This window comes from Sapajus apella, unplaced genomic scaffold (assembly GCF_009761245.1).
Source record: "Sapajus apella isolate SASKATOON/1434 unplaced genomic scaffold, GSC_monkey_1.0 scaffold49, whole genome shotgun sequence".
NCBI lineage: Eukaryota > Metazoa > Chordata > Mammalia > Primates > Cebidae > Sapajus > Sapajus apella.
The window spans coordinates 1164576-1230036 of record NW_022436989.1 but is presented as its reverse complement, the minus strand read 5'-3'; the positions used below and the strand labels follow the sequence as shown (position 1 = coordinate 1230036).

The window sequence follows — 65461 nt, the reverse complement described above, 5'->3', positions numbered from 1 at the left end:
ACTTACACACTCAACCTCCCCTAATATAAACATCCCCCAGCACAGTGGTACATTTATTACAGTCAGTGAGCCCAGCTTGACACAGCATCACCCAAAGCTTACATGAAGGGTCACTCCTGATGTTGTACATTCTAGGGCTTTTGACAAGTGTACGATGGCATGCACCCATCAAGAGCATCAAGCAGAGCACCATACCTGCCCTAAAACTCCTCTGCACTCCGCCTGCTGATCCCTCCCCTCCTGTGCCTGGCAACCACTGATCTTTTCCTGGTCTCCACAGTTGAGCCTGTTCCAGTGTATCCCCCAGCTGGAATCATACAGCATGTAGCCTTCTCACACTGGCTTCTTTCACTTAGCGATATGCGTTCATGTTTCCTCCGTTTCCTTTCATGACCTGATGGCTCGTTTATTTTGAGCCTGAATAATACTCCATTGTCTGGACGGGCCACCTACTGAAGCCCATCTTGGCTGCTTCCACATTTGGACAATTATGAATAAAGCTGCCATCAACATTCATGTTCGGGTTTCTGTGTGAACATGTTTTTGATTTATGTGGTAAATACCAGGGAGCATGACTGCTGGATCATTTGGTAAGAGCATGTTTAATTTTGTAAGAAACCACCAAACTGTCTTCCAAAGTGGCTGTACCATTTTGCATTTCCACCCGCAACAGATGGGAGTTCCTGTGGCTCCACGCCCTCCCCAGCAGCTGGTGGTGTCAGTGTTTGGGATTCTGGCCATGCTAGCAGGTGTGTGGTGGCACCTCCCTGTTTTGATTTGCAGTTCCCTAATGGCATGTGATGCAGAACATCTCTTCAGATGGTTAGCTGCCATCTGTGTACTTTTTGGTGAGGTATTTGTTATCGTCTTTTACTCATTTTCACTTGGGTTTTTTATTTTGATGAGTTTTAAGAGTTCAAAAAAAGTTTTTAGATTATAGTATTGTTATTAGAGATGAGGTCTGGCTTGGTTGCCCAGGCTGGTCTCAAACTTACGGCCTCCAAGGATCCTCCTCCGTCTCAGCCCCCTGAGTTGTTGGGAGCCATGCCTGGCTTCAAGGATTCTTTTTATATTTTGGATAAAGTCCTTTGTCAGATATCTTTTGTCTGTGGCCTGTCATGTCACTCTCCTGACAGTGTCATTCACAGAGCATTAAGTTTTAAATTTGCATAAAGTCTAGCTTGTCAATTCATTCTTTCATAGATCATGGCTTTGGTATTACATCTAAAAAACCATCACCAAGGGAATGTAAATTAGACACAAATTAACCACTAGGGAGAACAGTTTGGAGGTTCCTCAAAAAACTAAAAAAGAGAGCTACCACATTATCCAACAGTCCCACTGCTGGTATACACCCCAAAAAAGGAAGTCAGCATAGCAAAGAGTTACCTGCACCTGTGTTTGCTGCAGCAGTGTTCACAGCAGCACAATCTGGAAGCAACCCCAGGGTCCATCAACAGACCAAAGGACAAAGAAAGCATACAAACATACACACGATGGAGGACCACATGGCCATCTGAGAATGTCATCTGCAACAATACAGACTGACCTGGAGGTCATTAAGTAAAATAAACCAAATGCAGAAAGACAAACTTAACATATTCTCACTTATTTGTGGAGGCTAAAAATTAAAACAGTCGAACTCATGGAGATAGAGAGCAGAAGGATGGTCACCAGAGGCTGGGAAGGGTAAGTGGGATCTTGGGGAGGAGGCAGGAATGGCTAATGGGCACAAAAATAAAATTATAAAGAAGGAATATGCCCTTTGATTTGACAGTACAACAGGGTGACTATAGTCAGTAATTTAATTGTACATTAAAAATAACTAAGAGTATAATTGGATTATTTTTGAGAAAGGATAAATGCTTGAGGGGATGGAGACCCCATTTACCCCATGTGATTATTACGCACTGCATGCCTGTCATCAAAATAGCTCACATGCTCCATAAACACCTATTATGTACCCACAAATATTAATAAATGAGTGGAAAAAAATTATTAGCCATCATCTTACCAAAGTTAACCTGCATTTTCTCCAATGATATATTCCAGTTTGCATTTTATCAAGGGCCACTCCTTTTAGTAAATTTTTCTTTTTTTGAGACAGAGTCTCACCGTTGCCAGGCTGGAGTGCAGTGGCGTGATCTTGGCTCACTGCAACCTCTGCCTCCCAAGTTCAAGTGATTCTCCTGCCTCAGCCTCCTGAGTAGCTGAGATCACAAACACTCACCACTACACCCAGCTAATTTTGTATTTTTAGTAGAGACATGGTTTCACCATGTTGGCCAGACTGGTCTTGAACTCCTGACCTCAGGTGATCCTCCTGCCTTGGCCTCCCAAAGTGGTGGGATTACAGGTGTGAGCCACTGCACCCAGCTCCTTTTAATTTCTGTTTAGGGTGTGGGGCTTGTGTTGGATTTCTTTTGCACATGTGGATGTCTAGCTGTCCCAGCACCATCGTTGAAGTCTTTTCTGCATTGTGCTACCTTTGAATCTTCTTAAAAGATGAGTCGACTATTTATATGGGTCTATTTCTGGGTCCTCTAATCTACTCTATTAATTTGTCTCTCCTTTTACCAATAGCACGCTGGTTTGGTAACTGCAGCTTTCCAGTGAGTCTTCTGGTCAGGTAGTATCAGTCCTGCAGCTCTGCTCCTCTCCTTTCGTATTGAATTGACTATTCTGGGTCTTTTGTCTCTCCATATAAACTTTAGGATCATTTGTTAATATTCACAAAATAACTTGCAGGGATTTTGATTGAAATTGCATTGAATCTATAGATCAAGGTGGAAGAACATGTTGAAAATATTGACTCTTCCTATCCATGAACATGGAATTTTTCTCCATTTATTTGGTTCTTTTGTTCCTTTCATCAGAGTTTTGTAGTTTTTCTCATATATATATATATAGAGAGAGAGAGACAGAGAGAGTACACATTTTTTAGACTTATGTCTAAGTATTATAAAAGTATTTTGTTTTTAATTTCAAATGCACTCATCCCTTGTTGGTATATAGGAAAGTGACTGACTTTTGTATATTTTGAAATCTTGAACAGTTGTTTATTATTCTAGGGGCATTTCTTTGATCCCCTTTTTATACTTTCTACCTGGAAAACGTCATTTGTGAACCAAGACAGTTTGTTTCTTCTTTCAGTATCATTAAACTTTAACTTCCTTTTCTTACCCTGTTCCAACCGCTGGAGCTTCAAGTGCGGAAAGGAGGTGGTGAAGGCGGACGTGCGGGCCTCGGCCGTGATCTTAGCGGGAAAGTTTCTACATTCTCCCTACTGTACAGCATGTTAGCGGTGGTGAGAGCAGACGTGCGGGCCTCGGCCGTAATCTTAGTGGGAAAGTTTCTACATTCTCCCTACTGTACAGCATGTTAGCGGTGGTGAGAGCGGACGTGCGGGCCTCGGCCGTGATCTTAGTGGGAAAGTTTCTACATTCTCCCTACTGTACAGCATGTTAGCTTTGAGGTCCAGTGGACAAGGAGCGGTCAAGTGACACAAAAAGCCTCACCTGATACTGCAAGAACTTGCTGACAGTGAGAGGTTAGAAAACATGGAAGACCATGCTATGGGGTCCTGAGAGAGTAAGGGGTCAGGAACATGGAAGACCCCACCCATACTGTGAGCTCCTGAGGACAGCGAGGGGTCTGGGACACGCGAGACCCCACCCACACTGTGAGGTCCTGAGAACAGGACGCAGCCTCCTCCAGGCTTGATGGGGGTCCATGCAGGGGTTGCAGGCATGGTAAGCCCTTGCTGTTGGCTCCCAGCACTGAGAGGAGGGAGGGGCCCTGGTGTCCACGTGCCTTGTGGCGGGCTTGGGGGCCAACGCTGGCCTCCTTGGGGTGCCCAGACAGGCTGAAAGCACTCACTCACCGTGGTCTTAGTGTAAGGACCCCAGGGGAGAGGGTGCAAGGTCCCTTCTGCAGGCTGCTAAATATAAATCAATAGGAAAAGGAGAGTAGAAAACAATTTCCAAATCAAGCACAAAAGAGCATCAGAGCTCCTGGGACCGTGGCTTTCTAGAGAGGCTGCTTCCCAGTTTTCCTGCCAGGCACCTGCACAGGCTCTGGCGTCCACCGTGGCCCCTAGTCCTGCTGGAGCCCGGGAGCAGGACCTCCTGTGGAACTGGGGTCTGGGCAGACACCCTCAGTGAGTGACATCAAGACCAGGCCATCCTGGACTAGCGTGGGCCCTGGGCCTGTGGCAGGCACCCTCTAAGAGAAAGGGGAGGGGCATCTGAGATGCACAGATGGGGAGCGGCCACGAGAGGATGGAGCAGAGACTGGAGTGTGTGGTCATGTGCCTAAGGCACCTGAGCCACCAGGAGCTGGAGTGTCCGCCCCAGAGCCCTTGGAGGGAGCACACCTCGATGTGGGGCTTCTGGCTACAGAGCTTCGAGGCCCCCACATGCGAGGCTCACTGAGCAGCCCCGGAAAGGCAGCAGCACCACTGGGCACTGGGTACACCAGCGTGGACGCCCTGCTGGCTGGGGCCGTGGTGCGGTCTTGGGCCTCGCCTCCCATGTGCCTGCACCCTTCCTTGGAGCCCTGCATGGGGCATCTGGAAGCAGCATGGCAAAAGGGCACTGCCCGCAATGTGACGTGCAGTCTCGCCAGAGGCCATGCCCACCTCCCCCTGGACCCCCGAGGGAATGGCCGCTGACCAGACACAAGGCACCAGATGGAAACACCAACGCCCACCTTCAAAAACCACTCCAAAGCCAGCATTTCGCTTTATTTCTGGATAGAAATGGGGCCGAAAGGTGCAGTCATGCTATTTTCACTTCTGGCTAAAACCGAGATGATAAAAGAACAGTTGGGTGTTACAGGATGCCCTCAGGTGAGCTGGCTCTAACTTCACTCACAAAGTCATAGTACAGCTAGGAAGGCCAGTCTGTCCACGGAAGGGAGCTAAGGTGAAAAGGGCGGTGCGCTGGCCTCTTCCAGGCCTGTGCCCGGTGTCCCTGGGGCCCTGCCATGTCCACTCTCCTGCACCATCTGCAGAACCGTGCAACCGGGTCCTGCCCGCCAACAGGGAGAAGCGCGTGGGGGACAGGCATGGCGCACACCTGGGGAGGCCCCTGGTGCAGAGGCGGCCCCATGGCAGCAGCCCCATCCAGAGGAAGGCCACAGGCCTCTGCAGCCCTGGCACCACCTCCCAGCCCGTCATCTCAGGGGGACATCTGCCCCTAGGTCAGCCTCTTCATCCGCCTGTTGTGCTTGTCGATGGTTAAGGTTGCCCTGTCCACAGCTGCTGCGACACCATCCAGGGCTTCATCCTGTCTCTCCAGCTCGCTCTCGGCCTCCAGGGCCAGCCCCTTCATCCTCCTCAGGATCTGGGGAGAAGCACAAGGTCACAGCAGAGGCCACTTCTCCTCAAACCCCGGCACAGACATATCCCCGTCTCCTCCCCAAGAAGCTTTGGGTGATCACCTGGGTGAGGTCATCCGTGAGCCAGTGAGAGAGAGCCCACAGCCCAGCACCAGGTCAGGGCACAGCTCTGCTCCTGCCAGCACAGGCCTGGTGAGATGAGGTGCGCGCCCCACCTCCTGCCAGCTGCCTGCCCCCACCTCCCTCCTGGTGCTGCGGCCACACCCTGGCCTGCTGCCCCCAGGCTGCAGACTGCTCTGTTTGGCTGACCATGTGGGAGTGTTGCAGGTGGGTGTGGAATTCCAGCCCATAGCAGGGCAGCCGGGGACCCAGGCAGGCAGCGCAGATCTGAACTCCAGCTCTTGCCTGGCCACTGTGCTCATGACCTATCTGCATGCGGGTCCCTAACTGCAGACTGAAGTGGGAAAGCAGGATTAAAAAGAAACACAAACCCCTTCTCTTGTCTCTAGGTGTGGGATGTTTCGTGCACAATGCACATGACAGAACAAAACTCTCCACACGGTGGAGGGTGGCCAGCACTGTGGGGGTGTGGGAGACGGACCCCGGCCCAGCAGGTGCAGAAGCTGGAGTCACCCAGGGCCAGGCAGGTGTGGATGGGGAAAGCTGGACTGCCCCAGGAATGCCAGCACAGAGCTACGTCCACTGGCTGCAGCGAGGGCGACAGGCTGAGGACTGAGCTGGTGCTGTGCCGTGGCCTGGCCGGCTGTGTTCTGTGAGGAATCTAGGAAGGCGAACCACACTGTGAAGCACTGCTCTACGCACTCAGCCTAGGTCTAGAAACCTCATACGCCCACTTGACCATGGACAAGAATACACTGGAAAGGAAACGTGAGTGACCCACCACTTGCAATAAATGTCCATGTCCTCTTTTAGGGAAAGTTCTGGATCACTGCTTAGGTCAGGAGAAGGAACCCTCAGTGCACTGTGTCCCCATGAGTTGGACGGGAGTGACCACCCAGGGTCTGGGGGGGTGGTGATCTTGAGGGGGCCCCTACGGTTCCTCTGGATGTCTCTAGGAACAGTGCACCTGAGCCCTGGGGGAGCCGCCTCCCCACGCTCCACCCAGTGACATGGCAGGAGGCTCAGTGTCCTGCGGGCTGGGGTGGCCGGCGTTGGGACACATGCAGCTCAGGATTCAGGGTCACAAGCAATGCCCCGCCCACAGTCCGGCCTTTGTCTGACCCATGAGAAACAGTATGGAGGCGGCCAGCACAGAGGCCCAGCCGGTCAGATCCAGCTCCCTCCACAGAACGGTGCGGCTCACATGAGATCACAAATGCAAACAAGCTGTGAAAACCAGAAAGGGCCCAGCCAGGGTAGCTGCTGCGCTACAGAAGGAGCCTTTCCCCGGCCGGGTACCCAGCCCCTCTGCAGACGCCACAGGGAGTGAGGGGCTGAGGTCACTCACGGGCACATGGCAGAGGTGAAATGAGCCACATGTCCCTTTCCCAGTGCAGCCTTCCTGCTGAGATCTTTGTCATGAGACAGATGGAGAAGTGCCTGACTGGAGCCGCAGTCGCAGACAGCAGGCCTTCTGCACCCTCGGGAGCTGGCGGAAACTCATCTGTTGAGTCATGACTGAGATTGCTGGATGGGGCTCTGGAAAGTATACGGTGGGGTCAGTGGCTCCAAGAGGACGGGCAGATGACCTCACACGGGAGGTCTTTTCCACCGCCTGGCCCATGATCTCACATGGCCCACACCCAAGCTGTGCTGTGAGAGGGAAGAAAGCTCAGCCCACCCCTTGCCGGCTCTGCTGACCCGCTCCCGTCCCACCTGCCCCTGCTCTCAGCATGATCCTGAGGCACTGCTGGAAGCGGCAGGCGTGGCCCCTGGAAGGGAGGGCCGGGCTGCGCGCTCACGCTGTCCCAGCGCCCACGTCCCGGGAGGCGGCCTCCCGGAAGCCCGGGATATGGGTCCGCTCAGGCTCTGCTCTCAGTGCCTATGTCCCTCATCAACCATACTAAAATGTGACTTCAGCGTGTTTAGAATTTAAATGTCCTTCAGGGCCAGAGGGCTCCTGTGAGCTGACACTTGGGGAGATGGCCCAAGCCCTTGCCAGGACCCACAGCTCCAATGCCTCCCACCAGACCCCGTGTCAGCCCGGCCCTCTCCACGACCATGGCGTGGACTGCTATCAGGAGACACCACTATTTGTCTTTTCTGTTAACAACTGTGCATGCAGAAAACCAGGAAACAAGAGAGAAGGAAGAAAACAAAATCTGTCCATAATCCGGACCACTATTAATTAGGCTGGTACCATGAGCGACACAAGCACACCCCCCTCTGGCTCTCTCGCCGTTGCTATGGCCATACACTCTTGCAAGTAACTCACATTTGGGATTAAAGTACACACACAAGTTTGTTTTCTGTTTTTACCATCTCGTCGCTTTCCTGAATGAAAGCTGAGTTACTGGCCATGCAATGTCACCTGACACTGTTCTAGGAACGTGGCACATTTTACCTCTAACTCTGTTTCACAGTCAGGGCGGCCTGCCCCAGTCCTGAGAATACACTCACTGCATATAGAGAGATGCTGCGGGGCATGACCCAGGCCACATCCCACATCACTGCCAGAAGTCCCACAGACCTTAAAGGTGGTGGCAGGGCCCTGGGACATCCAAGGGAGGCTGGGCCAGAACCTGCTCTGACTCTCACTCTGGAGTGTCTTCAGCAGGATGACACTAAGGGCAGCTGAATAAGCCGTGTTAATCTGCTAACTCCAACCCAGATGTTCAAAGGCAAAAATGATACGGAAAATAAAATACTGTACTGAAGCCAACAGACACAGAGCACCATTTGGCATGCATCAGTGCCAATAATTATTAAACATACATCATACTCTTCTTTTATACACAGTCCTAGCAAGCCGCCATGAAGGTTATACCCACAGCAAGGCCCAGCAGAGACGAGCAACAACTCAGGGATCAGGAGCCACACGGAGACCAGGACCACAGTGCGACATGAAGCCTGTCCACCTAGGGCCACCTCCGACAGACCGCACCAGCCCCGCACTGCTGTCACTACCTTCCCCACACGGCGCCTGTCCCCCAGGGCCACCTCCACACACACCCCAACAGCCCGGCACTGCTGGCCACCACCTTCCCTGCAAGGCTGAGTGGCACATGCCCAAGATGCTGGCTGTGCTAGTGACCCTGGTGTGATGTGATCACTCACTACGTAACCCGTGAGTACGTACAATTATTCTCAACTTAAAAATATTGTCGGCCGAGCGCGGTGGCTCACGCCTGTAATCCCAGCACTTTGGGAGGCTGAGGCGGGCGGACTGCCTGAGCTCAGGAGTTCGTGACCAGCCTAGGCAACACAGTGAAACCCCATCTCTACTAAAATACAAAAAATTAGCTAGGCATGGTGGCAGGCACCTATAGTCCCAGCTACTTGGGAGGCTGAGGCAGGAGAATCGCTTAAACCTGGGAGGTGGAGGTTGCAGTGCGCCAGATCGCGCCACTGCACACCAGCCTGGGCAATAGCGAGACTCCATCTCAAAAAAAAAAAAAAATTGTCTATGACATCTCCCCAAAATATAAAAAAGAAAATAAAATAACTTTTTTTTTTTTTTAAAGACAACAAATTCATACCTTTTTCTAGTGTATAAAGAAGCACTGGGAATAGCAGAAATTTCTACAGTTTGGGTTTTTGCCTAATAAGCACAGTAATAATATGCACAGGTAATTGATTTGTGACCGAGACCAGCTGATCTGCCTACAGAAGTGGAGTATTTTATTGTATACACAGACAAAATAAAGGCTGGCTCCTGCTGTACTTTTTGATTTGAAAATTTCTCACTACACTGAAGGCCTTAAAAGAGAACTCATTGCAAACAGCCTGTTGAGACACTTGGCTTGCCTGCCAAAATTGCACTTGAAGCTAATTAATAGTGCAAAAACACAGGAGCGATCTGTGCAGCTGCTGGGTCTGCAGACAAAGAACATTCCTGAGCGAACCCTCAAACTGCGAGTGTCCTGGAGTGCGGGTCCAGATTCTTTCTCCTTTAAGAAGGGACTGAAGTAATTACATGGCATCGTGTGCATTCCACATCACGGGGATGGAAAGAATGGAGAACGTGAAGTCTGGCCAAACCTTAGAAACAGTTGTTCCTCTGTGGCCTGGGGTGACAAGCCATCTAGCCATTATGCAGGATGCTGTCAGCTCCGGGGCAGCCAGTGGCCTCGTGCAGGAACCCTCGTGGGCTCTGAGTCAGAGGCCGGGTGCAAATCAGAGTTCCCAAGTCCCTGCTACATGAGTAAAGAAACCCAGGAACTGGCCTTCCTTCCAGCAAGTTCTACCTCCACAGAAACTACCTGATTAAAAGTGCTTTGGGCCAAGCGCGGTGGCTCACGCCTGTAATCCCAACACTTTGGGAGGCCGAGGAGGGTGGATCATGAGGTCAAGAGATCGACACCATCCTGGCCAACATGGTGAAACCCTGTCTCTACTAAAATACAAAAATTAGCTGGGCATGGTGGCACATGCCTGTAGTTCCAGCTACTCGGGAGGCTGAGGTAGGAAAATTGCCTGAACCAGGGAGGCGGAGGTTGCAGTGAGCTGAGATCACACCACTACACTCCAGCCTGGCGCCTGGCAAGAGCAAGACTCTGTCTCAAGGAAAAAAAGTGCTTTTGGTTTTGGGGGAAACAAGCTTTTATAAACTTCAAAGAAATAGAGCAGGGAGTGCTTGAAGGAGAACAATCCAGGCCAGCCCTGGGGCACGCCTGCAAACCAGGCCTGAGAGAAGTGTTTCTGGGAAAAGCTTTGGCTCAGAGCCCCGGTGGATGCCTGGCCAGACCCACCCCTGGACTCCGGGGTCCTGAGCAGGTGTGGGACCCACCAAGGGCATCGGAGCCAGGAAGGGGAGCATCTCTAGGTGACTCAGGCAGGCAGCAGGAGGCACAGCCTGAACAAAGAAACGCAACTGAGCAGGGCCAACACTGCCAGCTTACGGCCGTGGTCCCCAGGATAGCACCAAAGCCACTCTCCTCCCACATGCCCGTGGGGAGGCGGCCCTGGGTGCTGCAGGCCTGGCCGCCTCTCTTGTGCCCTGGGCAAAGGCTGTTTTGGAAGAAAAGCTTCTGTTTGGTGCCCTGTTAAGAAAGTGTCTGTCGCCATGAAGCTCCCGCAGACTCGGGGCAAAGCATCACCAACACTGCTGGGCTGACAGCGACAGAGGCCAGAAGCCCGGCAGAGTGAAGACAAGAGTGTTTAGCCTTCTCACCATCTCCATTTTGTTTCTAGAGACAAAAAAATAAATATGGAAAAATAGCCTAATGAAGTGGGGTGGGCCCACCTACCAGGCAGCTGTGCCCATGCACACACTGTCAGGGCAAGGCTGAGCGCCAGGGCCTCAAGGTGTCCGGGGCTTGTGCTTTTGCTGCCACCAGCAGCCCAGGAAGACGGTGCTCCGGAGGCACACGGGACCTTGAGCCTCCAAACTCCGCGGGGCACCGGCTTTCAGGTCCCACGAGATGTGTCTGCTCTGGCTCACCTCACAGCGCTGGAGTGCGGCCCATCACTGTACCAAGGCAAGCACCAAGAGGGGTCTGCCGTTAGCTGCACTGCCCTGGCGTGTCATTAAGCTGACTCACTGAGGAACTGTGAATTTTCTTGCAGTGAGAAATTAGCAACCATTTAAGAACAGAGCTGGGATAAATCAAGCTGTCTACAACTCAAAATAGTTCTACCAGTTGGGGCCATTAATATGCTGCAGAGAACATAAAGGGGGAAAATTGGCTCTCACCGCAGCCAAGCCCTGGAGGCCATAAAGAACACTCTCCGCTGCGATCTGTCACACTCGGCACTCGAAGACCACCCTGCGGCCCACCGAGTCCCCTCTGCTGCATTCCTGGAAGCCATGGTGGTCTCTGCACTAGCAGGGGGCAGGCACAGGCCCCTCCTCAGGACGCCCCCACGGCGGTGGGTCGAGGCAGTGAGCAGGGCGGCCAGCCTCGCTACTCAGAGGGGACTTTGAGTCGGCTGGGCCAGCTGCGCTCACTCCAGGCGTGCACAGGAAACGCCGCACAGAGCAGGGAGCCGGGCCTGGCCTGTCCTGCCCAAGAGCACTCCCTGCTCCCAGACTACGGACAGAGATTCCCATGAAGAGAGCCGAGTGCTTGACGAGCGATGAGCCCTCACCAAACGAAGCATTCAGTGCTGTGGACTGGGTACCATAAAGGTGCATCTCACACGTGGAAGAACCTGAGTGGTACCCTCAAAACAGTAAACGAACTGAAAATGCATTAAAACGTGGCTCTTCCAAGGGGACAGCCACTGGCCCACAAAACCCACTTCCCAGCCTGAACCAACACAGACAGGGCTGTGGCCAGTAAGTCTGCTCGCAACCTGCCAGGCACCCACACACTGCCCTGTACGTTGCGACCCCAAGCCCCTTGCCTCTCACCTGTACCTCGAGGCGGGACGCCACTGCCCACAGAGGGCACAGGAACTGGGTCCAACACTCAGGGCTGTGACACACAGCTCAGAAGCAGCCACGGTGCTGACCCTGCCATCCAGGGACACTCTGCAGCCACCCTCTCCCAGGGGTGACGCCTGGCCCGGTGAACCTGACCCTGCATGGCTCTTTCATCCTTCAACAGCTGCGCAAACCACTTCCCAGCCTGAACCAAGACTGCGTAATACCTGCTGACCACATTTAAAGGCTAGCAAACATGTCAAAACAAACAGAACAGCTAAGCAGAGGATCCACACAGAAAGAGGCAGCCTGCACAGTGCTATAAACCCATGGCTAGGAGACCTGTGCAGAGTGCTCCCCTCACAACCACAGGAGCCGGTTCTCCTCTGCACCAGCTGCCTCCATGGGACACAGGCCGGGGGCAGCCCTCAACAAGCATAGAGACACGGACCCACAGCAGGTGCCTCCTCCGACCACAGCAGACAGAAGGTGGCAACACGGCAAACTGACGCATTCACAAATCAAACGACCAACAGGTGAAGGAAGGGAAATAAGTAAATTCTCAGAGATGATGAAAACAAAAGCACAATACACTAAAATTGTCATGGCTGCCTAATGGCGTGGATGCATCCCGAGGAACCGTGGCTCGGGGTCTCGTCGTGGGGCAACGCTAGAGCAAGGCACACACACTGAGGGGGCAGGGCCTGCGGTGTCTGGCTGCAGGCCTGCACGGCACGCCGTGGCACCGAGGTGCACAGGCAGCTGGAGCACCACGGCAGGCACCTGCGCATCTCAACGTGGGGAAGGTGCGGTGAACATGCACCATAAGGACAGGAAACGTCACACGGCGTAGGGCACGTCCCATGAGCGGGCTGGCAGGCCTGGACGCTGCCTGGGTGCATAGCAAGTGAGGGTGAAAGCCCAGGCCTGACTGAACATTGTTGTGAACTTCATCAACACCGCGCACTGAGGCTCCACTGCATTTAAGTTACAAAATCTTTCTTTAGTAATAGCTGAGCCTCAGCTTCCTGTAACTTTTGCACATTACAAACTTTACAATTGTTTTTAACATTGTTCTGTAATAAAACTTAGCTTGGCCGTCGCTCTCCAATGCCAGCGCCGCCTCTCGCTCACCGAGCTCCAGCCGAAGGAGAAGGGGGGTAAGTAAGGAGGTCTCTATACCATGGCTCATACAAAGCAGACTGCCCGCAAATCTACGGTGGTAAAGCACCCAGGAAGCAACGGGCTACAAAAGCCGCTCGCAAGAGTGCGCCCTCTACTGGAGGGGTGAAGAAGCCTCACCGTTACAGGCCTGGTACTGTGGCATTCCGTGAGATTAGACGTTATCAGAAGCCCACTGAACTCCTGATTCGCAAACTTCCCTTCCAGCGTCTGGTGCGAGAAATTGCTCAGGGCTTTAAAACAGATCTGCGCTTCCAGAGCGCGGCTATCGGTGCTTTGCAGGAGGCAAGTGAGGCCTATCTGGTTGGCCTTTTTGAAGACACCAACCTTTGTGCTATCCACGCCAAATGTGTAACAATTACGCCAAAAGACATCCAGCTAGCACGCTGCATACGTGGAGAGCGTGCTTAAGAATCCACTATGATGGGAAACACTTCATTCTCAAAAAAAAAAAAAAAAAATCTCTTCTTCCTGTTACTGGTAGTTCTGAATGTTAGATAATTTTTTTTCCATGGGGTCAAAAGGTACCTAAGTATATGATTGCGAGTGGAAAAATAGGGGACAGAAATCAGGTATTGGCAGTTTTTCCATTTACATTTGTGTGTGAATTTTTAATATAAATGCGGAGACACAAAGCATTAATGCAGGTTAAATGTTTCAGTGAACAAGTTTCAGCGGTTCAACTTTATAATAATTATAAATAAACCTGTTAAATTTTTTTGGACAATGCCAGCATTTGGATTTTTTTAAAACAAGTAAATTTCTTATTGACGGCAACTAAATGGTGTTTGTAGCATTTTTATCATACAGTAGATTCCATCCATTCACTATACTTTTCTAACTGAGCTGTCCTACATGCAAGTACATGTTTTAATGTTGCCTGTCTTCTGTGCTGTTCCTGTAAGTTTGCTATTAAAATACATTAAACTATTTAAAAAAAAAATTTAGCTTAAAACACAAATATTATACAGCTGTGCCGGAATAATTTTTCTTCATATCTTCATCCTATATGCTGTTTTCTCTTTTTAACTTATTTTACTTTTTTTTTTTTTTTTTTTTTTTTTTGAGACGGAGTTTCACTCTTGTTACCCAGGCTGGAGTGCAATGGCGCGATCTCGGCTCACCGCAACCTCCGCCTCCTGGGTTCAGGCAATTCTCCTGCCTCAGCCTCCTGAGTAGCTAGGATTACAGGCACGCGCCACCATGCCCAGCTGATTTTTTGTATTTTTAGTAGAGACGGGGTTTCACCATGTTGACCAGGATGGTCTCGATCTCTTGACCTCGTGATCCACCCGCCTCGGCCTCCCAAGTGCTGGGATTACAGGCGTGAGCCACCGCGCCCGGCTTTATTTTACTTTTAAAACCTTTTTTTGGCCAGGGACAGTGGCTCATGCCTGTAATCTCAGCACTCTGGGAAGCTGAGGAGAGAAGGTCACTTGAGCCCAGGAGTTCAAGACCAGACTGAGCAACACAGAGAGACTCCACGTCTTAAAAAAAATTAGCTGGATGTGGTGATGCACACCTATAGTCCTAACTAGTTGGGAGGCTGAGGTGGGAGGATCACTTGAGCCCGGCAGGCAGAGGTTGCAGTGAACCCAACTCATGCCACTGCACTCCAGCCTAGGAGACAAGAGTGATATCCTGTCTCAAAATAAAAAATACAAAAAAACCTTACTACAAAGCTACAGTAATCAAAACAGTGACGTTAGACCACAGAATGGAATTAAGTGAGAAATCAGAAATAAAATCTATCTATGGCTGATGGGATTTTCAACAAGGGTGTCAAGACCATTCAGTGGGGAAAGAATGGCTGGTTTACCAAATGGTATTGGGAAAACCGGATCTGCACACACAGAATAAAGCTGGGTCCTCACCTCACTCCACACAGGCACTAACTCGGAATGGGCTCACACCTAAAAGGAAACCAAAACCACAGAACGCAGGGGTAAAGCTTTATGACCTGCGGGTCTTGCAGCATTTCCCTTGATAATATGGGGGAACCACTGTGTACCCCAAAGACTTGAGAGCAGGGCCTCAAACAGATGCTCACATGTGAACGCTTAAGCAGCATTCTCCACACGGCTCAAAGGAGGAAACAGCCGCGCGTCCGCCCGCAGTGGAGATGGTCAGCCAGCGCACTGAAAACCACATGCCGACGAAATGAGCAGGCACAAAAGGACAAGTGCTGTGTGGCTCCCCTGCCGTAAGGAACCCAGTGTGGCAGGCTGGCAGAGACAGACGCAGAGTGGTGGCAGGGTCTGGGGCAGAAACATGGTTCGAGTCTCACAGAAACGGTTTCTGTGTGGGATGGGGGGGGTGAATTTCATTAACCACTGAATCATATATTAAAAATGGTTAAAATGGCCGGGCGCGGTGGCTCAAGCCTGTAATCCCAGCACTTTGGGAGGCCGAGGCGGGTGGATCACGAGGTCAAGAGATCGAGACCATCCTGGTCAGCACGGTGAAACCCCGTCTCTACTAAAAAAAATACAAAAAATTAGCTGGGCATGGTGGTGCGTGCCTGTAATCCCAGCTACTCAGGAGGCTGAGGCAGGAGAATTGCCTGAACCCAGGAGGTGGAGGTTGTGGTGAGCCGAGATCGGGCCATTGCACTCCAGCCTGGGTAACATGAGTGAAACTCCGTCTCAAAAAAAAAAAAAAAAAAAAAAAAGGTTAAAATGGCAAAATTTGTGTTTTATATATTTCACCATAATTTTTAAAAATGGAACGAAGAGAAACTCCCCACTGCCTTCCACAGCCAAGGCCTCTGTGACACCCAGCACTTGCCCGGCACACAGCCTTCATTACCGCAACAACTAGGAGGACAGCAAAGGCTTGGGGTGGGGCAAGTCCTCCAAGCTTCAAGACCCACTCAGCACTCCATCTCTGCTCAACCACTCAGCCGGCGCAGCCTGGGAGTGGCCTTGGGAGGGTTCAGCAGGCACTGGCCTTCACCCCTCAGCACAGGTCCCGCACTCTCTCCCGCCAGGCGCCTTGCAATGGCAGTTTCCCAGGTACCCCCTGGGTAACTGAGAGCAGCTGGTGTGAGCACTGAGCATCAGGACCCCTAGGGCAGTGCCTGGCACGGCCTCCTGTCCCCATCACTCTGAAGCCACGGGCCCTGCTCAGCCCAGCATCCTGAGTCCTCCACAGTCATGCCCAGTGCAATGAGGGCTTGGAGGTGTGGGTACAGGAGAGGCTCACCAGCAACAGCAGAGGGTGCGGGGCGTAGGGGTGGGCAAAGCGCACAGAGGCGGGCGAGCAGGTGCTCACCAGCATGAGCCCATTACCAAAGAGCACGCAGGCTAGAAGGGAAGGTGTGGTGTTTCCCTGTGATGCTGCCTCCACACAGCCGCCGCAGGTCTGAGTTATGGGGCGCCCTCGAGCCTTGTGCATGCAGGGCTCCCATGCCTGGTCCAGGGGCCCCTGGGATGTGGCCTCCTGCTGTGTGGATGTCGGGGGCTATAGGGAACCCTGTCCCCACTCCTAGGCTCTTCTGGATCAGCATTTAGAAAGTGCATGTGACGTGGTGTCAGGAGCATGAGTGACAGGAACTCGCAGTGAAGGCACAGATCCCCAAACATTCAGCTTAGTTCAGTGCCCATCTGACTGATGTCAAGGCCATAGATAAAAACAGCATCACAAAACCTCGTAGCTCCCCAGAATTGACCTCCTGTCTGCGTTGTGATGAATACGTGACATGAATAGCCTGGAAAAGCAGGAAGGCATAAGATGCTGAGTGGAGGAGCAGTCTGGCCTCCCCGTCCCTCCTCACTGACAGGCAAGGCCCACTCCTGCCTGGCTGGTCTCAGAGGGTGGGTGCCTCATCCAGTGTCCTCCCAGAGCCCAGGCCCACCATCCCCTCTGCCTATAACTCGCTCTCCGACTCCCAGGGCTGGGGTGGCTCCTTCTCCACACTCCCACGGGGGCCAGGCAGGAGAGCAATGCTTGTGTCAGGTATGCTCAGGACAGATCACGGTGTCCACACAGTGTCCCCCCTGGGGACTGTGGGGGCCAACGTCACATGGGGCTGTCGGCCCCTGACATGGTCAGTGAGCTCAAAGAAGGCAGGGTGGTCACACACTGATCAAGACCCTTAGTCCAGGCAGGGAGACACTCCTGTGAATATGATTCTCTTATGTTCATTAGGTCTGCAGGAAACCACTGACATCCTCCCGCCCCAAGACTAGGAGAGGACACAGGTGACTTGAGGGAAGTTTACATTAGAGACATCAGGGACAGAGAAGTGAGGGAAGGCAGACCAGAAAGTGGGTCCCTGAGGATGATACAATGTGTTCTCCACTTCCTAAAAAAGAAAAACACAAAAGGAAAGAAAGGGACGTTACCTTCTGAAGATGGTTTCATAGAAAGCAGGGAGCCCCAGAATGACTGTGGAATGTTTCAGCAAATCACCAGAGCAGGTCCACGTGGGACTGATGCCAGAGGCGGGCAGAGGGTTTCTGCCAAAGACGCGAGGACAGAAACACCTGGGTCCCCCCATGCCCAGAAGCCGCCAGCCCACATCCCCATGTGAGCCCCACGAGAGGCAGCCCGGCCGCACTCTCAGACTCGCCCGTCGCGGCCCCAGGCTCTGCTTCCTGGGAACCCTCTGACTTGCACAGGACGAGTCTTGTGGCTTTCCTGTTACCATGTGTGTTTGCATTTGCTGTTTATGGAAATGTCAGAGGCAGTGGCAGACCGGCCGCCCCATGCCACGAGGCAGGAGGCTGAGGCATCACCCAAGCACCCACTGGGACCCGCACCCACAGGGACCAGCCATGGCATGTCCGTTCCTGGCAGGAGCCACGGCAGGAGTACAGCAGACTTCTTTCCCATCGGCCACCAGTGAGGCTCCCACCCACTCTTCCACCAGACCCAGTGTCTGTCTACACTGAGTGTCCACCTGGTTCCTCCCAGGAGACAGAGGGACATGGACACAGCAGCCCCAAAGCAGAACAAGATAGATGACGCCACATGAGCTGGAGTGTCCCAGGGAACTGCCAGATACCACCTCCACTTGTACCATGTCCAGGCCCCACATCCATGGCGTGGCCCCCAGCGGATTCCACAGCCGCAAAGAGGAGCAGACAACAGAAGCAAGCCGAGGGCTCTGCAAACTCACCTCCCTCCGCCCTCCGCAGCCACGTGAGCAGCAGCCAGGACCCCACAGAGCAGAAAGCGGGGCTCGCCGCACCATCCCCACCTGGGCCCTGCCTGGCCTTTGTGGTCACAGCCACGCTCTCCTGAGCACCCCCTGTTGCAACCCACACCACCACTGGGACACATTTCAGCGTGATGGCTTTAATAGCATCTGCAACAAAAACCACAGCTGAATGCAGGGATGAAGGGGGTTTCGAGCATTTTTGTTTTCCCCAGAAATGTAACTCACTCTGGCTTCTGCTTGAGCTTCAACTGTGCACTAGAAATTCTCTAAATAGGAAACACATGTATTGCCTCAAAAAGACGGTCCCCTGTTGTAACCAGGCCCCTTTTGCAAAGAAGGGGGCCCGCATCTGCCCAACATGCTGCCCTTACCCCTCAGGCCTGCCAGGCCTTCCTGGGCCCTCCCCAGCCATCCCTCAGGTCACTGCTTCCTCCCGCTCCGCCACTGGCCTTGATGCCAGAGTCCTGAGTGTGGAGGCTGCTCCTTCTGGCGCTGAGTCACTGGGCTTGCTGGGTCTCTAATGATGACTCCCACGCAGTCCTGGGGAGCCCCGCTCACCCGCAGCTCACACAGTCACCTGAGCACCTCCCCATCGCTCCCGGGTTTGAGGTGAAGAACATGCCACACATGGCAGGAGAGCCTGACGTGTGGACACTGGAGGGCCTCTCCAACTACATGGCCACCATCACAGTCAACAGATAAGCTTCCGACTTTTCATCCTAAAACTTTGTTCCTACTTCAGTCTAAACACAACGGTGGAACACAGCAAGCATCTCGGCCATGGACACCTTTGTGGGGTGTGGGAGTGGGGTGTGCTCACATTCTGCCAGTCCCAGCTATGCACCCTGAGGTGCTCTCAGGAGGATGGCTGCGGAAGAACCAGGTAAGCCTGTCTTTATAGTATTGGGATTTCTCAAAAACCCTGAGCAAACGAGACCCGGGATAAGAACGTTCTGGAGGCAATGAGTGTACCTGAAGGTGACTAGGAACCTGCACAGTGAGCTGGCTACACCTACCAGGCAGCACTGTGTGTGCCATTACCAGACATGACTAAGTGAGGCTGGGAGGAAAAAGTGACAAGCTGTGTCCACTTGAATTACCCCAGAGCAAAAATGAACACCTTTTTCCCCAAACAAGCTGGCCTCAGGAGTTTATGCGTACACAGACACATAAAGTAAGAACTGGTTTTCAAAAACAGGCGTAAGAGACAGAGCGTCTTTATCCACCTCCTGGTGGCCACGGGCAGAGCCACCCACAGAACACTCCCTCCAAAAACAGGGCCAGGCCTGACAGAGCCCCAGACCCACCTGCCGACTCAGAGGCTCAGGGACGGGGAGCCCACACCCTGCATGGACACAGAACTGCAAGATCCAAAGTGCACAGTCTCAGCCCAACAGACAGCTTCGCTTTTTCAAGGAATCAACTGCAAGGGAAGACAAGACGGAAGCTGCACCTGGAGACGAGCTGCGTGACACCACACACCCTGAGGGACACACCCTTCAGCAAGGGCTCGGCAGGGTGGAGCACTGCCTGGGGACTGGATGATGCTGAGGGACAACTTCCTGTTTCCTAAGGTGACAGTGGCAGTATGGCTCTCTCTGAATGGCCCTCATCCTTTAATAATACATATAGAGATATTTACAAATAGAGTGATATGATGACTGGGTACAGCTTCAAAAATTACTTGAGAAGGCAGAAGGAAAGCCAGTATAATGGCCAGCAATTCCTGGACAACACAGGGGTGTTTACACTGAACATTAAAATTCCAGCCTCCTAGGCACAAAGTGCTCAGCTTCCTTAAGAACTAGTACTCAGCACATGAGAGCTGAGTGAGCCCTCACCCTACCGTGCATGTATGCATGCAGTGCACACACAGAGTACGCAACACACAGCAGGCATGTGCCAGCATGCACACACAGTATACAGAGCACACGTGCATACACATGCGCAGCACACACAGACATAGAGAACACATGCACGTACAGGCACAGTACACGCATGCTCCACATACAACAGACACACATGCCCATGCACTGCATACAAGGTACACAGCACATCTACACGCACAGCACACACGTGCACACACACGCGCACACGTGTACTAATACAAGTACGTGCATAGCATGTGTACACATAGAATACACAGTATACATAAATGCACATGTGTACAGTACATGCACATGATGCACACCAAGCACATGTACATGCGCAGTAAACATAAACACCTGTGTGCACACACATGTGCACACGTACAATGGGTGCAGGTGGTAGCCAGGGCAGCTATATGTACTCCTTCCAGGAGGCATGTGGATCTGGGATGGACACTGCCTTTCCTCCCTCTCTGCAGCTGCTGAGTGGAGGCCAGCACCTCCTCCTGGGTGTGAGGCCAACACGGATGACCCACAGCTTGTTTGTGGTCAGGAGGGCGAGGCGAGCAGCCTGTGGGAGGACCGGGACACAGCGCTGGCTGGTGTGGCACTGGGGACACCTTACCTGGGTTAGTTCCTGGGTATCTGCCTCGGACAGGGCTGGTGGGCTCATCTGCAGCAGGGCCGTGCCCTCCCGGTCTCCTGCGGGTGGCTCACGGTGCAGGGCGCGGCCCATCAGCCCAGATGCTGCAAGGAGAGCAGATGGTCAGCACTGACATCTCTCAGAGGTGCGACAGCCCTCATGCGCTCTGGATGGCAGATCATGGTCTTAGAGGCGGTGTTCCTCCCGCCACCACACGCAGGACTGCTCCCTCTCCCGGCCTCTGCAAGCCTTGCCTTGCCACCCGGCCCTGAAGGATCAGGGTCTGCAACACTGCAAACATGCGGGGGCTGCTCTCTACCTCTCAGAGTAAAAGGCCTACACCCCACGTGGTTTTTTTTTTTTTTTTTTTTTTTTTTTTTTTTTGAGAAAGACTGAAGATCTGGAGTATAAAACACAAGAATCATTGAGCCCTGGTGAAACGCACGTCAGATGCATGACTGGGGAACTGCAGTGACATCTGAGCTGCTCTCCAGAAGGCTGCGGTTCCTGAGAGCACAGGAAGTGGCCCGCGGCCCGGGGCCAAGCACAGCCACCGTCTGCGCCACCGAGGTGGGAGGTGAGTCAGAGCTGCCCGTGGTCAGGCTCAGAGAGGACCTGGGTGTTTCCGCCCTGCGGTAAGCCTCGGGGCGCTCCAGGCCACCTGCCAGGGGCAGTCTCACCCCACGGAAGGTGGCCCAGTGTGCCTCCCGCAGAGGCCACCTGCCCTTTATTTACCGAGCAACCTCAACGGCAGCCTTGACACCCCAGGGCCCAGATAAGAGCGCAATTAAAGTCTCTTGTTTGCCCTTCTGCAGGACACACAGCTCCCCCACATCTGGTGCAGCCATCACTTAAGAGGATGCCAGGAAGCAGGCAGGGAGTGCAGCTGCAGTGCCAGCTCCCAATGGGGCAGGCGGGCAGCCTCAGCATCCTCCCCAGGGTCCTACCTCGGCCAGCAGAGCCCATGCTCCCCACTCCTGATGAATGCAGCAGCCCGGGGCAGTGTCTGAGCACACCCTCAGAAAAGGAAAGGGGGGACATCTGGAGGCGCACTCCCGCTGGGACAGAGGGCACACCCCCTCTAGCCTATCACCTCCTAAATGATCCTTACAAGCTCACCTTCCAATCCCACCCTCCACAGGGGAGATGCCACCTCCAACATGCCACCCCTGCCAGCCTATCACCCCCCAAACAATCCTTACAAGCTCATCTCCCCTGATAATGCTCAGCTGGGCAGAGAAGGACCAGCCTTGCCCAGGGCCACAGGGGACTCAGCACAGGGATGGCCCTGAAGAGGGAACAGCTCCAGGCCCAAAGGATGGGTGCAGGTGCAGTGGGGGAGTCGGTGAGACTCAGTGGGAAGTGAGGGGCTCTCTTCACAGATGGCACCTGTGGGACAGATGGCCCAGAAGGCTGTTTTCATAACCCACTCTTCAGAAACAGAATCTGGTTGCAACCAAGCACAATGATTTCACAACCTGGGTTTGCAACACCCATATTGTACGTGGGTGCTCTCTGAGGAGCTGCGGCCCACTGCTGCACATCTGTGAATTTGTGCATTCCCCAACGGAGCCCGCGGGCCCTCACGTGAAGCTGCTCTGAGGAGCCCCTCTCTGAAATGCTGAGCCATAGTGCACAGGCCAAAGGATGCGTGCCCCTGGTGACCTGAGATCACGAGGTGGCCCCCGTCCACCTCGAAGCACCAGCACAGCCTTGGCCATGGGAATGGAGGAGCACCAGCTGCCCAGCCTGCACTCTGCCAGCGCCCCTTTCTCCGAGAGCCCCCACGCTCCGCCCCGCCCCGCCCCAGGCTCTCCTGGTCTGGTCTATAGTTGGCTGCATGATGGACTACACACCTGCTCCGTGCTGTGCCCTCTGACCTGCTGGATGTCGGGCCAAGCTGTGTGCTTTCCTCAGCATCTTCTCGAGCTGCAATTCCCTGGCTACAACATGGGCTTTAAAATATATATTTATTTATCTTGTAGAGACAGCATGTCACCCAGGCTGATCATAAACTTCTGGCTCAAGTGATCCTCTGGCCTCAGCCTCCCGAGTAGCTGAGAGCACAGGCATGCCACACAAGACCCGCTCTATATTTTATAGAGACAGGGGTCTTGCTATGTTACCCTGGCTGGTCTTGACCTCCTGCACCCAAGTGATCCTCTCACACTGGCCTCCCAAAGTGCTGGGCTGCAGGCATGAGCCACTATGCCCAGCCCACACAGGCTCTTAAGGGCAGAGACCCTGGGCCTCCCCACCTAGGAAATGGCCTTCACTTCAGCACCTGAAGCAACATGACAGGGAGAGACACTCAGGCCGTTCTGGAATTTGAACAAATAGAATTTTGCTTGAACATTCAGAAAGCTGGACAGAGTGCTTAAGCCTCAAGCCATGGATGTTTCTGCTGGGTGCGGTGGCTGGGGTCCTGGTGAGGCTGCATCCCACCGTCTCCAGAGCCACAGCCTTCGTGGAGCTGCTGAGTCATACTTTTTGACATTTCTTCCAGGAAAGCTTAATTTGGTTCTGTAAGGATGGTTTCTGTCTCGGGGTCATGAGTGACTGCAATTAAACAAAAGCCTTGCAGGTGGTTCACAGCAAGTGGGGTAGGGTGACTCGACTGTCATGAGTTGGAGGCGTCTGTGGTACCCAGGCAAGGCCTTGTTGGTCCGGGGGTGCAGGCCGACAGCCAGGAAGAGCCCAGCCAGTGGGCCCTGTGTAGGACACACCTATCTATCTTCACTGCAGTGCCGAGGAGAGGCTGCCTGCACCCGCCGGGATCGGGTACCTGGGCCAGCCTGCCTGTCTCCAGCACACCCCTTCCCTCAGCTCTGGCTTCCCAACACTCACCCATCACCCAGGAAAGGCCTCCACTGGGCCTCACAGGCCCGTGAAACTGGGGCATAGGTAAGGACGGCACAGGAGCTGAACGGAGGAGACAGCAGCTTGCGTGCTCCATCTCCCACCCAACCAACCCGTGTGCACAGGTGGGGGCGTCCTGACAGGCTCCAGGCCAGCTGGTGCAGTGCCCCTCGGCTCCCCAGTCAGCCCACCCTGGGCCTGCGGTGCCACAGCAGGCTCCTGCGTGCTTCAGCTCCAGTGGGAACTCCTCTACCTCAAAAGATGCCTGGCACTAACGACCTGCAGAGACAACCTCAGCCACCCGGCGCTCGCGTCCTGGACTAAATACCCGCTCCACGCGCCTGCCTCCTGCCCTGCCCTGCAGCTGGTGCTGCCATGTGGACAGACACACAGCCAAGGGAAGCAAGGGGACAGGCACGGCTGTCAGGGAGCTGGAAGCCCAGGCAGTCCTTAGCCCCAAGACAGGCAGTGAGCGACAAAGAAAAACTCAGTGAACAGACAGCCTTCAAATACACTGTGCACAGCAGAGTGGAGGCTCACGCCTGAAATGCCAGCACTCTGGGAGGCTGAGGCTAGAGGATCACTTGAGCCCAGGAGTTCCAGACCAGCCTAGGCAACACAGCAAGACCCCATATCTGGGGAAAAAAAAATTAGCCAGGCATGGTGGTACATGCCTATAGTCTCAGCTACTCGAGAGGCCGAGGCAGGAGGATGTCTTGGGCCCAAGAGGTTGAAGTTATAGTGAGCTATGATCACGCCACTGCACTCCAGCCTGAGTGACAGAGCAAGGCTCCGTCTCTGAAAGAAAAAAATAAATAAAAAGAAAAAGAAAATGCTGTGCATGTCCCTTGGTAGGATGTGTGGGAAGGAAACCTCACCCTGTGGCCCTCCTCCCAAACCACAGCCCAGGCTGACTGCAAGAAAATCTGAGGCGGAGGCCGCCGTGCAAGCCCTGGCCCAGCCTCTTGACGGCTGTCAGAGCCCGCAGGGCCCAGGGACATATGAGGATGGTGATCGTGAAATACTGGGTGCTCCTCCAGCACGAGGCGGGATCGGGCAAGGACGAGCGTCTGGAATAAAATAAAACGTATGCTGGTCACACAGCCCTGCAGAGGTCTCTGGAAAGGCTCCCGGCACCGGTGTCCCTCCCTGACAGGCGACCGTCCAGCGTCGCGAGGCTGCCACCCTGTGGCCACACGCACACCAGCGCTTGCCCCAGAGGCAGGGATTTCTGAGACATCCGTCATGGTTTCCACCTCCAGGCAGCCTGCAGTTTCCAGCAGAGAGCAGTAAACATAGGGAAGCTGGCGGAGTCCCCGTGCCTACACATGGACAACAGCAGCAAGCAGCAAGCAGAGGCAAGGCTTGACAGCTGTGGGTGCCCCACACACTACTGAGCTCCCAGCAAACGGGGTGCTGCCTTCTTGTTAACACAGCACCAGGCAGGGCACCGCAGGCTCAGAGCCCTGCACGGAGCCTCTCCACAAACACCCTCGGAGGCGCAGCTGCCCAGTACCTACCTGGACAGGCCAGGCTGCCCATGGGGGCGAAAGTGAGCAAGAGTCCCTCACAGGAGGCACAGTCCATCCCACACACGCAGCAGTCCCCTGGGGCTCCCTGTGTGCTGCGTGTGCCACGTGGCAAGATGGCTGCCTAGGTACTCAAAATAGCAGGGGCTGGGTGCAGCGCTACAAGTGAACACATGGTGCTCACCGTGGCTACAGCCCACACTTGGGTGACCTAAATTAAGGGGGCCCTCCTAGGCAAGCAGGGAGGATGATGCTATCAGTCCTGAATCCTGAATGCACACTGAGGCCCCCAGAAAAGGCCATGATTCCCCTCTGACCTCAAACAGCACAGGTTGCAGGAGCCCACTTACAAACACCAGGCTGTGGAACACAGGAGTGCTGGTGACCACGGTGCAGCCGGCATGGTGACGTGGCACGGCCACTGAACACACCCAGCGCTTCTCTACTGGGACCCTGGAGAGCAGTCCTGAACACAACAGAATGTTACAGACTTCCTGCCTGAAGCCACAGATACCTGGGCCCCCACTTCAGTCCCTGGCAGGACAGTCCCCACCTCCACAGCATGTCACACACCTCCTCCCTGAGCCATGTGCAGTAGGGCAGCTGTGCCGTTCACCCTGCATGTGGGTGGAGACCCTCTTCCTATGCTTCCGTAGCCTGCCTCCCACTGGGACACTCGGGTCTGGGCCTGCACTTTAGTGACAGCGGCTCACAGTGACCTTTGATCCTCTCATCTTGATCAATGGATTTCGTTATGTTTCACACCGTGTACTGTTCTCCATAGGAGTCAATGCCTCTCTTTGTAACCCCTGACTTTCAGGCATATACAGGAAGGTGGTAGGTTCTCTGTGATTCAACCACGTGTTGCGTAACTAAGGTGTGCACCTTTTGTTTTTAAGGTGTGTATTCAGCCCTGGAGCTCATGGGACTCAATCTATTATTATGTGTATTTCTTTCTGACACTGGAAGCCATCTAGAATAGCAAGCAAAATATTTTCATGTTAGGGAAACAGTTTGCAGGAACTAAAATCTTTGTCTTAAGAGAAAAATTAGAGAAACCAAAAGAGCAGCAAATCCCTCTTACAACAGACATCTGGCAATCAAAATCCATAAGAGCACAGCTTTACATGCTGTACATACAGACATGCATTACAGTGTGGATGTGCACATCACATACATGACAATACACATGCACTGGTACACGTGTGCATCACATGTATACATGCATGCGTATTAGCTATAATGCTAATATTAGAAAATGGAGTCTTTTATGACCTTGGGATTTCTTAATCAGGGCTCCAAGACAAACTGCAGGGGAAAATCAGTGGATTTTGCCATGGCAAGATAAAAGATTTCGGTAAGGGAGGAAGAGAATCCAGAGGAAGTGGCTGCAGCCTCTAAAGCCTGACCACCTAGGATAGCAGGAAAGTCTTGCACATCCATGAGGGAAGAAGGCACACAAGAAAAGAAGAAAACAGAACAGGCTATCCATAGAGCAAAACCTGCAGGGCCAAAACAAATACAAGGCATCAGGGGCCCCACCTCCCAACCAGGGAAAGGGTGAAGGTGAGGATTAACACCAAGGTGCCACCAGCCTCCCATCAGACGGGCAGAACAACGGCGGCTGAGCCTCAGTCCTGTGCTAGGGAGGAGGTGGGCCGAACGTGGCGGACATGCCAAGACCCAGGGTGTCTGCCCCTCAGCCCTGCCTCAGGGACAGGCCAGCTGAGCACTCACAATCCACAGTGGAGTCTGTGGGAAGGCACCGTGGCCATGCCACACACACCTGAGAACACCACAAACACATGGAAGCACGCTGCACTGTTCTCACACACAGATCCCTAATAGCATGTCTGGGCGCCAGGCTGGGAAAACCTAGATTAAATGCCCAGGGAAACAGGAGTGGGCAAAGTAGGGGTGACGGGAACAGCCCCACCAGGGGAGGTGGAGATGGTGCCAGTCACAATCCTGAGGTGCTGGTTCCCACATCGGAATGAGGGGAGGTGAGAGAGACAACAGCAGGAGCTTCCTTTTGCTCCGACGCACCCATTCTGAAAGCCCTTTCTGTGTTGTAGCAGGTTCTGCATCGCCGTAACTGAGCACCTGAGACTCGGTAATTTACAAAGAACAGCGCTTTAGTCAGCTGACAGTTCTGTGGGCTGGGAAGTCCAAGAGCGTGCCCTGGCTTCTGGTGAGGGCTCTCTTGCTGTGGCAGACACACTCAAGTGGGAAGCGTACACAGGCAAAGAGAACCAGAAGGACATTCTGCCTCCCAACAATCCACTCTTGGGAACTAATGCATTTCCAGAACTCATCCAGGCTTTCCAGAGGGAGCACTCACTCACTGCCACGAGAATAGCACCAAGCCACGTAGAGGGCAGAGCCCTCGTGACCCATCACCTAGCAGCCCTGCCACACTGGGGACCAAAGTTCCACAGGAGCTTTGGTGAGGACAAACTGTATCCACAGCATGGCACCGGCCTGCTTTGGAATCCACATACCTACCAAGTGTATAGGTTAACGCTCAGTGATTTCAGATTCACAGATGTCAAGCACAAGGAAAATGGTCTGGAATTGTTTTTAAGTATAAGCAAACGAGCTGTCTCTAGCGAGCTGGAGGCCAGCAGCTGCTCTAGGTGACGCATCTGTCAGGCATTTCCCACAGGCGTGCTGAGTCTGGCTGTAATTTTAGAAGTCTGTGCACGCGCTCACTGCCTTGTCAGTCACTAACCTGCATGCCAGACAGAGCGGCTCTTCTCTGCAGGGGAAGAGGTTCTCGTGCTTCTGAGCACCAAGGCGTCTTCTAACAGCTCCATCTTCTTGCTGAACTGCACTTCTAAAATGGGGATAGCCTCTGGCATCTTGGCGGATATCAAACGATAGGCCACGTCTGGCTTTCCAATAAACCGCTGGCGGATGCTGATTTCGTAAGGTGAGTGGACCTTGATGTCATCCACATCTTCTCTTTCAAATCTGTGCATGAGCAAAGAACTGGAATCATGGATTTCCAACCCAGACACGAGGACAGTGAGCCTCCCTGGCTTCAAGTGAGACTCTGTTCTGTGGGAAATAATGGCAGGAATTTGGATCAGCACCCCTTCTTTCCCAAAGGGTTCACAACTTGGTTTCACGGAGACGCCTTCCCTGGGCTTTGTTTCTGATGGTGTCTTCCAAAGCTTGGAGCTAAAGGGCCACCAAGCAGGAGATTCCAGTTCTGTCAACAATCTGAAAAAGCAAACAAAACATGGAAAACCAGGTCAGTTCATTTTTAAGGAGTAATACTTTTTTTTTTTGAAAACTGTTTTAACCTTCGTAAAGCAGGTTACCATTTTATACTACTTTTTCACAAGCACTCCATGAAGCAGGAGGCACAGGGACTGCTGTCTCCAGTGTGAGAAGAGAATGCTGGGGACCAGGGCAGTGAGAACATTCATCCACAGATGCCAAGCCAACCAGCAGAAAGACAGCAAAAATGCACACCTTCTGCCTAGAATATCACTCTGCCCACACCATGCTACCTTGATCAGGTCTTGATTCAAAATAAAACCTATACTTACTATCTAGGGGACTATCTAACAGACCTTTCTGCAGTGATGGAATGTTCTATGTCTGCGCCATCCATATTGTAGGAGGCATACGTGACAACTGCAGCCCGGCCTAGCAGACCCCTTCCCTGCCTCGGCCAGACCCAGAGTTAGAGTGCTTCCCACCGCCCACACTCTCAACACCCGCTCTCGTCCACGTGCTCCAGATTCCTGCCGGTGCTGACTGGAAGGCCTCGTACCTCCTCCCCAGGGGTACTCTCTGCACCCTGTCTTCCAGGCTCTGCTGGGACTGGAGTCTAGTTGAGCATCTACAGGTGAGAACAGGAGCTGAGGAGAACCCAGCTCGTCTTGCAGGATGAATCTCCCTAGACTGGGAGGAAAGGCTGCCTCTACTGGCCAGGGAGGTTCTGCCGCCTTCAGGGACTCAATGTCCCCAGCTTCTGCAGGCTGCAGCCACGCATCTGTATTGGGTTCTCGGGGTCCTGTTCCTTCTCGGTCACGCCCTCAGTGTCACAGCAGATGTCACGCACAGTTAGAATTCAGCCACCTGCAGCAGGAGACTCCAGATTCTGTTTTCAGAAAGCTCTGTCCTGCAGCTACCAGAGCTATGGGGTTCCTTTGGAGCAGATCTGGAAACATCCAGGCTGTTCCTGCAGCACCCTGAGCTCATTCGTTTCTTTCCCCATGCTGTCCGGTGGGGCAACTGTGTTAGTCATGGTTCTCCAGAGAACAGAACTGGGGGGCACGTCGGGGAGAGGAAGGGAAGGGCTTATTGAAGGAATGGCTCCTGTGGTTGTGACGCTGTGCCTAACCTAACTGCCGTGGGCCAGCCTATTAGAATTATTAGCAAGATTACATGGGGAAAATCACATCTACTTTCACCAACTTCCAGCTGAAATTGGCATTTCCCTCCATCGTGAATGTAGACAGCTTCAGCATTCGTCAAACCTCGACTCTCACCAACAGAAATCTCATCACGTTAGTTACTGCACATCTCAACATTATCACATCAAGCCCTGCTTTAACACAACTGCAGTTCCTGGACCTGCCATCGGCTTCATTATGCCATACATCAGTAGGAAGACCTCACATGACCTCAGCAAGGGTTTATAGTACATATTCCACATATATTACAGGCCATTCTTAGCCAAGATAATGCATAATTATCCAAGTTAAAACAAAAGGTACACAGTCAGTTTGCTGACGGGCGTTTGGGACTTCGATAAAGGCAGACACGTGAGCACTCTCTGGCTTCCCTGCCCTGACTTCTAAGTGACTGTAAGACTTTTAGTGCTGTAGACAGATGTGGTGCCCTGTGTGGCTGCACCCTAGATGGATTGTTTCTAATAGCAACACGTGTGCGTTTTCTTTTACAGTGATGACTTTATGTGTTCTATCACAGTGATGACTCCTGGCCCTATAGTGAAGGTCTGGGGGTGAACGCGTACACTTCTGGTTCCAAAAGCATGGTGTAGACACAGGCTGGCTACACTCCTCCCACCAAAAACCAGAAACAAAGGCACAGCACCAGCAATACCCCAGAACTAAAATGTGAGAATGTGCTGGCCCCTGGGGCCACAGAGAAAGGAACAATTCCGAGCAGAGACGATGGGAATTGAACTTCCACATCCGAGACACCCCTCACCCAGAGAAAGCTCCCCACCTCACTGTCTTGAACCTGGAAAAAGTGAGAATAGGTGAACAACTGTTTCCCTGCCTTCTTGGGCTCCCTGGCAGGTCTGCTCCTGCCTCAATCCATGGGAAGCACTGCCAAGGGAGAAACATCCTGAACACGGCCAAAAACAGCAGGGCACAGCAGGAATGGCATGCTCAGCCCAGGGTGCTGTGCACGGTAACTCGGCCTAAGGAGACACCTAGAGCAGCTGTTGGGCAGCACCACGCCATGGGAGGGGCAATCCCCAGGACCCCGGGCATGAGTCCCTCACCAGCCTCTCCACATGGTTGGGACATCCCCTCCAGGACCTGCCCCATTTCAGACGGGCGGCACCCTGACTGTTTGCTGGAAATACACGTGGGAAAGAAACCCAGGCAGAGCCACCACCATCAGAGCCCTGCTGAGGATGGTCAGAGGCTTATGAGCAGGCCGGACAGGCAGGAGCCGGGGCCAGGGGCAGAAATATTCTGTGTATCAAAGTGACATCTGGTCATACACGGGATTTTTCTTAAAGGTGACTAGTTTGCAAATTAGATCTTAGAGGAAACTGATATTGAAAAAAAAAGAAGAAAAATCATACTCATACCTAGCAATCTCAAAACTGAAAGGGAACTGAAGGTCCTCTAGGCCGGTGTCCGTTTAGTACCAACGTTGAGTCACGTGACACATTCCAGAAGCGATCAGAGTACACTGCTCATGTGATAAATTCCTAGGCTTTCCACAACTGTATGTAGTCAGAAATGTTGCTTTTATTAAGCCAAATTTTCTTTCCTATCACTTTACAACTGCTGATAATAAAGCAAAACTCTGAAATATTTTAAGAGATTTATTCTGAGCCAAATGTGAGGACCACAACCAGTGACAGCCTCAGGAGGTCCTGAGAACGTGTGCCCAAGGTAGTTGGCTTACAGCTTGGGTCTCTACGTTTTAATGGGATGGAAGACATCACTCAATACATTGGTTCAGTCTGGAACCACGGGACAACTCGAAACGGGAGCTTACAGGTCACAGGCAGATTCAAAGATTTTCTGATTGGCAATTAGTTACAAGATGGTTTTCTCCTGGAGTTGGGCCACTCAGTGGCCCAGGTTCTCCTCCAATCGCCCCAGCCAAACTCCATGTTGCTCTGCCCGGCTGTTGGCCTGCAGGCGTGCCAGTGCCTGTCGGTGCGTTCCTGTCACCCTTGATTAAGAGTTATTATCTAAAAACCTGGAATCCCAGGTCTCAAAAAAAGAAAGCAAGCTAGCCAGGCATGGTAGTACATGTCTGTGGTCTAGCTACATGGAAGGCTGAGGTGAGAAATCACTTGAGCCAGGAGTTGGAGGCCGGAGAGAGCTGTGGCCGTGCCACTGCACTCCAGCCCAAGTGACAGGGTGAGACCCTGTCTCAAAAAGTAAAGTAAAAACCTGGAATCAACAGAAAGGAGTGTCTGAGCTAGAGACAAAGGGAGGCCAAGGCCGTTACAGAGATTAGGTCTCATAGGAGGCACTTAGAGATGACAGATGGCAAGTGTTTCCTATTTGGACCTTCAGGAGGAGGGTATAATGAGGCATGTCTGACCCCTTCCTTCTCTCCATGGTCTGAACTAGTTTTTCAGGATTACTTTGGAATCCCCTTGGTCAAGAGGGGATCCATTTGGTCAGCTGGGGTGCTTAGGATTTTTACTTCTGGTTTACACAACTAAAGCATCTAGTTTAGCTTTGCAGAGAAAATGGTCTCATGTGACCGCTGTCAGTTACTTTAGGCAGTCTTGATCAGCTTTCCTCTCGAGGCAAAACACTTTTGATTCCCTCTGCAGGTCCTGGTTTTAGACCTCTCACTTTCCTGTCACCCCCTCATTTCCTCAATCTTCTGCTCGAAGGCCTACAGTGCTCCTGTGCCTCCTGAAGGAGGGCAGGCCACCAGCTCTCATCACAGTGCTGTTCTGTGAGGTGACCTGCCAAGCACACAATGGCATGGGTGCACACACTTTAAACATCTCCATCTCCAGCCACTGTGGAAAACAGCATGGAGGCTCCTCAAAAATTAACCAGGAACCATTTCCGAAGTGCTGGGAAGGGAAGGGTGTGGTCCCTTTAAGTGATAGGGAAGGGGCGGGGGCAGGGGGAGAAATGCTGGGGAGAGGAGGGCATGGTCCCTGGCTAGGGCTCCACCTCCGTGGAAGGAGGAAGGTGAGGACAGGTATTTTTGTTTTCCTGCCCAAATGCATTTCCCAAGACCACCGTGGCCTGCCACACCCCATCCTGTGCTTGTAAACACCCTGAGACCCTAGCAGGCATACACAGGTGGGCTAGACGTTGAGAAGAGCCCACCAGCAAGGGGACACACAGGCAGCTGCATGCCGAGAGGAATGCACAGACAGGCACCAGCATGCCTGGAGGCCACCAACCGGCAGAATGGCGTGGAGTTTGGCTGGGGCAGTTGGAGGAGAGCCCAGGCCACTGAGTGGCCCGACTCCAGGGGGAAACCCTTCGCACTCCCCCATCTGCTGAGAGCTATTTCCACTCAATAAAACCTTGCACTCATTCTCCAAGCCCACGTGCGATCTGATTCTTCCGGTACACAAGGCAAGAATCCCAGGATACAGCCCTCTGTCCTTGCAACAGGGTAGAGATCTAATTGAGCTGGTTAACACAAGCCACCTACAGATGGCTACGCTAAAAGAGCACATGGTAGCACATGGCCACTGGGGCTTCAGGAGCTGTAAACATCCAGCCCTAGACGCTGTGGTGGAACTGGAGCCCCAAAGCCTGCCCGTCTGCATGCTCCCCTAAAGGTCTGAGCAGCAGGTCACTGAAGAAGCCAGCCACTCCCCTGTTGAATGCCCCGTGATGGGGACAAGGCAACCTTTCCTGTCTCAGAACCACCATGACTCCACAATCCTGTTTGTGGGTTACACCTGTTCCATGGTGGGCAGGCCTACATAAACCTGCCCCTGACATGAGGAAGCTGAGAGGCTACAGAAACAGGCTGACAGACCCCACTTCTCAGAAGGAAGCATCTAAGAGTGACTTATGGATAGAAGGCAGGTCTGTGTCTCAGACAGCGATGAGATGAGGCAGTGGATCCCATGCCACGGTCCTGCACCACCGGGGACATATGTGTAGGACAGACCCTGCAGGAAAAGAATGCCCCATGAACCTAAGAACAGGGTGTGTGGTAAGTGCTCGATCTTATACAAGGAATGACAAGTGAGGTGGACATCTGAGAGCACTCCCAGAACTAGAGTTCATCAGATGTTAACAAGGCCGGTTAGCATCCACAATGGAGTTGCTTCAGCCTCCACAATCCCAAAGGAAATAAATCAGTGTCTCAAAGCGACTCCTGCACTCCCACGTTCACTGCAGTGTGCTTCACTATGGCCAAGGCATGGAAACCACGTAAGTGTCCATCCACAGGCCAAAGGATAGAGAAAGTGGAACAGTACTGACTCCAAGTAAGAGAAAAGCTTGTTTACTTGAATATAACTATTGCTTCACTTGAAGATTAGATTATCGTTCATTTTTAATGAATAATCTGTACATCATTAACCTGTAGATTATTCATTAAAAATGCCTTGGGAAAACAGGACCTTCAACAGAAATATAAGGAAATACACCAACCAACAACTCTGGGAACCAACAACTCACTCTGGGACTCCACAGCTCTGGGAACGGGCTGACCAGCCTGGTAAGAATAGACTGATGGTGCCTGCAGAAGGCCACAAAGCACTGACCAAGAAAGCAGGATTAACTGCCACCTGAGACTCTGCAAGTTTCACAAGGATGCTTTGATCATTTCCCCTCATTTCTGTTAAAAAGCCCTGATCTGGGGTCACAACTCGGGGAGGTGGTCTTTGGAAGTGAGTCCACCACCCCGAGGTCACTGCCTTCCTTAACAAAGCTAAGTTTCCTTTCACAAAGCTCATCTCCTGAGTTTTGGCTTTCAAGCAATGAGTGGCCGAGACCTGGGTTCAAGTACAAAAATACAGTGTCTATACGCCATGGAATTTTATTCAGCCATAAAAAAAAAGGAAATCCTGCCATTTCACCAAGATGGACAGACCTGGAGCACATTATGCTGAGTGGAAGGCGTCAGACACAGAGAGACAAACCGTGCATGACACATGTGGGACCTAAAGGTGCCAAACTCGCAAAAGCAGAGAGAAGGCCAGGTGTGGGGCGGGTGGGGAAGCGGGGAGAGGGTGGCCAAGGCCACCAGCCTCGGTTACAGGATGAACGAGCTCTGGGCAGTAATGACATGGTGGGTGCAGCTCTCCATACTAATAGTACACTTGAAATCTGCCAAGAACACACATCTTAGGTGTTCTCAAGGAGAAAAAGAAAAACAAACAAAATGACATGTATGTGAGGTGAGAGACATGCTCACGGACATGACTGCTGGGTACAAACACTGCATCACCAAGCCGCATGCCTCAAACACACACAGTTTTTGTCAGCAGTACCTCAGTAAAGCTGGAAAAAATAATTATACCTAAAAACAAAGTCTTTATGGAATTGGCCCCATTCCTTTAGATTGTTTTTCTGACCTGCTTTTCAAAATCCTGAGTCAGATTTGTCTTTTTCTTGTGTCTGTTCTGTTTCTTGCAGGTCCTGGAGGCTGGGAGCCCTGCCTGTGGGCCTGGGGAAGGCACCAAAGCTGCCCACACTTGGAGGGAACGGTGTGGGCAAAGGCCAGGTGGTCTTGGACACTGAGACCTGCAGTCCCGCCCGGCTGACAACTTCAGTCCTCCTGCCTGACGGGAAAGGGCTCTGAGCACCATCACTAGGAAGGAACCGGCACAAATGCAGGCAGGCACAGGGCATCACTTTGCTCTTTGCATGCAAGGATAGGGGCGCAGAGGACCGGCGGTGGGGCCTGCGGTGGCCAGGACAGGTGGTGGAATGAGCAGTGGGCCAGCGTGGTGGTAGGCTGCTCCTAGGAGGCAGTTGCTGAGCAGGAGAAAGATGTGGCAGCACGGGACCAGGCAGGTGAACACAGGAGGGCCTGTCCCACGAGAGTGGGCAACACAGCGTGGGCTCTTCCTCACCGTACCATCAGGGCCACAGTGGTCAGGGAGCACTGAAGGGGCCCAGGTGCTGGGTCAGATGCTGGCACCCTGGGTAGAACTCTGTTTCTCTGGCTCACCCTGTCTTTGGGTCACCTACTCCATTTCTAGAAGAAGGGACAGGCCCATCACTGGGTGCCCGGCTCATTTCCCAGCAAGAGTCGACAGCAAACGCAGGGGCTCTGGGTCCATGCGATGGCTAATCATGTGCCTTGGTAGCCTCCTCCCATCTCTCTACGCCATCTCCGCACACACAATACCAGTGCCAATGCCAGGCGGCAAGGCAGAAGCTCAGCTGGGCACAGACGAAGATGCTCCTTCTCCACAGTGTTTGTTTTGTCTGTGAGTGGGAGCAGGATGATACTGCTGGAAGCAGGGAAAGCCACAATGTAACCCTCCCCTCCAGGACCATATCGCCCTCACCCAGGGCTGGGGCCCAGTGCTCTGTGCTGTCCCCACACCTCCCCCTGCATACGCCCTCAGGGTCCAGCCCAGGGACACCTCTCGGCAGGAAGCCAGGGCAGGGGAAGCCAGGGCAGAGGCATCACGGGGAGGGCTCCAGAACCCCACAGGCTGGAGGGCAGAGGGCTAGTCCCAGCTCACCAGGGCATGTGCCTCCCGGAGGCCAGGATGGTCACATTAGTATCCATGCAGCGGGGCCATGAGGCCCAGTCATCAAGCACTACTCTGCACGTGTCTATGATGCTGTGTGCCCACGAGATTAAATCGAAATCGGCAGACTCCCAAAAAAGTAGTTGTGCCCATAATGCGGGCAGGCCCCATGCAACCTACTGAAGGCCTTAACAGAACACGGACTGACCCGAGCAACAGAGCCACGGCCTTGGGGCTGTGGCTGCCCCTGGGGCTCCAGCTGCCCCCTGCAGACTCTGGGCAGGGCAGAACACACGCCTGTCAGCTATGCAGAGGAGCTGGGGTTGTCAGGGGCTCTGTCATCTCCCAGCTCCATCCTTGTGCCAGCCAATCTCTTTGACTGAAAGGATCTCCTCTCAGTCAAGGAGAAAATGCGACCTCAGTCCAATGAACCCGCATGCAACACCAATGCACCAATACGACTCCAGCTTAGGGCTGAGGGACAGTGGCCAGTACCCAGGGAGGTTCCAGGGACACAGAGGTTCTGCCTGCCCGCTGCAGCTGTAGGTGCTGAGAGGAAGTTCTCACTGTCCTCTGAATAATCACAAAATGTGAAACAACACACTTCAAAATGATTTTTCAAGAAATCACTGAAAGCATGTAAAAACCTGAGCTATGTGTACTGAAATACACACACAGACAACACATACAAACACACATGGACACATATACACACAAACAGAATCACACAGACAACACACAGACACACACAGACGCAGATTCTCTCTCTCTCTCTCCCTCTCTCTCTCTCTCTCTATCTCAAGGACGTGCCCTTAAAAAGGGGGCAGAGAGCAACAGATATGGACTCAACACACACTTCCCCAAAGACAAACACAGTGGCAGCCTGACACTGAAAAGCAGGCAGACTTGGCAAACCCAGGAAGGTGAATGGTGTGCCAGCAGCGGGCGCTGAGAGACCATGCGATTAGGACACCAGAGCCCTAGAGGGTGATGAGGAGGTGGTACCAGCACCCTCCCAGCAGGAGCAGGAAGAACCAGGAACACGCAGGTACTAGTCCACGTGGCACTGCACTGGAGACCCTCGGCTCCCAGATGGACCCACCCAAGTGGGCAACCCGCGCCCCGGTCCTGGAAGAGGGACTGGAGGGAACCTGAGGGCAGAGTCAGTGAACCTTCTACCTGAGCTAGAACGCAGCCCCTCAAGACTCACACTCCAGACAGGGGACCCCAGGATGAGGAACCGAGGGTCCCAGTAAAGAGCCCAGGGCTGATACCTCAGCCCCACACACACCATCTCAGGAAAAATGACTACAACAGCAACAAAAAAAAAAAACAGGCAATAAACAAACCCCTTGAAAAATCAGAAACCATAAGCAAAACAAGGCTATTAATAATATCCAAACAGAAGATGCTCAGGCCATGACGCAAGACCCAAAGGTTTTTCCAAGAAACCAGAGGAACCCATGAGTTCTAAGAAATTGCAAGTACAAATGATAAATGATAGGAAGACAAAGACCAGAAACATACACTAGAATAGCAACACAAGAAGAAAGCCAAACAAGAAACGAATACCCAGACAGAAGACAGCAGGGCTCAGAAAGCAGAAAAGGGGACTTGGAATAAGAAAATAACTTTTAAACAAACTGAAGAAATTGTCTGGAAATATACTAGGATTTTCATACCAAGAAATGGAAGAACACAGCTCATGAACAAATGGCAGGCACTGACAGAAGGCACCTCACTCAGAGGCCATCACCAAAGCAGCCCTCAGTCCCCTCTCTGTCTCCTCAGAGGCCAGGGCCTGTCCGCATCACCACAGAGGAGCCAGCAGCAGAACAGTGCACAAGAAGATCCCAGCACGGTCTCTGCTTGCTGGGTGTGGACTCCACGGTGCAGTGGACAGCAGGGGCGCCCGGCACGAAGCGAGCCAGCACTCACTTGGACCTCACTGCGTGTTTCCAGCAGAGGACACAGTGCATTCACAGCCTCGCTCTCCGAGTGCCGGATCTTACTGTGTGTACCCACTGAGTGTGTGCAGCAGTGCAGAGCCATGCTCTCAGGATGCTGGGTGTGCACAGATAATGTGCCGTGGCCCGGCGGTGCCTGGCACGGTGAGCCTCTGCACAAGTGCGCCTTACTCTGTGTGTGCCCTGCAATGTGTGCACAGCAAGCCCACCTGTCTGCCACCTCCAGGTCTGATTCCATCTTGTCCAGGCCTCTCATGACACCATCCAGCTGCTGGCCCTGGTGGTGCAGGACCCTTGCTGTGTCCTCCAGGCGTTTCTGGGATCCGGCCATGAGTCCTGTCAGCTCCTTGCCCTGGGTCCTGGGGGCAGATGCGTCTGCCGCAGGCTGAGATAGCAGCAGCTCCCTCCAGAAATGCTCAATGATGCTGAAGACCACATTTCGACTTGGCCGCAGGGAGCTGAACCAGTGCTTGGCGTGGCCCTTCTCCAGGACAGTGATGGAGCTGAAGATAAAATGTGAAGCCTCCTTCTTGATCTCGACTATGCTGGAGAGGGGGAAGCTGACCAGAGTCTCGCCAGTGCTGTCAGTCACGAACCTGAGTGACAGCGACGTTAAGGACAGCTGGCCAGTCACCCATCGCCTCTCTGACTCCAGGTAGTAGGTACACGGCCAGGTGTGGATACAGACATCCCTGCTCATCTGTTCCTGGGTCTGCCGGAGCCGAGGTCCAGGCCTCTTCTGCCTCTGAAGGAGAAGAGACAGTGACGCTGTGCCGTCATCCATAGACTGGAGACACAGGCAACCCCACAAGGATGCCGCCTCCCCTGTGGCTCTGGGCTCACACAGGTTGCAGCAGACGGCTGACTCTACCCACCTGTGGCTGCAGGATGAAGCTCATGTGCCCTCTTAGCTGGTGAAGGAGGAGCAGCTGGAGCAAGAGGGCTGGTTTGCAACCAGGACCCTGAGCCCCAGACTCATGCCCACCTCCCCAAGCAGAGGGTTCACACCGTCATCCCCCTCACCACTCTGTGCCCCTGCACCCAGCAAAGCCACCCTGCTTGGATCAGTGTCCACTGCCAGATGAGACCCGAGGAGGGCATCGCTGGAGACGTTGGCGGGGCCCTGGGCCTCGGACCTCTGTCCCAGGCCTTATTCTCAGACCGTTCCAAGGAGTGCTGTCTTTTGGCCATGATGTTCCATCTAGATGCACACTCCCCTTTGGAAACTGCCATTCATCAACTTCACTGCACAGAGAAACATTCCTGCAGACAAGCGTTTCCCCTTCTCATCACCCCAGCTAATCTCACAGCACTCGACAGAACTGACTGGTAACACGTATGGGTATTAGCTGACAGTGTGTACACGGTTTTACACAGATGCAGGTCCTACCGTGTTTTCACAACTACATTTATCAGTGCAGTCTGGAAAGTCATGGATGACAGATTTGAGTGAACCCTCATGAAACACGCTGCCCAACCCTCTCGCCATACAGATAAGGTAAGGTTAAGAAAACACGAGGGCCGTGTGCGAGATCCAGGCACAAGCGCAGGACTCTGCTGGGCCAGAGCCAGGCCGGAGACACCTCACCAAGGTTCTGACAGCAGAGAGGGGACCATGGGGAGGGCGGCACTTGTCCCACTTCTCTCTCACAGAATTTCACTGCAACATGGCTTCACTTACACAACCAGGACAGCCAGCCAGTGTAAGCCCTTCAGATACTGAAAAGTGTGGGCTTTCCACAGCATGGAGAGAGGCTGTGGGGGCCTCCACATTCTGGCAACATGTTCATGAGTCCCACCATGTGCCAAATGCCCTGCTGGGCACCAGCCACCCTGATCTAGCCCCTGGCTCCTGCAGCTCACCACGATTGCACTCACAGGAGCCAGGTCTTCCCTCTAATTGCCACACAAAACACCATGTCCCGCAACACAGGGCTGGACGAGACACATGGAAACGCCGCACCTGCACTTGAAATGGGACCCTCGTTCTATGAGGACACAGCCATCGGAGAATACACCATGTGTTGTCACACGCAGACCACAGGGAAGGAGGCATGGCTGGACCATGGGGGCTGCCTGGCTAGTCTCCCCAGTCCATAGCCTGCCCGTGTGGCCAAGGGAAGAGCCCCCACCCAGCTTCTCCCACACCAGCCCACATCCACCCTCCCTCTGGGGCACGGCATGCAGCACATGGAGGGTACCACGGCCAACCTAGCTACACCCCCAGCACCACAGCCAGGGCCCAGTGGGCCACACACTGGACCCGCCCTGTCCAGGGCCACCCACTCCCCACCAAGGCCATGGCAAAGGCCCAGCATGCCGCACACAGGACCCATGATGGATCCTCTTCTGCCACAACGACTTCAATGCCACCCAGCAGGCCTCGGACTACAGAGACACAAAGGCGTCTGCTTCTCAGAATGAGGAGGAGGATAAACTACACCAACTCAGCCCTAGTTCTCAAAGTCAGGCAAGCCCGTAGCTACAGGAGGGGCAGCAGCCCTCCTTGCTCAGCCCTGAGTTGCTGTGCTGTGCTCCCAGCTGAAGATGCTGCGCAGACCTCAGCCACACCTGGCCTTCAAGGGGAGGGACCACACCTCACCACCACTACCTCCACAGAGCGCAGACACGGCGAGGACAGTGAAGGTGTGCTAACAATTGTTAAGCAGGCATGGCTGGCAGGTATTCCAGGAGCGCGGAGTGAAATTATGCACAACCTCCCTGGAGAAGTCCTGTGACTGGTGTTGCAGCACAGTTTACAGCTCTGGAAAGATCACCTCACCTTCTGGACCTGTTTACCCACCACTAAAATAACTAAAAGGCCTAAGGTCACCAGCTCTAAAATGTTTCGAATTCAAAAAGAAAGCTGGGCATGCTGTGGTCCCAGCTACTCAGGAGTCTGAGGCGGGAGAATCACTGAGCCTGGGAGGTTGAGGCTGCAGTGAGTTGTGATTGAACCACTGCACTCCAGCCTGGGCAACAGAGTGAAATTCTGTCTCTTTAAAAAAAAGAAAGAAGGGGAGGCCGGGCGCGGTGGCTCACGCCTGTAATCCCAGCACTTTGGGAGGCCGAGGCGGGCGGATCACAAGGTCAAGAGATATAGACCATCCTGACCAACATGGTGAAACCCTGTCTCTACTAAAAATACAAAAATTAGCTGGGCGTGGTGGCATGCACCTGTAGTCCCAGCTACTCAGGAGGCTGAGGCAGGAGAATTGCTTGAACCTGGGAGGCAGAGGTTGCAGTGAGCCGAGACAGCGCCACTGCATTCCAGCCTGTCGCCTGGTGACAGAACGAGACTCTGTCTCAAAAAAAAAAAAAAAAAAGAAAGAAAGAAAGAAAGAAGGGGGAAAGGACTGAGAAATTAGGACATGAAGAACCAAGGCTCTTCTCGTTATCACATTTTAAACAATAAATATAAAAAAAGTATTCAAGTTGCCAACAACCCAGGAAGAAGCCAGAGGAGAAACTTGTGACCACACTTTTCCAGCTGCAGGTTTCCAGGACTTCTTTCCCAGAAAACCTAAGTAAACAGAAATGAAGTGCAAGGACGGACGCAAGGACACCCCACAGAACGTCAGAAGCAGCCCAGTCTCGGACATGGCCTCACGAGGGACAGCCATTCCCCCACCCAGAGGCCACGGGGGCACACAATCCCTCCTCACCTCCAAGGCCAGACCCTCCTCCAGGGGCACCGATCCCACCCTCTCTCTCTCAGCCCTAAGATCTCCCTGGCCTTCCCACGCCAGGCACTGTACATTCTCCATGAAGGACCACACACGGTCTCCACAACTACACAGCTCTGCCAGGGTGGAGTGAAAGTGGCCACAAGACACCGACAAGGGGGCCACTGCCCCACAGGACCTCACTTACAAAAACGTTAGTTAGACCTGGCCATGGGCCGAGGCGCCCTGCTGAGAGTCACTGCACCCTGGCTCCCTGGCCACGGCCCTCTCCAGGTCTCCAGCCCCACTTTTTTTTTTTTTTTTTGAGACGGAGTTTCGCTCTTGTTGCCCAGGCTGGAGTGCAATGGCGCGCTATCGGCTCACCGCAACCTCCACCTCCTGGGTTCAGGCAATTCTCCTGCCTCAGCCTCCCGAGTAGCCGGGACTACAGGCACGCACCACCATGCCCAGCTAATTTTTTGTATTTTTAGTAGAGACGGGGTTTCACCATGTTGACCAGGATGGTCTCGATCTCTTGACCTCGTGATCCACCCGCCTCGGCCTCCCAAAGTGCTGGGATTACAGGCGTGAGCCACCGCGCCTGGCCTTCCAGCCCCACTTCTATGAGCGCCTACAACCACTCTCCTTGGCAGAGCCTCCTTGTGCACCTGACTGCAGAGGGCACAACCTGTCCTCCTTGTACCCTCTTTTCCCAGGTGAGACAACACAGGCCAGAAACTCAACATCACCCCCAAGCCACTGCCTCCCAAACACCTGCTCCAGCTAGACCCCCTCACACTTCAAACTCGAGCATCTGATCACCTGCTGATCTGCCCCCATCCCTAATGGGTACCCCAACTTCACAGCCCCTCTGCCAGCTCCTTTCCTGCCACCTGCTGGACATCTGCCCCTGCCCCTAATGGGCACCCCAGTTTCGTACCCCCAGCATCAGTTCCTCTCTCAGTAAAGGTGCCACAGGCCCAGGAGTTCTGACTCCTCTCTTCCTTCCCCCACAAACATACCATCATGACAGCTGTGTCCCCACCCTCCACCCCAAGGCCACACCACTGTCCTGGCACAGGCATTGTCTGGCCCAACCAGCACAAACAACACCCTTGGGGAAGGAGTCGCAGTCACAGGGACTCACTCATCACACACTGCGATCTGTACAATGGGTCTCTTTCAGTCTTTCCAGCATACATGTGCCCCTGAGACTCAATCTCCGGGAAACAGTTTTATTTACTCTCCGCAGTTCCACTATCCAAGGCAGTCCTTCCTCCCTCCATACCTGGACAACCTCTCAGGCAACCTCCTGACCTCATCCTGTCCCCACCACCCATTCTCCTCCAGCAGCCAATGAGACAGTCACTGAACAGAATTAGAAAATGTCACTCCTCTGCCCAGAGGCTTTCCCTGCACACTGGGAATGAGATTCAAGTTCCCCACCTCAGCCTAATGGGCTCTGCAGGACTTGCAACCTCCCTGCCCTGGTCGCCCTCTGCCCTCTGCTCCCAGCAGCCTTTCCATGCCAAGGAGTCACACTGGCAGCTCTACTCCTCAGGTCTCTGTTCAGAGGGCTTCCTTGCCATCCTAATGCACTGTCACCAACCATGGCCCAAGCAAAACTCGAGAGAGCTGGTACTTTCACAACTGTCCCACTACAGAAGGCACCTTCTGTCATGGGAGGGCCACAAGGCCTACACACCATGGGCACCCGATGAATTTGTGCTGAGTGGACCATGACCACGCCACATGGAAGCAGGGTCGTGCCCATGCCCTCCTGTACCACCTAGTTCTGTGACCAGTGCTGAGTCCTGGAGCCCTCACGGGGTCCCTGCCTGCTGCAATCTGCAATCTGTCTCCTCCAGTGCAGGTGTGGGCCTGGGGACCCACGCTGACCCTGAGAACACACAGCTGAATCCTCGAGGGAGGTCATGGCCAGGGGCCCACGGGTATGTGCAGCCAACCCACACAAGTGACGCCCTTGGGGAGGAAGTCTGCAGGACACAGGGTGATCTGTACAATGGGTCTCTTTCAGCATTTCCAGCGCTCAAGGGTCCCCTAAGTGAGGCTCTGTACCCAGTAAACAACTTATTTTTAGTTAATTTCCACAGTCACAGAACAAACATCTTGCACACCTTCCACTACCTTGTGACCAAGAAGCTCAGTGAGGACAGTGGTGGCTGTGTGTGCCCACGGGGGCGGCAGGGTGAGGCCAATCTTTCCAGGCTCCCCTCTCCTGCTCCCCAGACCCTCTTTCCACTCCCTCAGAAGTTCCCAGCTCTAGCCACAAGGTGCAGACACGCCCACCGGGGCTGTCTGCATGCAACACAGTGACAGAGGAGCACATGCTCTGCACAGTGCGAACTGCATGTCTCCAAAGTGCTGACTTAAAACCCCATCCTGGCTGAGCACAGTGCCTCACACCTGTAATCTCGGCACTCTGGGAGGCTGAGGTGGGAGGATCACTTCAGTCCAGAAGGCAGAGGCTGCAGTGAGCCGAGACTGCACTACTGCACTCCAGCCTGAGCGACAGAGCAAGACACTGTCTTAAAAACAAAAAACTACCCTGATGGAGTGCTGTGTGGGGCTTAAGAATGTGCATTTCTTGCCATTCCCAAGCGATGCCAAGGCTGATCTAGGGGGCCTCTAGGTGACACAAGCATGTGTTCCAGTTCCATCAGAACAGATGATGCTCCAGGCCTCCTGTGTACACAGTGGTGACACTGACCCCAGAGGGTACCTGCAGACCAGGGAACTAAAGCACAGAGTTCCATCTCAAGAACAAGACCTCCATCTCCCACCAAGTCCTAGGGGCTCAGTGATCTGGGGGAGCTGTGGACCTGCTGGCCCAAATGCCCCTTTCTTAGGAAACTGAGGCTCAACCACGGGGCTTCAGGAACTCCTCCCAGGCAATGCCCACCTGAATTTCAGTTTCCCCATGAGGCAAACTTGGAACCATATTCCATATTCTTTCCCATTGACCTCCCGTGATCTGCATGTGCCACAACCAAAATCAAATGACTACTAGCAATTAAGGAACAACACAAGGCAAAGTCAATTAATTGTCAATATCGAGGTCAATATGTGGCAAGATGTTACAGCATATTGTTAAATTTTTTAAAAAGGCTAAAACCAGCAAAAGTTGACATATGTATATTATACATAATAGAAAAAGATTCTGTGTGTGTGTGTGTGTGTGTGTGTGTGTGTGTGCACGTGTGTGTGAACATTTAGACAAGGACTAGGGGGAGAGAAGAGCAAAGAGAGAGGAAGAATGAATGAATGAATGAATGAATGCACGTGTGAAGGAACGTAGAAATGCCAGCTCTACACCAGGAAATAAAAAATGGTCATCTTGGCTAGGTGCAATGGCTCATGCCTGTAATCCCAGCACTTTGGGAGGCTGAGGTGGGCGGATCATGAGGTCAGGAGTTTGAGACCAGCCTGACTAACATGGTAAAACCCCATCTCTACTAAAAATACAAAAATTAGCCAGACATGGTGGTGCATGCCTGCAATCCTAGCTACTCAGGAGGCTGAGGCAAGAGAATCACTTGAACCCAGAAGGCAGAGGTTGCAGTGTGCCAAGATCACGCCATTGCACTCCAGCCTGGGCAACAGGGTGAGACTCTGTCTAAAAAAATCAAACAAAAACGGTCATCTCTGGATGGAACTGGAGATAATTCTTTCTCCTCAATTGCTACTTCTCCAGCCATTCTCATTTTCTAGTGTAAAAAAAACAAATAAAGAATTCCATACTGTGACCAAACAAGTCACAATGGGGCTTACCAGGAAGGGACCACAGCATACACTGAATCACACAATCCTCAAAGCAACTCCCCACCTCCTGCCCCTGACCCCATGGCCCCCAATCCCACCTCCACTGGACTCCGAATCCCAAAACTCGCTTTCCTCCTAGTCCTCCCCTCTTCTGATCCTCCCTGTTCTCCTGGGTAAACCTCGCAATCCTTGGAAGAGTCCCCAGCAAGGATCAGAGCCCCAGCACTCCCAGAACCTCCCTTATCCCCGTTCATAAGAGTAAATAAAACAACACTGCCATTGCTTCATAAAGGGAAGGCAGCCAGAACCTCCCTTATCCCCGCTCATAAAAGTAAATAAAGCAACATTGCCATCACTTCATAAAGGGAAGGCAGGTGTCTCCCTCTCCCTTAGGACGCCTCCGTTTGGTCTGGGATGAGACAGGCCAGTGTCTAGATTTCACAAAACACAGTCATGGCCTGCCAGCCCCTAGACTGTCATCATCAGACCACCAAACCCAAATCAAAGGCCTCTCACTGAGAGCAAACCAGCAAAAGCTGCCTCTCAATTCTCTGGGAGAGATGAGCAGTTCTAACTGTTCCTCCTTCCGCCTCCCTGTCAAGGCCTCTGGGAAACTGCCCAGACTCTGCACACTGTCGCAGAGCGCCTACATGCACACAGCCTGCCAGGCTTCAGGGGCAATAAATCTGCTCTCTTCCCTCTGTGTCCATGTGGGTAGGTTTGAGCTGTCAAGTCTTTGATTTCTCCAGCACACCAAGACATACATCACATACAGTCCCCCATGGCCCCCCACTTTCATGTCCTGGCCAAAGATCATGGAGTACCCTGACCCCTCTGTGCCCCAACCACAGGTTTTTCCAATCAGGCTTCAACCCAGTCCAGGGCCCTGAACATTTCCAGGCCTGGAAGAAGCTATCTACAAAGAAAATGATCTTGCCCCTGAGCCAAATTCCTGAAATCTTCCTATAAACTCCGTAACCCACCCCCCTTGCCAGGCAAATACCTAGGGAGGACATCCCACTTCCCTTACTGCCCATCTCAAGGACTGCTGCAGCCAACTCTGTATGAAAGTTCCGCTGACAAAGGCTCTACACAGGGCCTGGCGCAGTGGCTCACACCTGTAAGCCCAGCACTTAGGGAGGTCAAGGCAGGAGGATCACTTGAGCCCAAAGGTTCAAGACCAACCTGGGCAACACAGGGACCTGTGTCTATGTTGCTTTTGTACACCCTGTCTCTATAAAAAAAGAAAAACAAAAAAAAAGAAGAAAAGAAAACTAAGCTGGGCATGATGGCTCATATCTGTAGTCCCAACTACTTGGGAGGCTGAGGCAGGAGAACTGATCAAGCCCAGGAGGTGGAGGCTGCAGTGAGCTGTGATGGTGCCACTGCACACCATCTCCAAAACAAAACAAAACAAAAAAAAAAAAAAAAAAAAAAACCTGCTCTGGGCTTCCCATGCATTTAGCACTTCTTTCTTTTTAATCCCAACTGGTCCCACCTGAGGACAGTGTGGGGAACTCCCTTGCTGCCACTTTTGGGGTGACTCCAGTTGCAAGTTCGGCAAAACACTCCGCATGTCACCACTCTGATGTCCTCCGATTTCAGCCCTGCTCATGTGTACACAAGCCCCAAATCCCCACCCACACTCCCACCACAACTTCATTTCACACCCTCCCTCATTCCCCACCATCTTCTCCAGACACCGGTCGTCCCCTGGGGCCCCTTGCCATGCCCTCCAGGTCCCCTGTGGGCCCCATTCTCCCATCTAGGTCACCCCGACCCCTTCAACTCCCCCCCTACATTTTCCTCCAGGTCCCTGTCATCCTCTCTAGATCCCACTGTACCATCCAGGTACGACTGATCCCTCCAGGTCCCCTCCAGATCTCCACCATCCCCTCCACGACTCCACCATCCCCTTAAGGTCCCACCGTACCCTCCAGATCCCCACCATCCCCTCCAGGTCCCCAACATCCCCTCCAAGTCCCCATCATCCCCTCCAGGTCCCCACTGCCCCCATGTCCTCCAGGTGCCACCACCCTTTCCAGGCGCCCACTGTCCCCATCTGTACACGACCCCACCATCCCCTCCAGGACCCCACCATCCTCTCCAGGTCCCCACTGCCCCCATGTCCTCCAGAGGCCACCATCCTTTTCAGACCCCCATTGTCCCCATCCCTCCAGATCCCACCATCCCCTCCAGGTCCCCACCATCCCCTCCACGACCCCACCATCCCCTCCAGGACCCCACCATCCCCTCCAGGACCCCACAATCCTCTCCAGGTCCCATCGTCTCCTCCAGGTCCCTACTGTCCCCATCCTCTCCAAGTGCCACCATCTTCTCCAGGTCCCCATCGTCCCCTCCAGGACCCTGCCATCTCCGCTAGGTCCCACCATCCTAGGGCCCCCCCAGATCTCCCTCTGGGTCCCACCGTTCTCTCCAGGTCCCATCATCCCTAGGCGCCCCCACACCGCCGCACCGCAGCGCCCGGGACCGCCTCTGTCCCCGCCCCTCTCCCAGCGCAGCCCGCAAACCCCCCACCCCGCCAGGGATGTGGGAAGGAGGTCTCGGGCTGTGTCAGCCACAGCGCGCGGACTGAGCCGAGGGCGGACACCAGTGCTTGGGCCGGGCCCCCAAAAGGCCAGCGCCGTCGCTCACCTGAGGGACGCCAGACTCGCCCCAGAGCAGACCCGAGGCGCCGCCACCACTCGGCGCCTGCGCAGGGAAGATCGCGGCGAGCCGCGCGCAGGCGCAGGGCGGGCGTGCGGGGCGGGCGCCCCCGGCGAGGGTCGGGCGAAAACGCAGCGCCTTGCGGCTTCTGGTTCCGAGGCTTGTCCGTACCCTTTTCGCTCCGGCGGAAGTGAGGACGGGGGTCCTTCGACCCCCGCCCGGCGGGATGGACCGCGAGACGCGCGCGCTTGCCGACCGCCACTTCCGAGGCCTGGGGGGCGGTGTCCCCGGCGTCGGCCGGGCCCCGGGCCGCGTGGCCTTTGTCTCGGATCCCGGCGCCTTCTCCTACGCCGACTTCGTGCGGGGCTTCCTGCTGCCCAACCTGCCCTGCGTGTTCTCCAGCGCCTTCACGCAGGGCTGGGGCAGCCGGCGGCGCTGGGTGACACCCGCGGGGAGGCCCGACTTCGACCACCTGCTGCGGACCTACGGTGGGGCAGCGGACGCAGACCCCGGGCAGGGAGGGGAGGCCTGGGGACCCAGGCTCGGGAGGTCCCCGCCCGGAGAGCGGCGCCAGGAGGGGGAGGGGGCCGGGCGCGTGGCCCCTGGAGAGTCCTCTGCAGACAGTTTGGAGTGAGGACGGGGCGCAGGGAGATGGCATGGACCGTGCCCGACTTTCATTTCAGGAGACGTGGTTGTACCAGTGGCAAACTGTGGGGTCCAGGAATACAACTCGAACCCCAAAGAGCACATGCCCCTCAGAGACTACATCGCCTACTGGAAAGAGTACATCCGGGGGGGCTACTCCTCTCCTCGGGGCTGCCTCTACCTCAAAGACTGGCACCTCTGCAGGTAATGGGGCTTGGGATGCACCGAGGCGCTGCCTTCCCTAGCGCTGGAACCCAGAGGCCTTTCTCATGGAGGTGCCCCGGCGGCACAAAGAGGAGCTGTTTTCCCCCTTGAAGTACTTTAATCTGTTTAAAAGAAACTGGATTGTGTTCGGCATGGGTGCAAGTGTTGTTCTTTGGGAGGTCAATGTGGTGGGTTTTTTTCCTTTTTTTATTTTATTTTTTTTTCCCCATTTATTTATTTTACTGCATTTTAGGTTTTGGATGGATCCCCTCAGCCTCCCTAGTAGCTGAGATTACAGGCATGCACCTCCACGCCTAGCTAATTTTTTTTTTTTTTTTTTTTGTAAGAGTCTAAGTTTCCCCATGTTGCCCTGTCTGGACTTGAACTCCTGGGATCAAGTGATGCATGCACCTCAGCCTCTCAAAACACTATTATAGGTGTGAGCAGTACTTTTTCATAAGCAGAACCGTTGTCGTCAGAACATCCCCCCCTACCCCACCAGCAGCAGCAGCTGGCTCAGAGAAGGTGCTGGGGCCCGTTGGCTGCAGGCATCTGGCAGTTGCACTGGAGCTGAGCGGTCTCAGGTGCGCGCTGGTGCCATCCTGCTCTTCTTGTGTCTCATGAGCCATTGGCAGTACATTCACACCCTCCTCACAGGGACTTCCCGACGGCGGCGGAGGACGCGTTCACCCTGCCGGTGTACTTCTCGTCTGACTGGCTGAATGAGTTCTGGGACGCCCTGGAGGTGGACGACTATCGCTTTGTGTATGCAGGGCCTGCAGGCAGCTGGTGAGACCACAGATGTGGGGTGGCCGGCCGGGAGGCTCAGGGTGGCAAGAGGGGGTTGCTTGGCACAGGCCTCGCAGTGGGTGCCTCAAGACCAAGGGGCCACTCCTCCTTCAGTTGGAGGCCTCTGGGGTGCCAAGCAAAGCCCGTACCAGCCCCTGCAGGCATGAACCAGGCGCTCTTGCTGCTGCAGGTCCCCATTCCACGCTGACATATTCCGCTCCTTCAGCTGGTCCGTCAACATCTGTGGCAGGAAGAAGTGGCTCCTCTTCCCCCCAGGGCAGGAGGAGACTCTGCGGGACCGCCACGGCAGCCTACCCTACGATGTCACCTCCCCAGCACTCTTCGACACACACCTGTACCCGCAGGGCCAGCTTGCTTGCCCACCCCTGGAGGTCACGCAGGAGGCGGGCGAGATGCTGTTTGTGCCCAGTGGCTGGCACCACCAGGTGCACAACCTGGTAAGGCAGTGAGGCGCCCCGAGACCTGGATCCAGGATGTGCTGCTCTCCTACTCCTGTCAGGGGCCTTCCTGCAGGAGGACGGCAGCGCCTCCTCCCCACTGTCCCAGCCAGAGCAGGGCTGGGATGGGGTGGCTCACGGGTGAGGCTGGTCCCTTCACAAGGTGGCATCGCTGAGACCCAGCCTCTGTTTCACCCTCTGCTGGTCCCTGGATCTACTTGCCCTGGGTTCACTGTGGCCTGAGGTGGTGCCAGTCCGATACCCACTTCCCTGCTGAGCAAGGCCCGCTGGGAGACAGGAGGGCCCTTTTGGCTGCAGAGGGCTGGACCCCACAGTGGGTTCCTGGCACAGGAGGTGTGGGCTGATTGGAGGGCACCTGCCGTGGGTTCAGGCCTGCCTGCACCGTGCCCCTTCCAGGATGACACCATCTCCATCAACCACAACTGGGTCAATGGCTTCAACCTGGCCAACATGTGGCGCTTCCTGCAGCAGGAGCTGTGTGCCGTGCAGGAGGAGGTCAGCGAGTGGAGGGACTCCATGCCAGACTGGCACCACCACTGCCAGGTGGGGCGGCTGCACGCAGAGGCCACGGGGGCCAGGTCCTCATGAGGCCTGCAGGCTCGGGGTGGGTGTGGCTGTCAGGCCGAGCTGTGGGTAGGCGCAGGCTGTGAGAGTGTGGAGTAGCCTGGGCTGAGCCCCGGGGAGGCATTTGGGCTGTGTGGCTCAGACTCCCTTGTTCCCCGCCGGCTTCTCAGTGCCTCTGTCTTACTGGTCCTCTCCGTTCTTGGGGAATGAGCGCATGTCGGGTCCTTTGCAGCCTGAACTGCATCCTCAGCTCACTGGCCTCTTCCTTCTGCCCAGGTCATCATGAGGTCCTGCTCAGGCATCAACTTTGCAGAGTTTTACCACTTCCTCAAGGTCATTGCTGAGAAGAGGCTTCTGGTCCTGGGGGAGGCAGCTGCCAAGGATGATGCTGGGTTGGGCTTCGAACAAGCAGCCTTTGACGCTGGGCGCATCACAGACGTGCTGGCCTCCTTGGTTGCACACCCCGACTTCCAAAGAGTGGACACCAGCATGTTTTCACCACGGCCCAAGGAGCTGCTGCAGCAGCTGAGGAAGGCTGTTGCTGCCACCTCCGCCCCATAGCACCTGTCAAGAGGACAGAAGGATGGGCGGAGGAGGACAAGAGCCAGCCTCCTGCTCCAGGGCCCTTCCAGAAATAAAGAGCGCCCTCCCTGTGACCTGGGGCCCACCCCTGTCGAGCCTTGTGGCCTGGCTATTCATGGCCACTGCCCTGGCGGCCGTTTTCGGGTGAGGCCCAATGAGGTCAGGGACGAAAAATGGGATGTAGCCCTTCTGACCTGCAGCAGGCCTGCTGGGAGCTTGGGGGTGGCACCATGACCCTCCTCTCTTGGGGGCCCTGCCTTCTTAGGCTGGGATGCCTAAGCTGACAGGAGTCCATGTCTGGTTTGCCTTCTCTGTAGACCAGCCCCATCCCCTCATCTCAGGCCTAGGTGGCCACCCCTGGCTCTGCCCTGTGGACTCAGGGAGGGGTTGGAGCAGTGCTGGGCAAGCTCACCAGGGCCTCCAGGCAGGGCTGGGGCTGGTCCATCCTCCAGGTGATGGGCCGCAGAGCCAGTGGCCTGTGCCTTCTATGGGTCCGCAGAGGTGATGGCCGGGCTAGGCTGGCCTCTAAGCAGGGCTGGCAAAGAGCCTTGTCCTCGGCCGCCTCCCTGCCTTCAGGGTAGCCTTTGCAGGGCCTGTGGGCAGCTGGAGAGGCCATGGATGTGGGGGTGGAATCCCTTCTACTGCTGAATCCGCACTTGGGCCTAGAGGGGCTGTGCCTGCCATGTACTCACAGCTGGGTCTTCCCAAGGATGCTGTTCTCAGGAGCAGTGGGTCTCTGGCGCCGCTGGGTATGATGGAGGTGTGGGCAGGCTTGTCCAGGCCAATCAAGGGTTCTGTCTGCTCAACGGTGAACAGCAGAGGCCTGTGGTGGGGAATGGACTCTCGTGGGGTCCTCCTGCAGAGGATGCCCCAGGCCTCAGCCCACTAGCAGATCCACAGTGTGTGGAGACTGGCACTCTGCCAGCCTTGCCCTTGGCCCAGAGGCCAGCATGTTTTTGGTTGGCTCCTGGTCAGCTGCTCCACCCCAGCAGGGGAGGAGGCATCTGAATCCACAGGGGTGGCACCTGCCATGGCTTGAGCATTGCCTGCCTGTGGCGTCCACTGGGGCTGCTGGCACTTAGCTAGGATGGAAGCCCCCAAGAAGGGCAGGGGTTTTTGTCTGCTGTGTTCAGTGAACCATGCAAAGCGTCTGCAGAGGCACCGTTACACAGTAGGTACTTCATATGTGTGTATCAAATGAGCTCCAGCCAACAACTTTCCAGGAACCTGTATGCTGGGACCCCTGGTCTGCATGGGGATGCCCTGAGATGTCATCCAGCCTCCTACAGATGGAGCCGGCGCTGCCTAGATGACACATGGCAAAGGTGCCTTGTAGGGGAAGAAGGGGAGGTAGCAAACATGTATGGCTGCAGCCTCGCCAGGGCCAGACCCAGGCTGAATGTGGGCGTGGCTCACCCGCTTAGCTCCTCTGCTAACCTCTGAACTTGGGCCTCTTGGCACCCCACCACTAGGCACAGGCTGAGGCCAAAGGTGTGGGTTTGTGCCCCGGGTACTGCTAGTAGGCTGCCGAGGTGCCTCTGCTGGAGCTGGGGCTCCCCTTTGAGCAGCAGGTTCAGCATCTGCAGGGGAGGGGCACCACCCAGTGGTGGATACCCGTTGTCCTTCAGCTTCTCATGTTGTGGGCAGCACTGCGGACCCCCAGGTGGCCAGGGCCCAGACCAAGCCCCCAGACCCTTGGTGACAGCCCCAGCAGGAAGAGCTCTCGGTGTTGAAACAGGATTTGAGGGGGAATCGTCCCGGATGTCTGTGTCTTCCAGTCTGTTAGCTGAGTGAGGGTAGTGCATTCTGCTTGAGATCGTGTATTAAGACCATAGTCACAAACCATGGTAGAGACAGGGTGCCAGCCAGCAGCTCAAGGCAGCACAGGTCACAGTCCATTACTGTCCAGGCTGTGTGGTCCTGCGCTCCTGACCTGAGTGTGAGGACCCTCGTGCTTCCGCAGTCAGAAGGCAGTGCACAGACATTCCCGAAGGCCCTGCTAGCTTCAGTCACTTTCTTGGTTAAAGCAAACATCGAGAATCTCTGGCTGGGCTGTTAGAGAGGCAGCAAAGAAGCAAATGCCAGCAGCGCTGGAGGAGACAGCACCCTCCACAGGGCAACATGTGAACTGCAGCCAGCACCAATGGCTCCCTTGTCACCCACGGTGACTCCTTTAGCCTACCTGACTCCAGGTTGGGGGAAAAATGCTGACATCAGCGCCAGGTGGGGTGTGGGGCAGCCGCTGTGCAGAGTGTGGCTAGGCAGCAGTTTGAGGTGTCAGGCAGGATGCCCCTTCCCCAAGTATGTCACCCTGGGAGCCTGTGTGGGGTCAGGGAGGTGTAATGTCAGGACACCTTTGCAAAGGGAATTGCACCTCTGCAAGAGGCTGGACAGGCCGGGCCGCATTGCCCTGAGAACCAGCCTCCTTCCTGAGTGTGAGGTGAGGAGCTGCAGAGGTGCAGAGATTAGCCCCTGCCCTTTTTGTGTCATCCCTGCCAAGTGTTGAGGAAGGACAGGCAGGCCTTAGCTACCTGACACACCTGAGGAAAGGGGTCAGAGAAACAGCAGATGCTCAAGACCTAAGGCTACATGGGAGCCGCACAAAGGTAGACATGCAAGTGTGGGGACAATGGCCATGCGCCCCACCGTGCCTGGGTGAGGGCGTGCTGTTGCCCAGATCCCTTGAGGGGTGAGACCTGTGGGCCCCCATGGGAAGATGGGAAAAGTCAGGCTGTGCTGTGTCTGCAGACTATGCCGGGAGGACACAGGGCCAGGGAGTATGACGGGGCCTATGGGCACCCCCAGCATGTGCCTGCTCTGCCCTGGTCTTGCAGTTGTGATTGGCCGGAATCCATGGAGGTGGAGACAGGAGCCCCGGGTCACATCATTGCCAGCTGTGGCAAAGCCAGGCTCCCTGCATCCAGGAGGCTGTGGCCTCCAGAGAAGGTGCCTGCCCCAGGGACCAAGGTCATCCTTGTGCTTGTGCCCCTCACCCAGCTGACCCAGCAGAAGGAGCAGCTCCTTGCCAGCTACCCTGGAGCCCACATTCCAGGTCTGTGACGTCCCTGATGGCCACATCCAAGGCCATGTCCTTCCCTTTGTTCATCCATGCTCCAAGGGTCAGCCTCAGTTCTGTCCACCACTGTGTGGTTGGTTGTGACAGGTAATGGTGCCAGTGTCCCAAGAACTCCAACCACCAGCTGCATCCTTGGGCAGAGAGAAGGCAGGCCCTGGTTTCCGAGTCAGTGACTCCCTTCACTGGGCCAGAAGACTGCGTTTCCCAGCCCTGGCTTCACAGGCTTCCCTCCCACCTGTCCAGGGAAGGGGAGAGGGGATGTGGGTGGGGAAAGACATCACCCTCAGAATTGCAGGGCTGATCCAGGATATGATGGCTTGGTCCAGATGGTCAGTCATGTGGTCAATGCCAGTGGCTGCAACCTCGGGCCACTGGAGAAGTATGGACAGTCCCTTTCCCTAAGCCCTCAGCCTGAGCTTGGCCAAGATAGGGAGCAAGGTGTCCAGTGTCCTGTGGTCTACCCCCAAACTCAGCAGCCCTGGAGGCAGGAACTCTAGGGGCCTGGGCCTCTCACCCATCTGGGAGCTGACCCTGGAAGTCCCTTCCACAGGCCCAGCAGCCCTCCTGCTACAGCCTCTGACGTACAGGAAAACAGCTGGAGCTACGCTTCTTCCCTGTTCCTGTGGGAAAGCTAGACTCTGTCCTGAAGCTAGAGGAAAATCCACAGGCAGAATCCTGCAGAAATGCACCCCAAATAGACCCTGCCTGGGGCCACATGCCCCAAACAGACCCCACCTGGACCCCACACCCAAATAGCCCCATTTGGGCACCAATACCCCATCTGGCCGGTGGATCCTGGCCCTCCTTCCTCTGCAAGCCTGCCGCCCCCTCCCCAGGTGAGGGAGGAACCTGAGTGACTACCCCCACTGACCCACTCAGGGATGCGTGCCTGTTCCTGTCAGAGGCCGTTGGCCCAGTGGCAGGGTCTGCCCACTCCCGAGCCCATTCCCCTTGCCTCTGCCCCACGTCGAGAATTGGGGTCTTGAGTATCACCCTCAAATCTGGCCAGCTTCCCACCACAGCAATGGAGAATCAGGCACCCCGTGCCAGGGATGCTGGCCAGGTCCTCACTGCCCTTGCCTCTGGGACCCCATGAGGGCAGGAACTGGAGACTGACCCTCATGACCTTGGTGGGGAGCAGTGCCAGTGGGACATCCCCTGTCAGGCACTAGGTAGGGGGGAGGTCAGGAGGGGCAGGTAGGGAGAGGGGAGGTGGGATGAGGGGGGAGGGCAGGGCCAGAGGTGGGGCTGGGATGGGAGAGGCAGGCAGGGCTGGTGGCAGGGGCCAGCATGACCCTGGGGCTTCCCTGGCTCCAGGTCCCTTCTGAGCACAGTGGGCCCTACCGCTCCCTGGTAGCCAGCACCATCCCTGCAGCCCCAGCCAGGAAACCCAATAACAAAACCCCTACGCCTGTGTGTTGCGGACAGCGGGGAGCCCAGGGTCCAGGGAGCAAAGGGGTTCTGCAGGTTCTGGGAGCGATAAGGAGAGCCTGGGAAAAACCCCTAGCCCGGAGGTGCCCTGTTGACTCACCAACTCCTCACCCCAGCCTGTGGCTCCAGCAGGGACAGCTCTGTCTGAGCCCAGGCCACAGACTGCACCACCCCTGGTCCTTGGTCTCCAGCCCCTCAGGCTGCTGTCAGTTCAGAAGGAACTCCAGGCAATTCAAATATGTGGAAGCAATCAATGCACTTCAAACTTAAGAAATAAAAAGGGACATTAGAAAATACACTGAATGGCCAGGCATGGTGGCTAACGCCTGTAATCCCTGCACTTTGAGAGGCTGAGGCAGGTGGATCACCTGAGGTCAGGAGTCCCAGACCAGCCTGATCAACATGATGAAACCCCATCTCTACTAAAAATACAAAAATTAGCCAGGTATGGTAGCACAGGCCTATAATCCCAGCTACTTGGGAGGGTGCGGCAGGAGAATTGCTTGAATCCATGAAAGATATGGCAAAGTTCTTCCTCAAATGAAGCATGTTCTGTCTCCCTGCTCTTGAGCACCAAGAACCTTGACTCCATTTGTTTCCTAGCAAACATGCCCAGGCATGTCTTAACCTGTAACACATACCTTTCCTTATTTGGGCAGGTCAGTTCTTTTCTAAGTAACTTCCTCTTTTCTTTGCTCTTTCCTGCCCCTTACCTATTTAGGAAAGTTTTAAGATATTAGCCAGTCGGGTCTAGCTTAGGTTTTGAGGTCCAGCTCCAGCCAACAGATGCAGGTCACAGCAATAGGAATCCAGCTACATAAGGGATAAATTTTTTGCTTTGTTCATTGCACTCTTGCGGCAAGACTCTTGGTGAGTAGTGCTCTTTCTGCAGAAAGTAAAATTGCCTTGCTGAGAAAATATATGGTCTGAGTGCCAACTCTTCTTGGTGACACCAGAGAATAAGCTTTTACTTCCAACAAATTTGGTGGCCTCTACAGGGAGCCATTCCCCTCCAGGAGGGTCCTTGGTTCTCTCTCGTGAGGCAGTGCACTCACTGCCTCTTGCAGTGGCCTCAGGGGTAGGGAGTCAGGACCCACCTGGAATAAGGAATAAACCTTGGATTCTCAGCAATACAGGGAAAAAGAAGGCTTGCAAAACCATGACAATCAGGCAACTCTGTGCACAGACCAAGGTAGGAAGTGTCACAGGAGGGTGAAAAAGTACTTCCTTGGTGGTTGGGATATTCTGGAGGTTGAAAGTACACGATTGGTGATAAGTCCCACTGCCGGACAGAGTGAGTGGTTCCTATCTGCTGTTCTGTGGCTACCTCATACAGCTTAGGGCAGATTCTGCTGTGGGGTTTATACCAGCATGCTAATGCTAAGAGGGACCTAAGTTCCCAGGAGGGAAGCAGCTACATAGGACGAAGCAGGCGGAAAGTGTGAGAAACCTCCAGGAGGGGGTTAAGATCCTCTCCCAGGGAGAAGAAAGGCAAGAAATATCAAGGACGTGGGGTTGAGTCTTGAACAAGACAGAAAAGGGTTAAACAAGAAATCTCTAGGTTGAGATTGAGTTTAACTGGTACCCAGTATGGGGAATGTTTCCAGGAAGGCAGGAATGGGGATAAGTACAGATGATCAAATTACACCTAACAGTCCCTTAGGACTTACATTAAAATATTGGGAAGACAATGAGAGGACTAGGAAAAAGAAGCAGCAGCAGATGGTAAGATACTGCTTCATCTGGCCAAGGGAGCCAAAGTTTTCTTTTTTTTTTTTTTTTTTTTTTAAGACGGGGTTTCACCATATTGGTCAGGCTGGTCTCAAACTCCTGACCTCAGATGATCCACCCGCCTCAGCCTCCCAAAGTGCTAGGATTACAGGCGTGAGCCACCACGCCCGGCAAACCCACAGTTTTCTGGCCAAAGTTTGGATAGGATGAAGATTGCATTTGGCGACTCCTGATGATGTATGTCACCAACAAAAGTTCTGTTTTACAAGAAGAAATAGACTACACCCTCTGTTGGCAGCAAGGGCCTGTCCTTCTGTGTCCCTTAAAATTGATAGAGAAGGAAACAGAGGGAAAGATGGAATCAGAAACTGCCATGTTTGACAAGGAAAAAGTCTGCCTCTAATATTAGTTAGTGGGACTCCTTAAGCCATCTTCCCCCATTCCCCAATCCTGACCTGCCTCCTCCTCCTTTGGCAATTGCTGCTGCTCTGGATCCTGTTCTGGACCTGGTTCCAGACCCTTCTGTCCAGGTTATTTCTCCCCCATATAACCCAGACTCTTGGGAGCTGTCACCCCAAAGACCTGCACGTTGCCAGCTTGAGCATCCTTCTTTGAGGAAAGGGCTTCAGTGGGAAGCAGAACAATGTAGGAGAGATAATCCAGAGTCTCCGTTTTCCTTCTGCATCTAAGGACTCAATCCCAAAGCCCTTCCCTTTGAGGTAAGTACCACAAGGAGTGGTGGGGTGGGGGGCTATTGGCTTTGTGAATGCACCCTCAACTAGATCTGAAGTCTAAAGTTTAAAGAAGGAACTCGCCGGGCGCGGTGGCTCAAGCCTGTAATCCCAGCACTTTGGGAGGCCGAGGCGGGTGGATCACGAGGTCAAGAGATTGAGACCATCCTGGTCAACATGGTGAAACCCCGTCTCTACTAAAAATACAAAAAATTAGCTGGGCATGGTGGCGCGTGCCTGTAATCCCAGCTACTCAGGAGGCTGAGGCAGGAGAATTGCCTGAACCCAGGAGGCGGAGGTTGCGGTGAGCCGAGATCGCGCCATTGCACTCCAGCCTGGGTAACATGAGTGAAACTCCGTCTCAAAAAAAAAATAAAAAAATAAAAAAATAAAAAATAAAGAAGGAACTCAAGCCACTTTTAGATGATCCCTGTGGAGTGGCAGGACAAACTGATCTGTGTCTAGGCCCCCAGTTATATTCATGGGCTGCGTCAATGTCCATTCTAAGTGTCCTCTTCTTGGGGGAGGGAAGGAGCTTGATCCCTAGAGCTACTAAGGCAGTCTGGGAGCGTGAACATTCCCCCAGGCCACAACGTCCCAGCTGTGGATTTTTAATTCCCAGCTTAGGATCCACAGTGGGATAATAAAAACGCAGCCCACTGAGACAACATGAGGGATTTAGGAGAAATGATAATTAAAGGGATGCGGAAGTCCACACCCCGACCTCAAAATCTTTTTATGGCTTTTAATATACAGCAAGAAAAAATGAGGGGCCCATGAACTTTTTAGACAGATTGAGGGAATAGATGAGGAAATATGCAGATTTAGACCCAGAATAACCTCTGGGACAAAGCATGTAAAAGCTACATTTTGTCACTAACAGCTAGCCAGACATTGCAAGAAAGTTGCAAAAATAAAACTGGAAAAATCAATCTATGGAGGAGCTCCTAGGAGAGGCCCAAAAAGCGTATGTAAAGAGAGATGAAGAGAAGCAAAGAGAAAGCAAGACTCTTTTGGCAGAGCTCACCAAGGCAAGTGATACCAGGGGCTAAATTTAGATAATCATCTGGAGCAGATGAGAGAGGGAGGGCAAGGAATTCAGGAATGCAGAAAGATAGATGGCAAGGTCTGTACATTAGAGAAGAGAACCAAAGCAAATGTTTTGTCTTTGTAAAGACAAAGACAAAAGGGCCATGAGTTGGGGAGAGAAGGGACTCAGGGTAGATGCTACAAATGTGTAAAACCAGGCCATTTCAAGAGAGAGTGTCCTGAATTAAAGAAAGAGGAGGAAATCCTTCTGCTCATGCCTACCTTTGAAGAAGAATAGGGGCATCAGGGGTTCTGTCTTTTTGATTTTGAGTCCCACCAAGAGCCTTGATAAATTTAGAGGTGGTACCCATACGTGAATCAATTACCTTTTTAATTGACTCAGGAGCTGCTCACTCGTCTGTTTGCTTTTCCCCAGCTGATTTAACTTGTTCCCCAGAAGAATTGCCAATCTCTGGGGTAAAGGAGAGGGATTTAAAGCAAAAGTTTTGGAAAGTACAGAAGTGAAATAAGAAAATCATTCAACTTACATCCAATTTTTGTTAATTCCCGAAGCAAGAACTAACCTGCTAGGGAGAGATGTGATGTTAAACCTCGGTATCGTTTTACAGGTTGGCCCGACAGGTTTTCTAACCTCTCCAAATCTGCTAACTACAGTAGATGAAAAGTTCATGTATCCTGATGTCTGGGCAAAGGAAGGAAAATGGAGAAAGCTATGAATATCCTGAATACATATTAAATATAAGACTCCAGGGGAAATAGAAGGAAGCAATACCCTATCTCTGTGGAAGGAAGAAGAGGGTTAAAAACCTGTAATAGAAAGTCTTGTTAAAGATGGGCTTCTTGAACCCTGCATGTCACTATATAACACTCCAATTTGGCCCTACAAGAAGTCAGACAGGTCATACTGACTAGTACGGGACCTTAGTGCTATTAATCAGGTAGTCCAGATCACTCATCCTGTTGTGCCTAACCCTTACACTATTCTTAGTAAAATTCCCTATAATCACCAGTGGTTTACAGTAATATACTTAAAAGCTGCTTTCTGGGCATGTCCCCCAGCTGTGGATAGCTGAGCTATATTTTCTTTCAAATGGGAAGATCCCCATTCAGGACGAAAGTAGCAATATAGATGGACAGTGTTATAAGTAAAATTTCGATGCTGCAAAAGAAATAGCATTCGAAGATATGTCCTCTGAGCAAGGTAGTTTACTTCTCTAAGGGTGTGGGGTGCATGGGATGGAGCAGTGATGGCCACCGCAGGCTTGGACAAGGGGGGGAAGGGGTGCTTATGCCTGACGGGGGTCGTCCCTACTGCTGTGTTGTCCCCTATTGGCTAGGTTCAGACCGCACAAACTAGACTAATCCTGAATGGCTATTTTAAAAGGAGCAGGGGTCCAAGCTGGAGTGGCAGGTGGGCGTTTTGGCGGGTGGGTGTCTGTAGGTGTGTCAGAGTAGGCAGCCAAGGGTGATCAGGTGACCAGGATAACTCAAGATGGAGCTGTGGGGGGCGGGGGAGGGAAAGCAGATGTGAACTACTGATTAGAACCGGTGGAGAAGGTTGTTTACTAGAATTACAAGGAAGGTAAACTTTAAAATGGAGAATTACAGAATAAGAGAGCTGAACATACTGACATACTGATTCTCTGAAGAGAAACTTGGGGTTCACTATAACAACAGTTTTACCACAAGGATTTACAGACTCACCTAACCTATTTAGCCAAATTTTAGAGCGAATTATGGAGAAAGTTGCTGTTCTGAAGCAGCTGCATTTACTTCAATATGTGTGAAGTAGAAAAGTTCCTTTTTAAAGTTTCCTTTCTTGTTAAATCATAAGTGTGCTAATAACTCTTTGTTAAGCCCTATCCTATGTAGCTGTTAAACATGTTATATTTACAGGCACATAGTATATTCTATGTCCTTTTACTTTAACCAAGATATCTGTGCTGGACATGCTCACAGGCATGTCCCAGCTCTCCATTGCTTTTACCTATTTAGATAAGTTTTGTTAGCCAATTGGGTTTTAGTTTAGATTGTGAGGTCTGGCTCCAGACAATGGAGATCAGACACAGCAGTAAGGAAAACCCCAAATGCATAAGAAATAAATGTGTCATTTTCCTTTATTCATTGTACTCTTGTGGTAAGATGGCTAGCGAGAGTACCCTTCCTGCAGTCCAGGAGGTAAAAATTGCATTGCTGAAAGATCCTTTGTCTCAGTGCTGATTTTTCTTTGCAGGACTGAGCATCTGTTTCCAACATCTATTTCCAACAAATGTATGGATGATATCCTTATATCTGGTGAAGATATATTAAAGGTTGCTGAGTATTCCAGATACGTTCTTAATTATTTGCAATCTGAAGGGTTACAAGTCTCAAAAGAGAAACTTCAATATGTAGAACCTGAAGTTAAATACTTAGGTCACTTAATTAGTGCAGGCAAGAGATGAATAGGGTCTGAATGGGTTGAAGGAATTGTGTCTTTACCTTTGTCTCAAACTAAGCAAGAACTCAGAAAATTTCTAGGGTTAGTTGGGTATTGTCACTTACAGATTGACTCCTATGCATTAAGAAGCAAACTTCTATATGAAAAGTTAATTAACCAGGGACAGGACCCACTTACATGGTCCTCTGAGGAAGTTGATCAAGTGGAGGAATTAAAGGAAAGACATGACTTTTCCTGTCCTAGTGTTACCCTCCCTGGAGAAACCATTTCATCTTTTTGTTAATGTAAATAATGGAGTCACTTTAGGAGTGCTTACTCAGGAACATGGAGGCCACTGGCAGCCAGTGGCTTTCCTGTCAAAGATGTTAGACCCCATCACCTGCAGAGGGCCACAATGCATTTAATCTGTGGCAGCCACAGCAATACTACTCAAGGAAAGTAGAAAGCTAACTTTTAGAGGATACCTGACAGTGAGTACACCTCATCAAGTTAGAGTCATCTTAAATTAAAAAGCTGGAAAATGGCTGACTGATTCCAGGATCTTAAAATTTGAAGCTATCTTATTAGAAAAGGATGACCCACAGATAATTTGCTTAATCCAGCCAGCTTCTTCACAGGGAATCCACTGTTAAAAAAAGGAACATCTGTGTTTAGATTTAATTGCCTTTCACATAAAAGTTAGGCCAGATTTAGTAGAAACCCCCTTCAAGACAGGGCAACATTTATTTACAGATGGCTCTTCCAGGGTGATTGAAGGGCAGTGATGGTAGGGGCGCCAAGAAAGCCCTGTGCAAGACTTCTCACCTAGTTCAGAGCCATCTCACACACACACTTGTCGATGAAAAGTGTCAATCTCTAAAATATTTGAAGAGATTTATTCTGAGCCAAATATGAGTGACCATGGCCCATCACACAGCTCTCAGGAGGTCCTGAGAACATGAGCCCAAGGTGGTTGGAGCAGAGCTTGGTTTTTTTTTTTTTTTTTTTGGAGCGGGATTTCCACTTTTTCACCCAGGCTGGAGTGCAATGGCGCGATCTCGGCTCACCGCAACCTCCGCCTCCTGGGTCCAGGCAATTCTCCTGCCTCAGCCTCCTGAGTAGCTGGGATTACAGGCACGCACCACCATGCCCAGCTAATGTTTTGTATTTTTAGTAGAGACGGGGTTTCACCATGTTGACCAGGATGGTCTTCATCTCTCGACCTCGTGATCCACCCGCCTCGGCCTCCCAAAGTGCTGGGATTACAGGCGTGAGCCACCGCGCCCGGCCAGAGCTTGGTTTTATACATTTGCAGAGATATGAGACATCAATCAAATACATTTAAGATATACATTAGTTTGGTCCAGAAAGGCAGGACAACTTGAAGTGGGGGCTTCCAAGTTCTAGGTAGATTTAACAGTTTTCTGATTGGCAATTAGTTGAAAAGGTTATCATCAATAGAAAGGAATGTCTGGGTTATAATAAGAGGTTGTGGAAACCAAAGTTTGTCATGCAAATGAAGCCTCCAAGTAGCAGGCTTCAGAGACAAGAGATGCTAAATGTTTCCTATCAGACTTAAGGTCTGTGTCAATGGAATGCTGGAGGGTACAATGAGGCATCTCTAACCTCCACTTCCCGTCATTGCCAGAAGCAGTCTTTCAGGATAACTTTGGAATGCCCTGACAGAGAATTCCATTCAGATGGCTGGGGGAGAGCTGGGAGCTTAAAGTTTTGTTTACACACTCAAACCAAGTAAGTAAAGATTTGATAGCTGGGTGGATGGAACTTTGGAGTTTCTGGACAAATAATTATCAGACGCTGGAATGTAAACTGGCATAAGGATTACGGAGTGCACCCTCCCAATGAACCTGCTATTTTATTGTAGTCTATACACTAGAGCAGTGTTTCCATCGGTGTGATACCACCCACTGAAGATTCACAAATTAGTTTACTGGGTGAGAACAAACATCTTTTAATAGATTCGAACAGTGTTAACATTAATTTTCTGTCAACAAATTTAAAGTACAAGAGACACGATTCTCATTTTTGGGATTCATCTGCAAAAAATAGATGTGGGTTCCAAAACTACAGAACCTTTCGCCAACAAGAAAACACTAATGGTAGATATCACAGACCGGTGCGCCCACATGGCGCTTTCCCATCCGCCCCACAGCGTCCCAGGCTGCGAGTCGTGGGTTTAATAAAGAAGAGGAATCCACGGCGCTGTCCCGTGGGAAAGTGCAATCCTGACCCTCAGGCCCCCGGGGCGGGGCGGAACTGACTCCCCAAAGTGAACACACTTCCTCTCTCGGATCGCGCAGAGGCCGCAGAGGCGCGTGGGAAATGTAGTCTCCCTCCGATGACGCCGCCAGCACAGGACCATGGGAAGGGAGCGCCTGGGCTCCTTCTGCGCATGCCTCGCTTCGCCCCGCCCGCTCCGCCATGTTGCCCGGTAAGTTTGAATCCTACGTTCTCTGGACGGTCCGCAGCTCTGGGGTCGGGTTGGGCGTTCCAGAAGGTGGTTACGAGGGCGAAGGTGAGACCGCGGCCTTGGGGGTCCTGGGGAGCGAGACGGGGCTCCCTTGGTGCGAGGGTGGGTGGCTTGGGCCACTGAGGCTGCGCTGTCCACGGCCGCTGCTTCTGAGGCGGCGCTCAGAAGGGCAGATGTGGCCTTTGGGCTCAGAAGCGGTTCGGGAAGTGCACGGCCAGGGTGGGCCCCAGATGGTCGGGGCATTGGGGGCTGGAGTTGGCGGGGCTCCCCCGGCTAGAAAGAAAGCATCTTCCAATATGTGTCTGCACTGAAAACCTGCTGCTGAGTATAGCCACCTTCGTGGATGATTTTGGTCAGATCTGGGTAACTTGCTGCAGCGCTTCCGTCAGCATTTGCTGCTTCACCTTCCTCTTTTATGTTATAGAGACGGTCTCTTTCCTTAAACCGCACGAACCAACTTCTGCTTGCTTCCGCCTTTCCTTCTGCAATTTCTTTGTCTCTCTCTGTCATTGTAGAACTGAAGAGACTTGTAGCCGCGTTAAGACTTTCACTTTTCTGTCTTTCGTTTGTTCACTGGAATAGTGCTTTTTCTTTCCCATTGCACTCAGCTTGGCTGAGTGGTGCAAGAGGCCTAGCTTTTGGCCTCGGTCTGCTTTTGACATGCATTCCTCAGAAACTTAATTATCTCTGGTTTTTGATGTAAAGTGAGAGATATGCAACTCTTCTGTTTACTTGAACACTTAGAGACCATTATATGGTTATTAATTGTCCTAATTTTAAAGTTTTTGTGACTCAGGGAATAAGGGAGTTGAGGGGAGAGAGACGCAGGGAAATGGCCAGTCCATGGAGCGGTCGGAACATGGGCAACATTCCTCACTTCAGTTTGTCGTTTTGTATGAGTGTGATTTGTAGCACCCTCCGTTCAAACAATTAAAATAGTGACATCGAAAAGTACTGATCCTATTGGCTGGACACAGTGGCTCACGCCTCCAAAACCAGCACTTTGGGAGGCTGAGGCGGGCAGATCACCCAAGGTTAGGAGTTCGAGACCAGCCTGGGCAACATGATGAAACCCCTTCTCTACTAAAAGTACAAAAATTAGCCAGGCGTGGTGGTGTGTGCCCATAGTTCCAGTTACTTGGGAGGCTGAGGCAGGAGAATTGCTTGAACCCAGGAGGCAGAGGTTGCGGTGAGCTGAGATTGTGCCACTGAACTCCAGCTTGGGCTCGATCTCAA

General features: G+C 53.2%; 2 protein-coding genes across 6 annotated transcripts; one reads left to right on the top strand and one right to left on the bottom strand.

The window, feature by feature from the left end:
* Positions 1-4718: 4718 nt before the first annotated feature.
* Positions 4719-48147, bottom strand: SNAP47 (synaptosome associated protein 47). Of its 5 annotated transcripts, none has more exons than XM_032242087.1 (7): positions 48097-48147; positions 48022-48065; positions 38128-38663; positions 27804-28297; positions 20667-20788; positions 7177-7232; positions 5206-5345 (listed from the first exon to the last, which is right to left on the bottom strand). In XM_032242087.1, the coding sequence occupies exons 3-7, from the start codon at positions 38616-38618 to the stop codon at positions 5339-5341; spliced, it is 1170 nt and encodes a 389-aa protein (XP_032097978.1). In that variant the 5' UTR covers positions 38619-38663; positions 48022-48065; positions 48097-48147; the 3' UTR covers positions 5206-5338. The 5 variants fall into 5 exon arrangements, with proteins under 5 accessions (XP_032097980.1, XP_032097981.1, XP_032097977.1 ...); XM_032242088.1 differs by lacking the exon at positions 7177-7232 and adding an exon at positions 17272-17315 and having other exon boundaries at positions 5294-5345; XM_032242089.1 differs by lacking the exons at positions 7177-7232; positions 48022-48065; positions 48097-48147 and adding exons at positions 38794-38904; positions 46063-46493 and having other exon boundaries at positions 4719-5345.
* On the top strand, positions 48103-51389 carry JMJD4 (jumonji domain containing 4). Its single transcript, XM_032242091.1, has 6 exons — positions 48103-48521; positions 48717-48882; positions 49540-49671; positions 49862-50129; positions 50547-50693; positions 50991-51389. The coding sequence occupies exons 1-6, from the start codon at positions 48260-48262 to the stop codon at positions 51273-51275; spliced, it is 1260 nt and encodes a 419-aa protein (XP_032097982.1). The 5' UTR covers positions 48103-48259; the 3' UTR covers positions 51276-51389.
* Positions 51390-65461: the final 14072 nt, after the last annotated feature.

What these genes read in the sequence shown, in the direction of transcription:
- SNAP47 (XM_032242089.1), bottom strand. Translation starts at nt 46,128, where the DNA reads ATGTCTTGGTGTGCTGGAGAAATCAAAGACTTGACAGCTCAAACCTAC. An exon ending in GCTTCATCCTGCAGCCACAG is followed by an intron (nt 38,664 to 38,793) that starts GTGGGTAGAGTC and finishes CTTCTCCTTCAG; the next exon opens with AGGCAGAAGAGGCCTGGACC. An exon ending in ATACCCAGGAACTAACCCAG is followed by an intron (nt 5,346 to 20,666) that starts GTAAGGTGTCCC and finishes GCTTCTCCCCAG; the next exon opens with ATCCTGAGGAGGATGAAGGG.
- JMJD4 (XM_032242091.1), top strand. Translation starts at nt 48,260, where the DNA reads ATGGACCGCGAGACGCGCGCGCTTGCCGACCGCCACTTCCGAGGCCTG. An exon ending in CCACCTGCTGCGGACCTACG is followed by an intron (nt 48,522 to 48,716) that starts GTGGGGCAGCGG and finishes CTTTCATTTCAG; the next exon opens with GAGACGTGGTTGTACCAGTG. An exon ending in ACTGGCACCACCACTGCCAG is followed by an intron (nt 50,694 to 50,990) that starts GTGGGGCGGCTG and finishes CCTTCTGCCCAG; the next exon opens with GTCATCATGAGGTCCTGCTC.